Below are 51,094 nucleotides of genomic sequence, written 5' to 3' on the forward strand. Positions count from 1 at the left end.
AGGTCTGGTAGTAAATAACCAGAAACATGTACTAGGAGGTAAAAGAAAGTTAGGTGAGTTTCTATATTACTTATGAGTTTCTATTTAAGGATTTTAAGAAGTCTCAACTCCCTCTATATTACTTATAGGATTTTCTTCAATAAGCTTTCCAAAGAAACTAAGAGATTAACCAGAGCAAAAATAATAGTGGATGTTATTTGCAATATATAATTTCATTTGCAAAGTGAGCCTTGAGCAAAATATCCTATAAGCCCACAGAGAACCATTTTTTTTTTTATGTAAATCATGAATGTTACAAAAAGTGTCTACCTCTTGATGAATAACACTTATATTTCCTTCATATAATTCATTACAACAATTTGTAAAATTTGAAGCATTAATTTGCAGCACAGCATAAAAAAAAATAAAAAAAAAACAACTCATCACCTAAATTCTCCCTCTCTAAGCACAGATGGGTATAAATAATATATGTATATGTATAGATCAAGTGAAAGAACAAAACATGAAATAATATAAACTGAACAATCATAAAAGACTCTTCAAGCATCAGTAAGAATATACATATTCTACAGTGCAAATCTTGGTTGTTGCATCTTGTCCTTTTTTCTTTTTTTCCTTTTCACCAACTTATTGGAAGAGCAACATCCAAAACCTTTCATTATAATTTCTCAAATTCACAGGACACTGATCCTTTATTCTGCTTTCTTCCCTCCCTTCCTGAAAATGAAAGACCAGCAACCACCTCTTACTTGCCTGCATTACAATCAAGAGTTCGTGTCAAAAATCACCAAACCACATGCGACTGACCATATATCTTTTTCTTTCTATGAATATTTTCTCTACTTTTTATGTTTAAAGTACTTCACTAATCTATTGAAGGTATCTCCAGAAGAGGAACTTGAATGCCAAGAGAGGGAAAGGACAATACATGGAAAATACTTGGAACTTCATTTTTCTTCTTGCTACTACCTTTGTTCCTTAGTAGCAAAAAGGCATTAGAGGGTACAAGGAAGTTTTAAATGAAAATCATATCTACCGAAAAGAAAAATTCCATTACTAAATGAAACAAAGATGAAACATGGTAGTAAAAGAAAGTTTTCTTTTTGTATTCTACAAGTTTGAAGAATTTTCATTGTTGCAGTTAATAAAGAAAAAAGAATTTTTCTGTTTAAAGAAAAAGAGAGAAAAGAAAACAAAGAACTCCAAGATTCCCCGTTCCTTGCTCTGTTTTGCAACAGAACAGTTCCCAGTCCCTTCTTCTTTGCCAAGAACTTGATATCCAATTTAAATGGATAAATCCACCAAGCTAAGATCATATCAATTATGGATCTTTAATTATGGATTAAGACAACATTTTTAAGACCTCAATCACTTAAGAAAACATATAACTGAAACAAGAAATGTTACAATCCTTTTGGACATGAATACATACCTGCCACTGCTGTTCCTGCTGCTACTTCTACTGCTGCTACAGCCACTGCTTTTAGAGCTTCCACTATTACTACTAAATCCACCACTCTCATAGCTCTCCTCTTTCTCCACAAATCTATTCTTCCACCACTCATTTTCTCCATCTTTTGCAGCGGCAGCAGCAGATCCATCAAATAACAAAGGCCTTGGAGATACCCTTCCACTATTATTCATCACAGAATTGTCATCCTTTCTTATTTTCTTACTACCATTTTTTTTCTTGTTTCTTGAATTCCAAGAAATTGGAAACACCATCTTTAAAAGAAACCCTCCATTATCTATACTGCCACTTCTGTTCATGTTCACTTTCTTTTCATTCTTTTTCTTTACTTGCATATCTCCATTGTTTACTATACAGCTCCTTTCTTTACTAAAACTTTCTTCTTTAACACTCTGATCATCAACCTGATCAACCATGGGTTTTTCTACTATATCTTTTAAAGATAGCTCATAACACCCTTCAGGCATTCTACTCACCATTTCCATAAGCTCTTTTTGCCCTCTAACAATAGCTTGAGTTCTTGCTGATGGAGACAAACTTCGGTAATGATTTTGGCGATGTTGGGGACTTCTGGGTGGACTTGTTCTCCATAAAGGCGGGGAACAAACACCCGAATCATCATCTTCGATGAGTCTTCTTTCAGCTCCAAAATCAGCCGTGGAGTTCCAGTTCTGGTAATTAGCATAATTCTGTGCTGTCTTCTGGGCTCGAGCTTTGTAATTTATGGCACCATAACTGTCATAACTGTCGCTGGTTCGGTTGGGAAAATGTACATGGTTTTTTTCTGGTGAGAAGTCAGTGCCTGGATCTAACATGGTGTTTTTAAAAATTTGGGGAAAATGTGAATGGAGGAGAGAAGAGAGAAGAGAGGAGAAGATTGTTTGTTTGTGAAAGGGAGAAGAGGTTGGCAATTACAATGACTGACCTCATATGGGGAAATAGGATTCATTTATGTCATTTTCTTTGCAATTAAGTTGTTAATGGTGAGTCATGGGCTGTGGGGTGGTATTTTTTGGCTCATAAAAGTCAAGGTGTTCTAGATGGTGGGGTGTGCCATGTAGGGTCCATTTCTTCATGCCTCTCTCTCTCATATTTCTTTTTCCTTCTTTTGATTGTTGTTGAAATAGAACTAATATGTAATCTAAAAACCAAAAAAAAACAAATAGATATGCATTTTGAAATTGGAATACAAATAAGTAAATAGATTTCTAGATAGAGTGTGTTCTGAATAATAATAATAATAAATAAATAAACAATATAGAGTTGGTCACTAATTTAGCTATTGATTTAATTGGTCTATCAATTCATTAATCAAACATTGGAAACATTGGTTTGTTTTAGTCTTTTAAGGAGCTTGTCTTTTGTCTTTCCTTCTAAGTATTAGTATGTGAATAGAAAAGACCCATGTGTCCATACATGTATTTGACTTTTTGGTGTGTCTCGTATCAAAAATCAAAAATCATAGTTTCCCCACAAAAGAAAAGAAAAGGAAATCATGGTGGAGAAGATTATCAGATTTGGAAATATATAGTTTTTGTTGTTTATATATTTATTGTCATATCTTTATTAAAGTAAGCAAAGCCAATGCCCAAAAAGCTTATTTGGCTCCATTTTGCAATGATAATGTTTGAGCAGTTTTCGACCGTTTGCAACTTTGGTGGTAACTTATTATCTTTCATTTTGCAATCTTTTTTGAGCCTTATGCCCACCATTTTCATTTGTTTCCATTACCTCTAATCCTTTTCTTTATTTTTAACGCTTTTTTTTTTCTTTGTAAGGTTCTGATTTGAACCCTCATTCACTTATGTTGTCACTCATATTATATCATTCAATTAGACTTTAAGTCAATCGGCAATTTGCTAGAAAAGAAAAGGAAACTTGTCTAACTTTAATATATATTTTTATTTATACACCAGAATAATTAAAAAATATAATATGTTTTATAGTTGTTATTAAATTTAATATGTAATTTTTTAAATTCTTAAATTTCAACATTATATTTGCATATTAATTTTAATTTTATAAACGGTCAAAAACTGCTCAAATTACTAAGTCTATGTAATTAAGCCTTTATTTTATCAATATATTAAATGATTGAGCACTATAGTTATTAACCTTAGATGTGGCTTGCACATCTAAGATATACATGAGCATGGTCCCCGTTTATCACTCAACTAACGCCAGTTGACATCAATACCCCTGTGTATTTAAATTAGTTTTCTAATTAGATAATAATTTTAATTATAGAAAATAATATTTTTAAATATTATATTCACTAATAAATTAATTTTTAATTTAATAAATAGTAATATCAATTATATTGATATTATTAACTTATATACTATTAGAATTAATTAATATATATTCTAAAATAATTTTTATATTATTACACTAATAAAATTTTAAAAAATTTTAAAACATTTAAAAATAGTGAGTTTATTATTATTTTTTAAAATATTACAAATTAATATTAAATACAAAAAATTTATTAAATTGTATCTACAGATTTTATTTTTTTATAATTGAAATAGTAATAATGGTCGTGCAACGCACGGGTAAACGATTAGTTAAATTTAGTGGTGGCTTACCCATATTTTGCATTCCGAATAGATTTTATTTTTATTTTATTTTAAGTATAATTAGTTTTTTCTTTTATGATAGTGAATTTGTGTATTTATATTTATTATGTATTTTTTCATTAAAATCTTCAAAAGTTTTAATTAAATATATATTCTTTAGTTATTAAATTATAAAAAATTGAATATTTGTTTATTCACTTTTATCTTTTACATTCACATCTAAAATCTTATCTATTAATATAATCAATTTAGATATTAAAATGATCTGATTTTTAAAAAAAATCTAAGTTCAATGATTTTACTCGATTTATTATTACATAATTTATCCATAATTTTTTTATAATTTAGGATAAGTGCTGAATCGACTATATAGTATACTTTTTTTTTCATTTTTTTTAACCAAAATGAAATGAGAATCTATTATTTAACAGTAGTTGTTGATAAAATATTATTATTTTTAAACCACCAAAAGAATATTCCATGGTTTATTATATTGAGATTGAGGAAATCTCACCCTAAAACTTGGTGGTTAGATGGAGAGAGTTCAAATAACTCATCAATGTGAGATATTGGGATGTAACAATCTGAATATATATTTCTCTGTTTTGCTTTAACAAAAACAGAAGCAGAGGTCATGTGCCAAGCCCCAAACTGCAAGTTCATATCATAATTTTCATTGATTGAGATCCTCAGATTCCTTGGGACAATAACCTGACAAGTGGTCCTCACCAAGCTTGTAAAATCTGTGTTAGGCATGTTAATGTTATGTATATCCTGTTTGCCTTTGGAGTCATGACAAAAATTGGCACCATAAAGTAATTTTAGCTTTTATCACATATTCTCTATTCCTTTATTTCTTTTCTTTCCTTTTTCTTGCTTTCTCACCCACCTCATATTCACTTTAGTGTATAGTGCATAGATCAATTATTGGGTATCCAAACCTTTCAAATAAACACTCTTTTAAGCCTTCCATTGTATGCAATGGTAGTTCAAATACTATTATTATTATTAATAAAATTTATTATTTTCCTTTTATTCATTAAAAGTCTAATAAATCAACAAATTATGCAACAGAAAACCTTTTTCTCTTTATTTATCAGTCAGTATAAATATAATTTTTTACTAATTTTTTAGTGGAAAGAGAGATTAAAATTCAAAATATTTCTAATTTTCATTAATATAAACATTGATTAAGTCACTCTTTAATTGTCATATTCTATGTTTCAGCTAATGAACAAAATAATTTAACCTGTGTCAATTCTTTTACATTTTTAATTTAGATTATTTAGTTTTATCAATTTTATTTCAATTTATGAACTTTTCAACTTTTTGTAATTTTATATTTGACAAAATTGCAAAAATTTCAGAAAATTAGATTTTCCTTTTCTTCGTGCATATTATCAGACTACATCAGCAAACTTTAAAAAAAAAAAAAAAAAAGTAAATCTAGAGAAATAAGGGTCCAACTCGATAGCTACATGGAGAAAGACGTGTAGTAATTTTTCGATTTTACTGTGAGAATAAAACTGTAACTAATTTTTTAAATCGGGATAAAATTTATAAAATTAAAAGGTATTCTAAAAATTATAAACGAATAAAAAAAATTGAATTACTTTCTTCATTAGGCCAATTTGTATTGTTTCTTAAAGAGATTGAGAAATGATCCAAAAAAATATTCAAAAGTTGTATTCAATACGAGAGTACAAACAAAATTAATATTTTGTCTATTTTTGAAGAATTACACACAGCTTTGGGCTGTAACATGTGAATTATAGACGACGCTGCCTCCTTTACTGACAAGAATATCTGCGTGTGAATGCACATAAAACAAATGGAAATTGATTTTCAAACAAAGAAACAAAGAAAAGATAAATAAACAAAATTAGGGTCGGGATTTAATACGACGAAAGATTTAATAAAGGCGACCAAATAAAAGAATGGCCGCTTTTATCTCCGGTCTTCTTCCAAGTATTTTTCAACCCTGTTACTAGAACTTCTGAAGATTGGCATCTTTTTTCTTATACAATATTTAGAAGTTTCATAAAAATAAAATAAAGAGCTAATAGGACAATGTCGCCGCACGCTTCTTCTCCAAGAAATTCTTAATTTTTATTCAAGGATTTTGTCCTGAGCATTAATCTAGAAGATGTCCTATTTTATTTTAATTTTCTATGTCGTCGGTGTTTAAGGAAGAGAATAATTATTTGGATATTACTTGACTTTTAGCTGCAAATAATGTTGATAAACATATGCACAAAATAATTAGATATCAAACAATTTTGTATTTCTCTTTCTCTTTCTCTTTGTAATGATAATTGTAAGATTTAATTGTAAAAGGAATCACATGTAATTTTTTTGTTTTTAACTCATTATTTAATATTTAAATTTAATTTAGTATGAATTCTAACGATAATTAAAAAAAAATTAAATTAACATTAAGATTATTGTAATTAATTTTTTTTTTTTAAATTTTATTAATCTAATATATTTAAACGATAATATTTTTAACAACATAAGTATTGATTTAGTCTCTTTTTTTATTGCTAAGATTGATGTTAATAAATTTAATTCATAATATTATTAAAAATTAAAATTAAAGTTAAAATATGCAAGTGAAATTTTTTAAATTTTAAAAATTATTACTAAAATTAATATAAATAAAAAAGTCCATAATCCTTTTGAGGATTCAGCCAAATTATTATAATTGTTTTCTATAAAAATCAATAGTTATAATTAGTAAATAATGAGGAAAATCTTTGTATATTATTTCACATTGTAGTCTTATCATATATATAGCCTTTTCTTTAATGTGGAAGCTTTTAGCCTTAACATCCCCTATAGTCTTTCCACACGTATTTATTGTTTATTTAATCCCATCTTTCAATTGTCATTGCACATGACATTAACACATCTTTCGATTATATATATATATATATAAAGTTAAATTTTGTTTAAGAATTTGGACCCAATTTTTCTAAAAATAAAAAAAAGAAAAGAAAATAATAATAGATTAGAATATAACATCTGATGCAATAGGAGTGCGCAGGATCCTCGTGCATCCTTTTTAACTATTGGTCGGCTGTTGACATTATTGCTGCCGTCGGTTCTTATACATATATATTTAGGAAATAGACACTCATCATTAAGCTACCATCTTTTCTTTTTCTTTTTCTTTAAAACAAATATTTTAAGTTATTTCCCTGTTTGATTATGGAATTATTGATGAACTTGTAAAGTTTCTTATCAAATAAAGAAAAAACTAAACTTGTAAAATAATGCTTTTTGTTGGAAGATGTTTTCTTCAAATTGCTTTCATGGGTTTTTGAAAGTAAAAATTGTATGTTAAGATATCAAGTCTATTGAAAATTTTAAATTTGATTTGTTGACTAGCTCGAATTCGAACCAAGTTTGATTAATATTAAATTAATTTCAATTTCTTTTATTAAATCGTAATTTAATTGTATGTATAACCTAATGGCATGCATCACTTGCTAGAAAAAGTGGTCATCAACTTATACTAAGATGTGCGGTATAGCTTACATGCAATATCTAATATGAATTGCTATAACCAAAAGTTTATAATTAAAGAGTCCATCTTTGTATTCTTTCTATTACATCTAAAGCTATTGCATTTTAATAAAATTAATTACTATTTTTTTATACGATAGTAGAAGAATTAATTGGTATTTAAATTATTATTAAGTCTTTTATCCAAAATTAATTTTATTATCAAATTAGAATAAAATTTTAGTTTTAGCACAAATTAGTTTTAATATTTAATTAAAATAATAAGTTTAATATTTTTTCTTGTTCTAATTTTTTTATTTTTAATACAATTTAATTTAAATAAATTTAAATATTGTAAAACTACTTATACTTACAATAATAATATTAGATTACTATATAATTTAATTTTTATTAGTAATTTAAAATAAAATATTTTTAGTTAAAAGAATATCATGCTATTACTATTTTTTATAGTTAAATTATATTAAAAGTAATAAATTAAATTAAATAATATCTAGCCAAATAATCTAAACACCAAGTTTATAAGTTCACTGTCAATAAAGAAAATCATGATAATTTTGTATATTAAAAATAAGACTTTTAATCAACCATTCAGACGAGATTAATACGAGTAAAATTTTTATTTTTAATATAATTTAATTTTAGTGTCTAATAAAAATAATAATTTTTTAACTATCTATTTCATTTAAAAAATTAAAATTAAACTACATAGTAATTTAATAATATTAAATAAAAAAATAAGTATTTTAACATGTTTAATTATTTTTAAGATTAATAAAAAATAAAAGATATAAACAAGTAAAAAATATTAAATTTATTTTCTAATTATACAATAACATTAATTATACTAAAAATAAAATTTTATTTTAATGTAATAATAAAATTAATTTTGTACGAGTTTGATATTTAATAATAAATTGAAGGATCAAATTGTAATATTAAATTATAAATTTAATTTTTTGTAGGTAATAATTAATTTTATTAAAATTAGAATTTGATGTAGTTAAACAGACTTAAGATATTAGACTATATTTCATAGAGTAAATAATATTTAACTCAAAAAATTTATCACATTTATATACATGTCGATAGTATCACAAGTTAAATGCTCTAATTCTGTTTAATAATAATAAAATGATATTTAATATGATAAAAATGCTTTTATTTTAATAAGATTCCAATTCTAATAGCCACTTATACATAGTCCAGTCTTCATCATAAGACAACAACTAATAAGAAAACAAAATCTAGAATTACTTGTTTTTTTGGGACTCAAGAAAAAGAAATACTGCAGTCCAAGAAATTTCAAGTCACATAACATATTAATCAACTACTTAATATATACATATATAAAAGTTGTTTTTGTTTTTATTTTAGTTTTTTTTTTTTTCGTCCTTGTGGCACAATCTTGGAGGGAAAGTAATATGATATTATGTGATTTTACGTTATTACCATTGCACGATATAAATGATCTAGAAATTATTTTATTTTATTTTTCCAGTAAAAGGAATCTAGAAGCATGAATTCTTTTACGTGAATTTAGATGTAACATTAATTATTTGTTCATTTCATAATCTAAATTTTCAGTTAAAATTGCAAATATATATGTTAGGCCACTCATATATATATATAGTAAATTACATTTAAAGTGTAATCTCTTAGTTATTATAAAAATTTTAAGCTATTAAAATCAAATTAGTGTTTATCTTAATTTTTATGAGAAACATTCTCTAACATTACTTTTCATATTCTATAAGACAAGTTATATAATTTTTAAATATATATTCTTAATGCATAAATTAATTTTATAAATCATTTATAAAGTATATAATATGTAATATAAATTTAATGAATATGTATTTTATTCAATAAAAATATCACTTATTATAAAATATTAATTTTTATTTAAAAATTAGAATTTAATTATATAATCATCTAATATGTTAATATTTTTACTATATATTTTAATATAAATATTAATTATTATTGATTTAATAATATCATTATTATCTTTAAGAGAGTATTGTATTACATGTTCATTGTTGTAGATGTCTAATTTGGCACATATAAGTCGCTTGATATAAAGTATTAGTATAGACCTTAACTCTTCCTTAGAAGTCAGTTACAAAATCTTTTGCTATACAAACAATTAATTATAATTTTAATGATTTTTTATGAACACCATGACGTGCCATAATTTTTGGCAGAAAAAGGATAACTCCTCATTTCAAGTGTTGCTTTTTAACAGATATTTTTTTTTTTATACGAGTGAAAGTCTTTTTCCTTTCAAAAGATTTTCACATGATTATTTTCTCCTCTTAAATTTTTATACATTCTATACCACTTGTTCTCACTTTGTCTTGATTGTTTTGTTTTATTTTTTCCTTTATCTAAATTATTAGTAAAGAACTATCTATTCTCACTTGGAAATGAAGTCATTGGATACCAATTTAAACAAATTCAATTATTGGTATAATAAGCAGATGTGAAGAATAATTAAAAAATTTGTCTTTTTTTTACTCAGTTTCAATCTTCTAGTTTCCAATTACTGGTATATAGCAACAGTACAACCTTTTATTTTCTAAACGAAACAATATTGTATGAAGATAGTATACGGGTCTTGAATTTTTTTTTCTACAGAAGAAGCAATCTTTTTATTTCATTCTCAATTATTTTTTAATTTTTTTATATTTATGTATATATAAAAGTAATATTTTATCTCCATCTTCAAATAAGATTAATGAGAATACAACAAATATAACTTTTGGAATAGCCTTATAATAATTTGTTACCTAATTCTAAAAAACTCTCAAAAGATATGCTTAAGAAAATTATTTTAATTCGTTAAGAAGTTTCATGATTACGTACTATTCATGTTAGTATTTTTTATTTTTTTGCTTAATTATATTAAAATTTTAATTTAATAGTTTAATTTATAAATTTATATATCAATATGAATATCTTTTGTGTATTGTAGAAATTAATTAATTGTATGGTTAAACAATCTTATTATTAAATATTTAGTTATTTTGAAACTGATCTTTTATTTTTTATGTTATTTTAAGACCGATCTCTTATTTTTTTATGTTATTTCAAATTTAATTATATATATATATATATATATATATATAATATTTACGATTAAAGTTAATAATAGTTCATATGCACTAAAAGAAGATAAAATTTTGCTACCATTTTATATATTTTATAACTCTACCATTTTTCAATTCTCTATTCAGCTATACTTTTATATTCTTTTATTCCCTTAATTAATAATCATCTCTAATTATAATAAAAAAATCTAATTAAGTGCAAAACATAATAATTGATCTTTATATAAGTCGTTATATAATAATCCGCTTTATGGGCGAGTACAAAAATTAATCTAAACTAGTATAATTATGCCTTCTAACTATTTTTGTTGGTGGCTCGAAACCCTTAAATAAACACTCAATTGAAACCTAGTTTTGTGGTTAACACCTTTAAGTAAAATAATAAAAGTTTATTAATAATAAAAATGATAAAGAAGTAAGATTAATTTAGTTTTCCTTGCTTAATTTTTCATCCTATGGTCAATCATTACCTTTTTTATTACATAAATCTTTCTCTTTTATTAATAAAGAGTATTTTTCTTTATTAATTTACTTACTACAAAAATAGCTTCTTCTTTTTTTATTTATTTACTAAAACTGTTTACCTACAAGGTGATATTAAAGGAAATAATTGGAGGATCTAATTACACTATTTCGAGCTTGAAGGTCCTAAATTCGGAAAAAGATCCAAGTTCAGGGGCCCATTTATGGTTTTTCCCTTGTTGGTATATGCCAATACCCAACGGGCAACAGACACTCGCCCGTTTGCTTGCAAAAATGTCGTTATTTTTTCCCGCCACATTGTTTTGAACCAACAAACTTATTAACGAACTGATGTAGTGAAATCGATTTTTATAATTCTCTTTAATTTATGGATCTTGAACTCCGATCTTTAGCTCGCTTACTCCAATCCCTTAATACACACAGCTCGATCCACCAAGGCAAACAGCTCCATCTTCTTTTTCTCAAAAAGGGTCTCATAAATGCAACGGTGTCACTAGCAAATCGCCTTCTACAGATGTACGCCAGATGCGGTGGGACTATGACAGATGCACATAACCTGTTCGATGAAATGCCTGAAAGAAACTGCTTTTCATGGAACACCATGATAGAAGGCTATATGAGGGTTGGAGACAAAGAAAGATCGTTAAAGCTGTTTGATTTAATGCCTCAGAAGAATGATTATTCGTGGAATGTGGTGATTTCGGGGTTTGCGAAAGCAGGTGAGTTAGACGTTGCTAAGAAGTTGTTTAATGAGATGCCTAGAAGAAATGGGGTTGCTTGGAATTCTATGATTCATGGGTATGCTCGAAATGGGTTTGCAAGAGAAGCTGTTGGGTTGTTTAAGGAATTGAATTCGAATCCTCTGGAAAAATCATGTGGTGATACTTTCGTTTTGGCTAGTGTTATTGGGGCTTGTGCTGATTTGGGAGCTATTGAATATGGGAAGCAAGTTCATGCTCGGATTTTAATGGATGATGTGGAACTTGATTCAGTGTTGATTAGTTCATTGATTAATTTGTATGCAAAGTGTGGTCATTTAGACACTGCAAATTACGTTTTGAAAATGATGGATGAGGTTGATGACTTTTCTTTGTCTGCACTTATCATGGGCTATGCGAATTGTGGTAGAATGAGTGATGCTGTAAGAATATTTCGCACAAAAAGTAATCCATGTTTTGTGGTTTGGAATTCTTTGATTTCTGGATATGTTAACAATCATGAGGAAATGAAGGCCTTTGCACTCGTTAATGAGATGAAGAATAACAGAGTTCAGGTAGATTCCTCCACGATAACAGTTATCTTGAGTGCCTGTAGCAGCACTGGAAATGCTCAGTATGCTAAACAAATGCATGGCTATGTTTGTAAAGTTGGGCTTATTGACAGTGTTATTGTTGCTTCTGCTTTTATTGATGCGTATTCCAAGTGTGGGAATCCTAATGATGCGTGCAAATTGTTCAGTGAGCTCAAAGCCTATGACACAGTGTTGCTTAACTCTATGATCACAGCATATTGCAATTGCGGTAGAATCAGAGATGCAAAAAATATATTTGAGACAATGCCTAGTAAAAGCTTGATATCATGGAATTCAATTATAGTGGGTCTTGCCCAAAATGCTTATCCACTTGAAGCATTGGATGTTTTTGGCAAAATGAATAAATTGGATCTGAGGATGGACAGGTTTAGCCTTGCCAGTGTCATCAGTGCTTGTGCTTGCATCTCTTCACTTGAACTTGGCGAACAGGTTTTTGCAAGAGCAATTATCACTGGGCTTGAATCTGATCAGGCTGTTTCTACCTCTCTGGTTGATTTTTATTGCAAGTGTGGATTTATTGAAAATGGGAGAAAATTATTTGATTCAATGATCAAAACTGATGAAGTCTCTTGGAATTCCATGCTGATGGGGTATGCCACAAATGGTTATGGGTTGGAAACACTAACACTGTTCAATGAAATGAAGCAAGCTGGTCTCAGACCAACTGATATTACATTTACAGGGGTTTTATCTGCCTGTGATCATTGTGGACTGGTTGAGGAAGGACGGAAATGGTTTAATATAATGAAATACGATTATCATATTGATCCAGGAATCGAACATTATTCCTGCATGGTCGATCTTTTTGCTCGCGCCGGTTGCCTAAAGGAAGCATTGAATCTTGTTGAGCATATGCCTTTTGAGGCAGATTGTAGCATGTGGTCATCTGTGTTAAGAGGTTGTGTTGCTCATGGAGATAAGGATCTTGGTAAAAAGGTGGCACAACAGATCATTCAGCTTAATCCTGAGAGCTCCAGTGCATATGTGCAATTATCTGGCATATTTGCTACCTCTGGGGACTGGGAAAGCTCAGCCCTGGTTAGAAAGATAATGACAGAGAAGCAAGTAAAAAAGCATCCTGGTTTCAGCTGGGCTGATTAAACAAGATATTCAGAAGGCCAGTAATCAGGAGATTGTCATCTTCATGAGGAGATATCATGATATTCCTTACATTTTCTGCAGACAATATTTTGGTTCAATCACACTCAATTAATGGATGAATTCAAAGAAAATATATCATTTTGGGGTAGCCTTACTCTGCATTTGTTACTTGAGCATGCTAAGATTCCTCGTCAAGTAATACCAGGAAATGTTGGCCTTATGGTGCAGCCATTCTGCTTCTTTTATGTGCTTGGTCACTTCTGCTATCTGGGCGAGGTAGGTATCGGGTTCTTACATGTTTTTGCAGCATCCTCAAGGAGCATGACCTCACGCAATGGCAACATGTTTTATAGTTAGCTCATATGATTATATCAACGAGTTTGAAACACATTGAACAAGCCACCTTCTAATGCAAATGGCATGTTTTCCATTGGATATAGGCCTCTGTATGCTATAGGAAAATTTATTGGGAAGCTTTTGACAGTCGTGCCTCGAGTTCAGAACCTAAGATGTCTTTCTTTCCTAGTCCTGTCTATTACAGTAATTATACATGGACTTGGCGATGAGGATGGGAGGAAAAGCCCTTCAAAGTATGAGAAGATGCAGAGATTTGATACATGCAGGGTTACTATTACATGATACACAAGGAATGTGCAGTTACTGTTCAGGAAGCCCAAAGATTCTTCCTGTATAAAAGCTTAAGTATGCTGTCTCCAGTATTATCTCATAACATCATGAGATATGGCTATGTATATCTCGAAATCATATTAGAGAGTGTTGGCAAAAGATTTGCTAGAAGTTCTTGCCTCGCCCTTTTTGTGTTTTTGGCAAGAAAAAGAACATCCTATCTTAACTGGTGCTTTACTTTTTTTATTTTTTTAATGTTTTCTCTTGGATGTTATGTTCTTTATGCAGCATGTGTCATCACATTCATACAAGGAAGTATGACATATTCTACATTGAGGAACTGATTTCATTTTAATTATTCTGATTTCTAAAATGTCAGCAGCCTAAAAGAGAACTTTAGCTTGCGGGTAATCAGAGGGAGGTGTCCAGAATTTCAAGGTTAGTTGTGTATTAAATGGGGAAGCAAAATAATTCTCTCAAACTGAAGGTTAAACAACATAAGTAGGACTTTCTTTGTATCAAATCTTTGCAAAAGAAAATAATAATAATAATAATAAGAAGAAAAATATTTTGTAATTTATACATTTGTGAATCTCTTAATTTGGGATAGGCACATGCTTATTATCAAATGCTGGTAGATTCAATAGGTGTATGAAAGTTCACTAATGATATTATCTGACTATCAAAAGTGATATTTTATTAAAACTGTGATTTAAAAAAGAAATAGAAAATTTTCCAATCACAACTATACACCTAACTACGAAACTAATATATTTTTTTTGAGTTTTTTATTAGAAAATAAACAAATTGATGTCTTTTTTTTTTTTTTCAATTTTTTGAAAAATAAATTTAATAAAATAAACTATAAAGATATTAAGGTATTTATTTATTAAATAAAAAAAATGTATACATATGTTTTGAAAAATGATTACCTACAAGATCAACTTGAATGAGACTGGAGAGAACGGTAATGGAACTCCATAGGGAAGGTGGATCAATGAAATTGCATATAAAACTGACATAGATAGACACCAGTAAATCTTTTCGTTTAAAAGAAAAGGAGAAAAAAGAAAAGAAAAGAAGATAGATAAATAGAATAAGTGCTAAATAAATGTTATACCAAAGAAAAGCTTCTAAATAGAGAAAGCTCGGTCTCTAGTGTTTAAAAACCTCTTTCAAAATCAAAACCTGTAGCTGGAGATGGAACAAGAAGAAGAAGCAGCAGCAGAAACTATACCGCCGGAGTCAAACCTTATAATTCATGAGGTAAAATGTGTGGGTTCTCTATCTACTTTCTCTCTTTTATACATAGGAAATGAAAGTACAGTCCATCTTTCATTCTAGCAAACAGCATTTGCATGTACCCTTTACTAAAACAAACTCATAAAATCTCTCAAAGGACAATCTCCTGTTACTCCCGAATCATAGACCATTGTTTATCACTAGAGTCGTTACTTTTTTCAAAAATTGTTCATGCCCAGTTGATTAAAGTTGGGTTGAATACTCATACTTTTCTGGGTAATCTTTGTCTTGATCTTTATTCCAAGCTTTTTGGCTCTGTTAATGATATCTTAACAGTGTTTGATGATATTACTCGTAAAAATATAATATCTTGGAACATTTGCTTGACGGGTGTATTAAATATTGGCCATTTTGAGTTTGCGCGTTTGCTGTTTGATGAAATGCCTGAAAGAGATGTTGTTAGTTGGAATTCCATGATTTCTGGGTTTGCTTCATATGGGTACTTCGATTCTGCGTTGGGGATTTTTGGTGAGATGCAAAATATGGGTGTTAGACCAAGTGCCTTCACGTACTCAATTATGGTGTCCATAGTGTTTGATGCTCTTCATGGAAAGGAACTTCATGGTAGCATGATTCGAAGTGGATTTAACACATTGAATGTGGTGCTTGGGAATTCATTAATTGACATGTATGGGAAGTTTGGCTGTGTTGATTATGCTTTTGGTGTGTTTTTTACAATGGAAGAGGTGGATGTTATTACTTGGAATTCATTGATTATAGGTTGTTGTAAATCAGGATATGGAGAATTGGCCTTGCACCAGTTTTGTTTGATGAGATCTTCAGGGTATTCACCAGATGAGTTTACATGTTCTGCAGTAATCACTTCCTGCTCTAATTTGCGAAACTTGGACAAGGGTAAGCAGATTTTTGCTTTCTGTCTCAAGGTGGGATTTCTTTCTAATACCATTGTTTCAAGTGCTGCTATTGACCTGTTTTCTAAATGCAACAGACTGGAGGATTCAGTGCAGCTCTTTGAGGAACTAGATCAATTGAATTCTGCACTTTGCAATTCCATGATTTCAAGCTATGCAGGGCATGGCTTTGGGGAGAATGCTCTCCAACTTTTTGTGCTTGCCTTGAGGGAGAATATTAGGCCTACTGAGTTCACAATCAGTAGCGTTCTGAGCTTTATTTCCATTTTTCCGCCGGAGCAAGGGACACAGTTCCATTCCTCGGTAGTCAAATTGGGTTTTGAGCTGGATGCTATTGTTGCTAGCTCACTTGTACAGATGTATACTAAATTTGGATTCATTGATTATGCCATGGATATCTTCAAGAGCATGACTGTAAGAGATCTGATATCCTGGAATACCATGATTATGGGTTTGACTCAGAATGGTAGAGTAATTGAGGCCCTGGACGCTTTTAAGAAACTACTGAATAGGGGCCCACCACCAGATCGAATAACACTAGCTGGGGTTCTATTAGCTTGCAGCTATGGGGGTTTCATTGAGGAGGGAATGACTATATTTTCGTCAATGCAAGGAAGTTATGGGATTATCCCTAGCAATGAGCATTATGCTTCCATTGTGAATTTATTGTGTCAAGCTGGTTGGCTTGATGAAGCAATGAGTATGATAGAAGCAATGCCTTCCGAACCCAATTCCATGACTTGTAGATCTATACTTCACGCTTGTGCAATTCGTGGGGACCTGAAACTGATGGAGGGAGTAGCAGAGAGGTTAGTGGACATTGGATCACTATCATCTCTTCCTTATTTGGTATTGGCTCGAATGTATGAGATGAGGGGCCAATGGGAAGCCGTGGTTCGAGTCAAGAAAACCATGGAAAGGACAAAGGCGAAAACAGTGGATGGATGCAGTTGGATTGGAATAAAAAATAATGTACGTACTTTCAAGGAAGATCAGTTGCAACATCATGGATGCAAAGACATTTATTCGTTGTTAAGACTGATGAATTGGGAGATGGAGGATGAAGGTTGTCTTTGTTGGTAGCTTGATCGGTGATTATGGAGATTATGGAGTACCCATGTTAACTGTTTAATGCATGCAATTGTGCATCTGCTTCATCTTAATCCCAACCCAACTACTAACCCATGATCAGTTCAACTGGTATAGCTAACTCCTACAGTAGCATTTCAGAGATGCAGGGCAAATCAATATGTGGAATCATTTGATATGGTTGTCTTATGTCCTAAGCCATATCATTTGTTTATCATTGTTATCTTAAACCAAGATTGCTGCATGTCAGCTTCTGCACTTTTAGCATGACAAGTTTAATATTCCACTGTGATGTATAAGTTCAGAAACGACGACCAATGAGTCATTTTGTTGAATTATTGCTCCTTGAAAGAGACACTTCCTTTTTGCAATTTTTGAGTCAAGACCAGTCGTGTTGGCTACTTTACTACATAAGTCCATCAATTTGTTTATTTAAGAAATTAATAAACGAATTGGAATTGAATGACTGCTCTTGTTCTTGTATCACCGATTTTAAACTGAATGTTGTTTGGAGTTCTTTATTGGTATCTTCTTTGATAATTTAACAAAACTATTGTGCTTGTCATCAGTAAATTGACATATTTCGCACATTTCTATATTCAACTTAATTTTATCCAAAATTATTTCTTTAAATACTAATAGAATATAAAAATTATATATATTTAAATGGGTCATTCTGATGTGTACCCGGTACATCTATACACTTGTGCATTTTTCACAATTAAATTAATTTTGTTTTAAGAATAAATGAGTGACAACTTCCTAAATAAGTAGAGAATTTAAATAACCTTAACTGATTACTTATTTATTAAATTGCCTTTTTAACTTTACCTCAAAAGACAAATTATCTATCAGTACTTCATTTTGATTTAATTACACACCTTATCTTTTAAAAGTGGAACAAATTAACATTTTCCGTTAATTCAAATGTAACTAAAAACCTGTATTCAAATTTCTATGTATCAAAGCACAAATTTTCTAATTTGATGACCTAATTACGTCATCATATGTGCAGTAAATATCTTTAAAGGCGTCAACTGTCAGCTAGGTGGGTATAAGTCTATCAGCCCTTTAAATCACTTAATTATGGACCCCAATACATTTAACTAAGATGTGAACATTATTGAATATTTCCATAGTTTCTTTCTTTGTAATTTTCAGCTCACAATTGTTTAGACTTAAATTTTATATTAGAAAATTCTTATTTAATCTTCGTATATATAAAAACTAATAAAAAAAAATCATATATATTTTATATTTTAGCATTGAATTATTAGTATATTTTATTATTTTAAATTAATAAATATATATCAATCATCCATTAATTTAGTGTGTAACGGGTTAAGAATTTTCCATAAATATTTGTAACTCACCCATAAAAGATCTCATATAAAAATATAAGGAAATGGGTATGCAATATTGAGATTATCATGACATATTTGGAATAATTACTTTCTCTTTTTCTTTCGTATTTTTCATTTAAAGAAATATTCATTCAATATGCAAAAGTGAGATTATCATGAAATATTATAAATAATTACTTTTTCTTTTTCCTTTGTATTTTTTATTTAAAAAAAATATTCATTCAACTCATTTCATACTTTCACTTGGTACAGATTTGATCCGTAAAGAACGCATTTAACTGTACCTAAAGTTGTCTTTATGGATTTGATCAATGTTAAAACGTACTAAATTAGTATTATATCACCGATGATATATTGTGTACACAAAGCTTTGCAAAATCAAATTAACTGAAATGTGAAGAACACCTTTATTGAATATGAAAAAAAACTCAATCTGTAATCAATTAGTGATATGGAGTAAGTAATTAACAATAGTCATTCAATCATATTTCAGAATGAAATGTCGCAGATAGATGGAGCTAATTACGATTGCTAAATAATCAATTAGTCATTCAAATAAACTCAAGAACTTAAAAATGATCATAGTTGTTATGATAGAGTTTTAGACAGATGGTTGCATTTAAGAAACTAAGTATTTGTATTATATTATTAGTCCATTGATAATATTTTAAATTTATCTTATTAGTTAAAATATAAACCCCTATAATCGGTCCATATTATTTGTTTTTCTAATAAGCTTGACTCAAAATTTAGTATGATACATTTTTTTTATTAAAATGGCACATGTTTAAAAATAAAAAAAATGTTAAATATCTCGCTATTTTTTATCTCATCTATTATTTACATAATGTGACATTTTAATTTTTAAAAATCAATAAATACGACGGACAAAAGGCGGGATAAAAATAGACTATACAGCATCACTCTAAAAAAATAATGGACCCACCAACATAATTTGTCAGTGACCTTCTGTAATAAGTCATTTGGCAAGTGACTAGACCAGGCAAATTCTAGCAATTTCCTCTTTTAAAATGATAGGGCAAGGTAAATTCAGAAGCCCTTCTGATTCATATTTGGCTGTTCTTTATCACACGTCTTCTAAGTAAAGACCTATACTACGGTTATGTCCCAACCCCTGTGATTAGAACAAATTGATGCGTCACATCCTACAAAGACAATGCATCCATATCAACATCCCTTAATAATAATCTCACATTTTCTGTTACTTTCTTCTCAATAACATCAAAAGCTTCATATAAAACACGACCTAATTAAGTTACTTCCCCACCCACCATCACAACTCCATATATCCAACTTCACCCCCCCACCGCTAACACCACCACCACCGACGAGAAGAAACCTTGCGGTTTACCATGGCAATTTGGTTGACAAAATCAAGAACGATGACCCATTATTTAAAGAAAAAGATTGGTCTGATGGGAATTCCCAATCAAACTCGTAATTCCCAACCTACTGCTTGTTCATCATCAGGAATTCCGGTCGTTGAGAATTACGCAACAAGTTTTCCGCATGTATGTGCTGGCAACTCCGCCTTCTCTTTCCCCTGTCAGCGATTCAAATCCACCGTAGGCGCTGGCCAACTCGATCCGTTGTACTCTAGTGATGATGACAACACTCAGGTATATATCTAACGTATATTGTTCTTTATTAATGTTATCGAAAATCTTATAAATATTTGTCTTGCACAAAGTCTTTAACACGCGAACACACCATGAAGGTTTGTGCTGGTGTACGAGCCATCTGGCAAGCTTATGAGCCGTTATTTTCTGGCCTGAGAATTAGGGTGGAAATCAAGATCACTGTCATAGGTTTGGCCCCATATAGTTGGTTTTTATGGACCTCACTTGTATAATTATTTAATTTCATCTTTCACATCGAGTTAAGTTTTAGTTTATTTAGATTTAGTTGGTTTAATATTAATTTAAGTTAAACTTGAGTTCAGTATAATATTACTTATTTATTGTTCACGAGAACAAATGAGCCAAAACAAACTTAAATAGATTTTAATATAATAATTGTATTCTAATGACTAAATTATTAACTAAACTATTGAGTTTTTAGATAGTTTATAAGTTTTGGATAGTTTATGAAAGATTTAGTTCGTTGCTTCATATATTAATTAGATATAAATCTATATATAGGAAAAGCATTGTTTCATAATAATTTTATAAATAAAAGATACATGCATAGAAATTTTTATTCGAACTTCACACATGGATTTAGACAGGCTGATCCTTTTATCACGAGGGATTGTCATCATTAAAATAATAACATTCAGGTAGCCTCAGGAGTATGGGCTCTAATCCTTATCCTTATAGCTGTCCAATTCTTGGCGTGGCAGGCAGGAAGAAGAAAAGATAGACTTGAACTCTTCCTTTCGTAGGAACCCATTATTTCTGCAAACTTGAAATAATCGGCTTTAAAAAGCAATCAAAAGAATGAGTTTTAGATTAAAAGAATTGCAATGAGTTTCGTCCGACCGATATTCATTTATGAGTCGCCTTTATAACCCTCAATATTTGAAATCTAATTTCCTTTTTTTTAAAAAAAAAAGGTTTATTCTAAAAAATAAAAAATTTAACAAAAAGCTTTATTTATGCGTGTGTGTGTTTTATTTTGGGTAGTAGAAATAATGGGATTGATTTGATGGTTCCCTGTGTGGGGGGAGGATGACATATTGCATGTCACTTTATCATTTTTTAGAAGACGTGGCTTGGTTCTATTTGATGATAATAAAATAAGAGAAAGAGATTGCCCTTTTTGGAGATCATATCATCTGAAATGGACGTGGAAGGAATTGTAGGAACAATAAATTAATTTCCTTTTTCTTAGAAGTCGATAGCCGTATAAAATTGAATAAGTTATTTCCTTCTCACAAATGTAAACATGAGATGTGGGAGTTGACCCAATTTCTACAATTGAAATTCAAACTTAAGAATTTAATCCCAATTTTCTTTTCACTTTATTTTCTTACAAAGGGACATAAGAGTTGTTTTAATAAGAGTTCTGTGTCATAGAAATTGCTTATCTGATATGTGATAGGTGCAATTTTTAAACAAGTTAAACACATGCTTATGGAAAATGTTCAAGTAGATGATTAGCATGAAAGGTATGTTTTTGGGTTTTGTTGAAAATATTAATTAATTCTGAAACTCATACTTTCTTTTCAGTCTTTTTGACAATGGTGATGTGGATTAATAATGTAATCAGATCTCTTTTATCAAAAAATAAAATAAAAATTAATATAATCAAATCCCTTTTCTAATTAATATAAGTTATTTTATTTTATTCTTTTTCTATACATATGCATATGGATTTAATATTATTTCTTATAGTATCTGTGCTGTTACTCTGCCGCGATTGTCAAACATGATTTCTGATGTCTCAGGTCTTGGATTTTCCTGGAGGCAAGCTTACATTTATTTCTGAAATGAAGTTCATTTCTGGATCCAGTCAGAAGAGGGTTCCATGCTATCGAATTCTTGATGAAAATGGAGATCTAATAGAGAACAGTGATTTTGACGAGGTAGCTCTCTTTCCATCGATAAATCCAAGCATATACAGAAAATCATTCACTGTTGTAAAAACTGTAAAGAAAGAAAAAAACTTGTTATTTTCTTGGCACTTTCTCAGCTCGTCAGATTTTAACTGTGGTTTCTATGTTCAATATCCAACCCACATCTGAACATGAACTTAAAATCTAATATCAATTTTTATTAGGTAAGCAAGGAAATTGCAGTGAAGATGTATAACGAAATGGTCACTCTTCAAATGATGGATACCATATTCTATGAAGCACAGAGGCAAGGAAGAATTTCTTTCTATGTTACATCTATTGGCGAAGAATCTATAAACATAGCATCAGCAGCTGCACTGACTAAAGATGATGTTGTCTTGCCTCAGGTTCATATTTTTTTTCTCTATTAATTAATATGGCCATTGCTCAGTTGCTGATCATATATGATTAATTGGTGTCCATGGAATTTAATGTCAGTATCGAGAACCCGGAGTACTATTATGGCGTGGGTTCACGCTTCAAGAATTCGCAAACCAGTGCTTCGGAAACAAGGCTGATTATGGAAGAGGCAGGCAGATGCCAATCCATTACGGGTCTAACAAGCATAATTACTTCACTGTTTCCTCACCTATAGCGTACTATTCCTAATAACATGTTTCTGTTTTCTTTGGCTCTTCTTGTGCACGATCAGCTGCAGTAATATTTGTTATTATTGTTTATGCTTGTCAGTACTCAACTTCCCCAGGCTGTTGGCGTTGCTTATTCTCTTAAAATGGAAAAAAAGGATGCCTGTGTAGTCACATATATTGGAGATGGCGGTACCAGTGAGGTAATAGCATTGTTAGTATCTCTATTTTGTACTTCTATTTGTGATTCTCGAGTTTTAGATGTTAATTCCCAATTGTTGATTAATGTTTCAGGGAGATTTTCATGCTGCTTTGAACTTTGCAGCTGTAACGGAAGCACCTGTCATTTTTATCTGTCGCAACAATGGTTGGGCCATCAGTACCCATATATCCGAGCAATTTCGAAGTACTGATTCCATCTTTGTCTAAATTGAACCCTTTCTCTTCTAAATTGAACTCGAAGATCGAGTTGTTCTTTTTTTTTCTTTTCTCTTTCTGTTTTCTTTTTCTTGTTTCTTGTTTTCATTTTTTTAATCTAGTACTGTATGAGACATGTTGTCTATGTTTGCTTATACAGTATGTTTTTGCAGGCGATGGCATTGTTGTTAAGGGTAAAGCTTATGGCATCCAAAGCATCCGGGTAGACGGAAATGATGCCCTTGCTGTGTACAGAACAATTCGTGCAGCTCGCCAAATTGCTGTAAGCGAACAAAGACCTGTATTAGTTGAGGTGAGATTGAGTTTCCTCATGATATTTTCTTGCCAATGTCCAGAATGTAGGCAAACTTCAGAACTCACCTTTTAAGATTTCGGCAATTGGTATCACCTTGTCAAAATTTGAACCGAGCCTGTAACATTCTGTAATATGCCATAATACCCTTTTAATGTCAGAATCCTGTCAAGCTAACAAGCTTTCTTACACTTTCAGGCCCTTACATATAGAGTGGGACACCACTCCACATCCGATGATTCCACCAAGTATCGGCCAGCAGATGAGATTGAATACTGGAAAATGGCGCGAAACCCTGTAAATAGATTTAGAAAATGGGTTGAAAGAAATGGCTGGTGGAGCGATAAAGAAGAATCAGAGCTCAGAAGTAGTGTCAGGAAGCAGGTAAAAATCTTAGCAGAATTACTTATCTAACATCTATTACTTGGCAGAACTTTTATCCAATCTATTCGTCTTTTGACAAACTTGTTTCCGGCAGCTATTGCAAGCAATTCAAGTGGCAGAGAAAACAGAGAAACCTCCACTTGGAGACATGTTCACCGATGTTTATGATATTCCATCATCAAATCTTCGTGAACAAGAGAAACAGCTTAGAGAAACTATCAGTGCACATCCACAGGACTATCCATCTGTTGTACCGAGTTAAAATCAAGAACTCTAGCATAGTGGATTAGAGTGAAATAACCCACTACACTCCTGAACATGTTACGAACTCTCATTCTCCAAAACTTTTACAGCCTCACATGATAGGCTATCTTTTAACACTCAGTAACTCTCTTGCACTCCCACAGAATGGCCAAGGCCATCTTTATAGGCCAATAATATCAGTGACTGACAAGGGCTTCTACATTTCTACAGAAAATAATGTACCTGTGAAGTATTAAAAACTGTTGTTAGTTACCCTGCAAAATAGAAAAAAAAAAAAAAAGTCCATTTTAAAATGAATTTGCTCTTAATATTATGCCATATTTGAGCATTATCGGAGGAATGGTACATAGAATATCCGAACAGCATTTAGCCTATAAAAACAAACAAAGAATAACAGTACACTACAAAGGACATGTCTAGGTTGCTAATCTAATTATGAATGGTGGAAGGAATATTCTATCTTGATTCCTACATTAGAAAAAGAATAAAAAAATCTATGACTATTATTTAGAAGTTTTACAATAAGAATAAGGTTTATACTATTTAAATCCTTTTCTTTTCCTGAAGAAATATGAGAAAACGCTTTCGGATAATAATTGCTTAGAGATAATTATTAAAATCATAGATGATAGACAATAACATTTTTGTAGAATGCTTTTGTTTTCTTATTCACTTAAAATACATCATACGATGTGTCTAGCCATATTTATTCTTCACATTTTCAAATATTTTTTGAGATGCATCTCATTTAGGCAGAGATATAAACAAATAAATTATAGAATTTTTTTAATCATTTTATAAATAAAACATTACGAATTTCTATTAACCAATTTGTTTTTGCGAAAATAATTTATTCTCTCATCTCATGCTATCATTCAGATACTAAAAGTCATTTTTGGTTTTAAATGAAAGTATTCTTTACACTGATTCATTTGATATTGAGTATTTAAGTTTAATGTCACCAAAAAATGAAAATACAGCTATCATATCTTTGGTTGCTAGAGTTGAAAGAAATCTGGAAGTTCTGTATTAAATTCATGAAAGTTTAAGCACTGAGAATGTTTTACCCTTGAATTTCAATTATATGGTTGAAAATTTACCAAAATTAAATTTAAATCTCGAATAATGAGTAGATATTTATTAAATAATAAAATCTCAACTATTCAAATTGAATTGGCTAAATGGATATTTGTACTCTGAACTTTGTTCATATAATCACTTTTAACATCTTGACTTTTGATATATCCTAATCGTAATTTTAATTTATATTTTGATATTTAAACACTTATTCATTTACGTGTATTGCTCATAAATATTTATATGTTATGAAAATATAAAGTTCATAAGATTAAACCAAAAATGAAAAGTATTTAAAAGATTAAATAAATAGAATTAAAATATATATTAGATTAAATTAAAAATTAATGTTGGAACAATTAAATGATTAAAGTTTAGATATTTAAATATGTACTCTGTGGTCCAAAGTTAATAGTTACAATTATATTAATATGACCTAGCATATGTATTAATCTTGACAAGATACTAAAATATATAATAAAAGTATATCCATTTTTTGTTTATCAAGCCTTATACAAAAGAGCTAGCCAACTAATAATTCGTGCCTGCCGCCTACATTAACACATATAATTAGGTTTAACTCTCACTCATTCCCTTAAAGTTTTTCAAAGACCAAAACAAGTTTAAGAAAAAAATAACTATAAACAAAAGATTTATCTTTCAGAGCCATTGAGAAGGAAACAAGCAAAACAAAAAAAAGAAAAGAAAAGAAGGTTTGAATTTGTCATCAATTGCACAACAATGTTCTCATTGTTTCTATCTTCGATGGCTTGTTAATGAACACTTCTCGCATATCCTTAAAGCATAATTCCTGTCATATTCCTCGAATCTACTCTTACTCTCCTTGATTACTACTAATCATACTTTAATAAAATGTAGTCTTTCTTCTTTTCTAAAACAAAAATCAATCTCCAAATAATCGTAACAAAACATCATTGGACAACCAATCCCAATCTAATTCATTCCTCTCCATATGCCAACGTATTTATGCTCTCTCTTCCTCGCTCTTTATAACTGCCAACTGCCAACAACCCTAAACATCAGACATCAGTTTCTTGATCAAGATTTTATAGTTAGTTAGTCGGTTAGTTATCAGTTAATTCCGTTAATATTGTATAATGGAGAGCCAGAGCCCACTTTCTCCTTGTCATATCATCATTGCTTATGATGCCACTAAGGATCGTGGTGTGCATGAATTTAGACGCACCGTCGACGAAGTCAGAATGAGAGGTGATATTCTTCGTAAAGGTGATAATCTTGTCGTTCTTGGGGTTCTCCATAAGGTGCCTAATCCCAGTAAGTGTTTCAATTATACATCGTCTGTTTTGTATTGGCAATTTTTGTTGTTTATATGGTTCTCTGTGTTCTTAGGCTCAATTCTCAACTGGGTTCTTGGAAGATATTCTTTTGTGAAAATAGATAATACCTTCTCTTTTATCATTTTTTTATACTTTTATTGCTGTATGATAAGTTACAAAGTACATCCCTACCAATAACACATAATTGAAATATGATCGTCATCTTCACAAAAAAAAAAAAAGAAAAAAATTGATTGTCATGTACTCACTAGTACCAAATAATGAGAATAGATGTAAATTATTTCACTGCTTCATTGTAGAATGTCTGTGTCATTCATTTACATAGAGTGCATACGTTCTTGAGGGTTGACAAATTTTGATACGATTCAATTAAACATAATAAGATATATATGTAATTCAATGGATTTGGATTTGAGATAAAGTGATTATATGATTATAAATGAGTCAATCCATTTTTTTATCTGTCTAACAAGTGAGTGACGCGAATAAACACATTTATTTAAATGGATCAATAAATTAACATGTAATATTTGATATATATAAACATAGTTAAACAAATTTATTTTCTATTTATATAATATATATATTTATATAAGTAATTTTATTAATTATAAAATTCCAATTATATTTTAGAATATTAATTCAAATTTAAACCATTTTATATTTGAGTAAACATATTTTTAAAATTTAAATAATTAATTTTATTGTTAAAAATATTATCTAAATTTAATTTATTAAATAAATTATACAGATGAGCTCGTATAATAACTTATAATTAATAAATATTCGTATTTAGATTTAATATTTTGACATAATTAATTAAATGAATCGAGTTCTATCAATAGTTTTTGACAGACACACGTGAATTTCTACTGCAACACCATGTTATAGAACTTCAAACAAAAGTATAGAGCAAGTAAAGCATTACCATTTTTTTTTTTTTTGTCATTACAGCTAAAATTAATAATATTTAAGCTGATATATCACAGATTTAACAAATTTAAATCTAAATAAATACAGTCATACGAAGATTCTTCCTTTCATAATGATAATGTGACACATTGCATCTATAGCTGAATGATTGTTCACTGGTTTCTAAGATGTTCTATTAATTTCTACGATACAGTGAGCTAATCACTGATCAGAGAATAAAAGAATATCCTGATTTCCTTATTTATTTATTGATTTTTATATTTTGTTTGTCTCTGGAGTGGGTTATATGAAAGCGTGTTCTGAGTCTTTTGGTGGGGCAAACGTTCGAGTCATGGAAGAGGAAGTTACAACCAAAATCGATGTGTATGTAAACATGCTCCTGCGCAGTGCTGAAGTTTGTGAAGATGAAGGGGTACGCTCTCCATCTTTTGCACATAAAGGGGTAATTTAGATGTTTCTCTATCTTTCATATTCTTTTAATGTGGAGACCAAATAATATATGCATTAAAAGTTAAACTTAGGGGCTGACAGAATATATACGTCTAGAATTTCTTGGCATCCACACAGGTTCCTATGAATGAAGAGAATTGTATTTCAATCCTGTTAGAGTGTTTAGTATGCTTTCAGAAGTCTAGCAGCTTCCTTGAGCCATCACTAATTGTCTTGAGAAATCCCCTTCTTATTTTAACCATAAAACTAAATAAACTGAAACTTGACTGAGGGACATTTGATGCTTCTGCTTCAGAATGAAAACAATTTCCTGAAGCAATTCGTGTGACAATGTATTTCCAGTCTTATCTCTTCACGAAAAAATATTTCACTGATTTATGATTCTGTTAAATAAAGACGAGCATTATTTGTATGATATATGCTACAGGGATCATTTGCATTCCTGACAAGCATGTTGTTTTCAACTCTTTACTGTTTTTCTTCTCCGTTCTTAATGAATATCTTGCATCCAAATTAAAGGTCAGTATTGAAGTCAAAATCACAGCTGGAAGTCCCATGAAGCACGTTATTATCCAAGAAGTTGTGTCTTATAAAGCAGCTTGGATTATACTGGATAGGTAGTGAACTTCCTTCTTCACTTAAGTTATAATTTTAATGTCATTGGTGGCTGGTGTTGAAGCTTTTGTTGTTCTGTTCTAACTCATCAACCATATCTTTTTACCTTCTTGAACTTTACCATTCCATCAATGACAATGGAAGTGAAAGACTGATCCCTTGCATTTGGTTTCTATTTTTGACAGAAACTCATGATGCTATCTTTTAAAACGTTATTTTTCCATGCTTAAAGCGAGTAGGCAATGTCACACAAGACTAGTGTATGATGCATAGTCCCCACGACATTCCTTGGAAGGAATATCATACTTTGAAGATAAAAATCTGCATCTGATTTCCATTTATCTTGGATTGTTCACTCAAGTTTCTCACGATAGCATCAGAATTAATCTTCAATAAAAATTGTATATTTAATTTATGTTCTTCTTGTTTCACCTAATTTAATAACCAAAACATCCAAGTTCTTCTTCATAAGCATTTTTCATTGGCATAACTCGTTGCTCGTTTACCTGAACAGGCATCTGAGAAGGGATTTGAAGTTTTTTCTTAAACAGATACCTTGCAAGGTTGCATTGATCCAAGATAACTTATCTGTCGTACTTAAGAGACCTCATTTTACAAATGAAACAGATCCTATAGAACACAAACCTTTCTATTCCATGTCTAAACCTGTCCCACTGTTGAATCCTCAAGAAGGTGAGAACGATGGACAGTCTGTTGCCTCTTCCAAAAGCAACTTGTTATCTAATAATTCCCATGAAAATTCTGATACGCCTAGGACAAACTGGTTTCCTTCGTCTTCACATGGAGTAAAGGACCATAACTTTTCACTGGATTTTGGCGCCTCTTCTAAGCTACATATATCAGGTTGTCAATCTTGTTATATCTTCACGTATGTAAATAATTACACTCTAAACATTCTGAACTGTGAAAAAACTGATTATGTTTAAGTATGAATATAACAATATGTATATTGTTCTTCCTTCATGGTACACAAATTACAGAAGATAATAAACACAATCAAATCACTCAAAGGAACCGTAACAATGCGGCTCGATGGGAATTTTCCGAAGCACCTATCCTATGTTCTTCATGTGGAGCAAGTACTGAATTGTACATCAAGGATTCAATGCAATTCACTTATTCTGAGATTCAGCTTGCAACACAGCAGTTCTCAAAGGAGAACTTGTTAGGAGAAGGTGGATATGGACATGTGTATAAAGGTGTACTTAAAGATGGACAGCTAATTGCAGCGAAGGTACGCAAAGAAGCAAGCACACAAGGATTTACAGAATTTCACTCTGAGGTATCCGTTCTAAACTTCGCCCGGCATAAGAACATTGTCATGCTTTTGGGGTTTTGCTGCAAGGAGGATCGTAACATCCTGGTTTATGAGTATATTTGCAACAAGTCTCTGGACTGGCATTTATTCGGTAAGAACCGTCAATCAACATTGGTCTAATTCATTACTGAATTTATACTTAATTTTAATTTAATGAGAGCATTTCGATTTGATTTATGTCAATCGTTAAATTTTAATTAGATTTCATTTTAGAGATATTTGCTATTAAGAAATTAAAACGGTAATAGTGATTAAGAAAAGGAATTTAACGCATCAATTTCTAAAAGGCTGAGTCAATAAAATAAAAGGCAATTGAAGTTGAATGATTCAATAAGCAAATTAGCATCGTGACATATCTGAAATTAAGTGTAAAATTCAGTGACGGAAGATATAATTACTGAGTTTTTCTTTGTTGGTAGCTAAACTTTTGGTTGATATTTCTTTCCCTTTGCTAACATTTGTACTCTTATTAGATAACCAAGCAAATACTCTTGACTGGCACCAAAGATATTCTATTGCCATTGGAACTGCAAAAGGGTTGCGTTTTCTACATGAAGAATGCCGTGGCGGTCCCATCATTCATCGAGACGTGCGGCCGAGCAATATTCTACTCACACATGACTTCGTCCCAATGGTGAGTATGCAGGCCATATTAATGGTACATGCATCTTCTCGGTTGCCATATTCTTCTCCATATGCATTTCTTATATATTGTTTTAGACTTTTAGTCATTGGAAAACTCTGTGCATAATGCTTAAGTGGGTTAGTGTCAGATTGTTTCTGTTATTTAATGATGGCCTTACTGTTCCAGCCTTGCTGGCTGTTACACCAATGCAGCTTTCCTAACTGCCTTGTGAATCAGTGTTGCAAGTAGTAGACAGATTGAAATTCCATGCTTAGATTAATCGGGTTACTTGTCCCTTAATTTGGTAGTACTCATTTGATTCACTATATGCAACAGAAATTAATTACTGGCAGTAGATACCTTCCCCGATATTTTGACATACATACTAGTACTTTCATTTCTCTTATTTGACTTAGGATTCTGGGAAAGGGGCACCTTTTCTTTAATAATAAATTCATTTAAATTGGAATTTATGGTTTTATCTTCAAACAGCTTGGAGATTTTGGCCTTGCAAGATGGAAGACTACTGATGAGGTGCAGACAAGGATACTGGGCACACTTGGGTATGCCTTCTTTAATCTATTTGTTTGCAGGACTGCAAATTGTATGCTAATTTTGTCTAGTTAAACAATCAAGATTTGGTATTTGGTCTGTGCAGATATCTTGCTCCAGAGTATGCAGAGAATGGGTTTGTTTCCGTGAGAACAGATGTCTATGCATTTGGCATTATTCTCTTACAACTAATATCAGGACAGAAAGTAGTAGATTCAAAAAGAGAGGAAGGGCGACAATCACTTCGACAATGGGTATGCCTGATTTAATTTCTGTTCTTTCAATCAGTGATCAACTTTCACACTTTCCATTTAATCAATAATTATCATTATGTTTTTACTTTCTTTCATGGATATTAGGCAGAACCAGTGATTGAGAGGCTTGCGCTGCATGAACTTATCGATCAACGTATAGCAGATTCATATGACACATATGAATTATACCTCATGGCTAAAGCTGCATACCTATGTGTACAGAGAAGCCCTGAAATGCGACCATCGATGGGAGAGGTACTTGGATATTTCTGTTTATGTTTCTGCATCGTTCTATTTATATATATTTGACTATTCATTGGGTTCTTGATTACAACAGGTTCTCCGTCTTCTCGAGGGAGAGAATAACCATGTCCACCATTTGCGGGAGCATGTATTACCACATTATCCAAGCAATTGAAGACGATGAAGATGGAATATACATATCATTTTTGTTTTTCATAGAATATATCTATCCTTTTTCTCCATAGCATTCAGTGGTCGTAGCTTCTTATGTACTTGCTTATTAGATAGCCCTGTTTTGGCCATTGATAATTAGTTTTGAAAAATTATTCAGGAAGAACGGCACCTTCTTACTGAATAAGCACCCTTCTGTTTTTTAGAAGATCCTGGAGAAAAGGGACACCTACACTCCCATAAAGTGACATACCAAAGCATTATATGTTCATTTTCTGCTGTAAAAATAAATAACTTCAAATGAGATAGGTCCATATTTCATGGGCATTTGATCTAATTTCTTTTGCAAATGGTTGCTTTGGTACGTAATTTGTATTAATTTGTTCAGTTTCATCTCAAGAAATCTAATTGCTTTAATTTACATTTACATTTATCACAAAAATAGAAATTATTTCTATATGCACGGCCTAAATTCTCTTTTCTAATAATTAAGAGAAAATTTAAGAGTTTTTTTTAATTTTCTCTTAATCATTTATCTCTGACCCCTCAGAGCTTCTAGATAAAATTGAAATGGAGATTAAAAATTATACGGAGCAAACCGATAGAGAATCAGAATAGGATAACAGAAAAGGCCATTATTCTATCGTCTCCAGAAATCTTTGAGTGCCTTTGAAATGAATCAAGAAAAGAGGAGACAGACGTAGAGAAAATGTGTGGGAGCCAAGACAAAAGACAATTTAAAAGGTGGACTAAGCAACAGTTTTCTCCACAAGCACAAGAACAAGGCTTGTTCTGTAGATTATTGAGGGGAATCATTAAGGTTTTGCCTTGCTCCATAAAGCAAATTGGAAAAAAAGCATGAGATCCTTAAGATTGAGATGGACCTTATATTTGGAAGGATCCTTCCCAAGAACCGTTCAAAGTGACAGGTCACTTTTGATTTGTTCCTCTCTTTCCATTAGCATCATAAATTGATGATAATGACACTGTTTAATCTATTATATACAGTTTATTATCTTCTAACCAAAATATTTAATAATGACTAAATATTAAAAATATTAGTTAATTTAAGTTTGTGAAGAAGAAATTGATCACAAACTGTGAAAAGAAAAATTATTATTTTCCAAGAACATTTGGTAAGCATTTTGCTTGGAGTTTTTATGACATGCATGCAAACATATCATCAAATAAACAAATTGTTATGTTTCTTTTATCTCTAGGCTTTATGTATATGCATTTCCCAATCTCTATAATGAAATAACAAGCAGTTGAACAGCAAGTGGTCTAAATTCTAAAAGCACCCAAGAAATGGGGAGAAAGAGGCACAGCTCAATCAAATTCCTACCCTAATATCCATAATTGTCGACAGATGATTGGAAAAAATATAAAGATGAAAAAGAATGAGAGTAGGCTACTGGGCCACGTCTACTTCGGATTCAATAGCAGTCAACCTTGGAGAACCACTTAAAATAAGAATTTTTCTTTTTTTCTCTTTTAATTGTATGATATTAATATCTGCAACCATCTGTTTTATAATTATGGGATTTTAGATTAGAGTGTTAAATCATGCACCATCCTTATCCCTACTGTTTTATTCTTTTTCCTTTTCACTTCTTATTTGCAATCATCTATCTAATTGATATTCGTATGTTGAGCTTCGGCTGTAATTCAAGAATTACCTCTAACTTAAAAGGTTGGGTCCTTCTTAAAGGTTATTTTGGAGATGGGTTGAATCAATTAAGTGGGATTAATTAAAATCTATAAGATTTATGAAATTTGTTTATCAATTTAAAGTTTGTATTTTTTACGAAGTGAAAATTAATTTAGAATTTCATTATAATCAGTTTATGCATAATTAATTCTAGATAAATTAAATTTTAATAAAATTAGTTTAATTTTTAAATGAATTTATATCAGTAAATTAATATATTTTATAACACAAAAATATTTTTATTTATTTATTATTTATTATTTTTTAAAATAAAATAAATTTTTTAAATAGATTTCAATCAAATATAACATTATAATTGATTAGCTAACCGAGATAAATATGTGTTAGAATGATCTTTAGGCAACTTCGGCGAATGATTCCGCCGAATTTATTCGAGAGAGATTGGAATATTCAGGTTACTCATATGATTAGAAAAACGATCAGTTTGCATATACTAGTTAGTAAACCAGACTTTATCTTTCTCAAGAGGTGTTCAAACGATTTCTCTGTATATTGATTTCGGTTTGTATGGTCTTTAATTGCCCCTAATTACTTTATGAAAAAAAAAATATGATATAATAGTATTGAAAACTTGTAATTTGCCCATCTTAAAAACACAAGCGATTGCCCCTCTTATTTTTATGATGAAAATTTCATAATATTACTAATATAAACTGTCTAATAAAATGTACACTAGTTTTAAATATGATTATTAATAAAATTCACATAATTATCTCTCTATTTTCTTTGATCTATAGAGAATAATTCTGAGTGCATACGAAATTCAAAACTACAAGTATTTTTTATTTTATTTTTTTGTAAAGGATAAATGGAATCATATTTAAACATTTGAAAGAGAATCATGAATGAACTAGATTGTTTTAAAAATCTGAAGAAAGGGATGGGACATGAAAGTAGGGACTCTGGGAATGGAAGCTGACTCCAAAGCATGTAGTGGTTGCAAAGGGTCCATAGAAACTAGTGGTGGATGGCTGAGATGAGATCCACCCACAAAACCAAAGATACAGAATCCTCTTTAATTTGCATAATGCAGCTCTGCTCTGGGGCATCATCCACTTTGCATATTGCATCTTCTACAGTTCCCCACTTGTCTTACTATTTTATGTTCCTACCATCTTCAGAAGAAGAAAATAATAATAATAATCCTATTTTGACCATTGTATATTTCCAGCATCATAATAATGAAAATAACCAGACATTATTCTAGTGACTGGTAGAGCAGCTAAAGTAACTAGAATAATAACAAAATTCAGTTCATATCTTTTATTATATTTCTCGAATATGGCATTTTCTAAACTCCAACTATATGCATATTCTTTAGAAAGTTAGTCTGGAAGCATTTCCTTTTTAATATTTCAGAAATTCTTTCAAAAGGAAAAATAAAAGGCTAGATATCAAGATTTCTTTTCCAAAAGAGAATTGATGAGACTTAAATCCTCAAACCCTCCTTAATGATTATGATTTCCTTAGTTGCAAAATATGCACTTGCTGAGTTAGTAATTCAGCATCTGTAGGTGAAAATGTCTGTGTCATCAGTAACATAACGAACCCTACTTTTTCTTCTTTCTTTTTTACCATAGGAATTAGAAAGCCTCAATGCTAATGTTATAGCAAAAGCTATAGCATGTGATTGAAAAGTATTTGAGAAGACAAAAGCTGACTTTAGAAACCCTGTAATTCTTTTTATGAAAATTCACTAGCACATAGGTCTAATGAATGACTATATATATATATTGGAATTCGATTCCATTTTATCTTAATCTTGCCTCCGATCAACTTGTAAAGTTTTGGGTTTGTTGGTACACACCTTTAACAAGTTGAAACTCCCATCACCATTTATCCATATGTTTTTCATCAAAATCAAAATCAAAATAAATAAATATTTTACAAATTCCGACCTCTAAATAAATTAGATTCATCTCTTATTTTAAACAACATAAATTTTCTATCAAATACTATTCTTTATATCGTGTTATCTTCTTTAACTTTTATATAAAAAAATATATAAATTTTTAACGAAAAAAGTGACTATTAACTTGATTGAATCAAATTTATATTCCGAAATCTTTAAAAATATATATTTGGCATCAATATATACAAAACGAGAGACCATCTTAGTAGCCTCAAGAAATATTCTAGCAAGATTTTGGCATTTGATAGATCTTTTGTCTCAGCAATTTTGGGTTATATCTTAAATTCCAATAGCAAACCGTAGTGTACCTACCATTTTTATACAAAAAGGCATCAACCCAAATTACACAAGAGCCTCAAGTTTTTATGCCCCATTCTCCAGTTATTTTATCACAACAATCTCATCAAAATACCTTTTTACCAATTTAAAAACATATAATAAATTCAATGGCTGGCATTTATCCATGTGATATAACAAATAGCAGAAGGCTAGTTCAGTCATTTCATGAAACCATGTGGGGGCATTCTAGTCATTCTAGTATCACTCACTGGCACTTGTACTTTGTTGTAATCTACCTAGCAAAACGGGACGGACAACAATGAACCAGCGCATGAAAGACAGATCCTCACGCGCCCTACAATAATATGTTCCTCACTCTTTTGTTTTTCTCTTTAATCAGAAAAATATTCTTATTGATCATTTTTTTTTTCATATATAGAAGAAAATTTGTTTTTCAAGACAAATAAAGCCTAAATATATTGATATAATTCTTTTTCAGATAATTTTTTTACCTTCAAAAGTTAATTTAAAATTAAATCTCAAATACTATGATATATGTGGTTTCATGATTTACACTATAAAATTCATCAACTAAAATAAAATATAATTTAAAATATTTTTCATAAAATTAAAATTATTATGATTAAAATATAATCTAAAACTCTATAACGATGTAGCAGAGTGTAATGTTTTTAATTAAATTTTTGAATTATATTTAATTTTTTAAAAAAATTTAAATACTTAAAATTATAGATTTTGTAAGATTTAGTAATTAATATATTTTAATAACTATAAAATTATACATATTTACTATTTGAAACGTCAACATTAATATATATTATTTTTTTAGTATTTCAATTTCTTTATGTGAGTAAAGTTTTACCATAATGACTAGCTCATCTTTTATTCTATATATGCAATATTTTGATATTTATTAACAATATTTCAATTCATCTAGAACTAGAACTTTCCTTTGACTTTTATCTAGAATTGTTTTCCATATTCAGAAAATATAAAAAAATTTAATATTGCAGCATCATAATTTTCCTTTTTATCTAAAACGGTTCATGTCCTATAAAACAGAAATTAAAGTAATATATAAAAGTCAAGCAGAAAAAACAATAAATAAATTCTATATTTTCAAATGTAGCAACTTGTAGTATGATAAGACACATCGTTATGGCTATTTTATTTATTTATTCATTGAATTTTCGTTAAAAGTATTTTTTTCATATTTTAAAGACCAACTTTAGCCAAAACAGTACAGATCTGATGTGCACGTGGTGGAGGGACCATAAAGCTCAGAAACCAGTCAACTACACGTACGCTAGGTAAGTGATGATCACGCGATTAAGTGAGACTGAGATTAGTACTTTGTTCTTACAACAAATTGTCAGATAGAAGGTGTTTAGTCGCCGCATATTCCCAATCTTTTTATAAGAAAAAAAAAAAGACATGAAATTTTGTCAATACAGCGAGTGTTTGTGCCCAAAGCTTAACTAGCTTATTACTAACTGATAAACAAAAATATTTAAGAAAATTCTTTTCTGTTTTTCTTTTTTGCCTTTTATTAAACTCTGAGAGCCAAAGCCAACGCCATCTCTCATCAGTATTAGAGAGTAGAGAAACAGAGCACGTTGAGAGAAAGTGGTATTCCAACGTAGAAAGCACACACAGAGAGAGAGAGAGAGAGACAGGAAACAAAAACAAAGTATGCTTTTTTAGAGTGCACTTTCTCTGTTTCTTTGATTAAATCTGTCTCTGCTCTCTTGGTTTTTTTTTTTTTTTTTTTGGGTTTATGGATGTGAATAGACCCTTATGGTTGCTGCCGTTTTGGAGCTAACTCTCTACAGGGTGAGGAAAAGATTATCTCGTTATGTTTACTTTCTTCTCGCTTTTCATGTTCTTGTTCTTGCTCTTGTTCTGCTTCTTCATTTTATTCTCTGAAAGAGCTCTCTGCTTGGTTCTCTTATGATTTCTTGATCTTGAAGTGTTATTCCAGTAATCAGAGTTTTTTCTTTCCATATCAAGCTTTGTTTAATTCTGTTTCTTGAAAGAGTTTTCTGCTTGTCTTACAAATTCTTGTCTCTTGAAGTGTTTGTGGAGTCAAACATTTCTATTCAATAGAAAGATCATTTCTTTTGCTTCTCTAGTCTTCATTAGCATCTAAACTTTACTTGAAAATTGGCAGGTTTACTTCAAGATTCTGTCAACATTTTTAGACTACTAATAGCATCTTTCTCAACAAATCTGCAACTCTTTGGTAAGCTAAGCTCCCATATAAACTATAGTTGCAGTTTATAAAACCATCATCATCTTTCTTCCATTGTCTGCTTTTTTTGTTAGCTTCTTTCTTTTGGTTTGGCTTCGGTAAACAAGAAAAATTTCTAACCATCTGAAGCACTCTTGAACAGAAGGAAACTGTAATCTTGCCATAGAAACTAAACAACAGACAGACACTAATTATTCTCACTCAGGGAAAATTTAGTGTAAAGAGTGTGTTTGATAGAATAAAATTTAAAGTTTTCTTGAAATTTCAAGGAACTGTGGTGATACTAAATTACTTGTAATGCTGATGGTGATGGGTCAATGAAAGCAAAGCTAAGAATCCATTTTTTAAAAAAAAAATTATGTCACCTCAAAAATGATTCTTGCTGGGTCTGCTCTAATCTCACAATTACTTTCTTGTTGCCACTTGCCATGCCAAATTGCCAGGTGCCAACACAACTTTCTGTTTGTATTTACCTACCCAAGTAAATGCTTTCTCTAGTATAGGTTTAAACCAGGGAAAGTCGTTGTGGTCCCAATTTTTTTGTGTATATCAACAAGCTAAGTGGTATTCCTGTGTCTAATGCAAGGTGTCAAAATTTTAAATTGTGAACAAAATTTTTTGGGGTTATGCTAATTCTTTTGTAGAGCATAATCTTTCTTCTATGTTTAATGCTTTTTGTTTGAGGGGTCAATTATTGTTTGTATGACAATAACGTCATCCAATTGCCTTCTTTTAATTATTGAGAGAGCTTGTCTCTTTATTGTATCTATGTTTGTTTCTTTTGCTAAAAGATCTGATTCAAGTGTGGTCCTGCAAAAGTTCAACATATTACTATTACCCAACTTAGTTCCTTTTGGGACAGTCTCACAACAATTTGCGCGCTTCTCTAGTGCATATCTGTAACAGTGCACCTCAATCCAAAAGAAGACTGCAAGTCGAATGGCTTTTAATGAGTGTAAGAGGTCAAGATTTTAATGCATGTAGCAGCAAATATATGTGTTAGCAGCAATCATAAGAAAGCTATACCATTTGAGTTAGGATAATTCTAATGAGCAGGTCACAGCAAATATTGAACTTTCCTTGGCATAGCTTTCCTTGTGTTTTCTGTTTGGAAGAAAGTTTCTCTATCTGTAGGCTTGTGTGACAATGAGTAAGTGTTTCTCCATTGCTTGTCTGTTGCAGATACAATTGTGAGCCGACCATGTAAGCGTGTTTGTCAAGAAGGGGCTGACTGGTTTAAATGCCTGCCTAGCTAAATCATCATCAAGAGACCAATTCTTGTCTTCCTTGAACAAGGTACCTGTCTTAATTAAGTTGCATTACCACAAATATCATAGTTCTTCTAATCCTACGTTTTTAGTTCCTAACTGTTATTGGCTTTCGTCCATGATTCAGTGAATCCTTGGCAGTCTATTGAATATTTTTCTGTCAAGAACTTGTCTAGTGTTGACAATCCATCTGTAGTATAAAGGGTCATAATTTCTAATATGCAGACTTTGCAACTTCTTTTTGGCCTGAGTAGTTCATTTTGCCGTGAAAACAGGACGAGTTTTCTACTAGCAACTTCAATGGCTAAAGTTTGTTGGCCCTACTTCGATCCCGAGTATGAGAATTTGAGCACTAGAATCAATCCTCCAAGGTAATGGCATAGAACTGCATACTGTTGTAACGTTCTTTTTCACTTTTTAGTGCTTGCCTCTCCCTCATTTGTGGTTCTCCCTTTCTGATTTCAGAGTATCAGTTGATAATACTAGCTGCAATGAGTGTACTCTAATAAAGGTAACATTTCCAATTATAGCTGTCAATTATTATGTATCCTCCTTACCACCCTGGATAATCTGATTGGCAGGCCTAGAATTGCAATGCCATAAGAAGAATTTTTCCTTTTTCTTTTAATATTTTTTATCAGAGAGCAAATTCATCAAGCTTGCTGTACTAATCCCATCAGTACTAGCATAATTATGTTGGCTATTAATAGATGAGTATTTATGGAATGTGAGTCATATAGGTTGACAGCATGAACAAACCAGGAATTTTGCTGGAAGTGGTGCAAATTCTAACCGATCTTGATTTCATCATCACCAAGGCTTACATCTCCTCAGATGGAGGATGGTTCATGGATAGTATGTATATGATTCTATTTGATCTTAATTTTCTTGGTTCTTGATGATTAGGAAAAGAGATGGTTGCTTATTTATGCTTAACAGAATTTTTCTTGTACTTAAAAATCTCTTTTGACATTTTAAAGTTCAAGGTACTAATGCTACTGTCGCCTTAGGCTCCTTTTATTCCTTTTATCTCCTAATGAACATTTTGTTTTTTGGGACAGTATTTCATGTCACTGATCAACAAGGGAAGAAGATTATTGATAGTAAAACTATTGACTACATAGAGAAGGTACCCACTTGTAGTAAATCCTCTTGTCTGTTTTTTTTGCTACAATCTTAACCCAAATCAGGATGCTCATTGTTGTTTCTATGAAGTGCTAATATTGGAAAGTAATCTCCTGTACACAAGGAATTCTTAAGATGCTACAAAAACAATCTTTCTTGGAAACCTTATTGTTCATATCTTATTATCTTGTTAACTTATTAAAATCTTTCCCAAGATAACAAGAGATTAATATAGGTTCATTTGACATATTATCAGTGCATTTATTGTTATCTTTCCATTATCAATTAGAATTACTCATCATTGATAGCATTTCAATTAGTAATTCCCACCTACCATAGAACTAATGGTAGTATGCAATATATGTTTCTGAGGTTTGGGGTTTTTTCACATGGAATTGAGATGCCTAGGCATTGCTTAGGGGTGTATTGGGTGAGTCTTTCGGCTTGGGTAGCATGTGTCTCAATTCATGTTTTTCCCCATTTAATTAAATAAGAAGTAGCATTATTATAAAAAAAAAAAAAGGTCGTACTTAACCAATATACTTGATTTTGTACCTTCTATAGTTTATTCCCAACTCAGAATTTTCTTGCAAATTTATTGTTTGTCACAATAGGCTCTAGGACCGAAGGAGTACAACAAAGATGAGTTGAAGACTTGGCCAGGAAAACGAGTCGGAGTGCATTCTGTTGGTGATTACACAGCCATTGAACTCATTGGCAGGGACCGTCCAGGTCTCTTATCTGAGATTACTGCTGTTCTTGCCAACCTTCACTTCAATGTGGCTGCTGCTGAAGTTTGGACGCATAATAGGAGAATAGCTTGTGTTGTTTATGTCAATGATTATACCACATGCCGTCCTGTTGATGATCCGACCAGATTATCTGTTATGGAAGAGCAGCTTAAGAACATTTTACGCGGGTGTGAGGATGATGAGAAAGCTTCTCGCACTAGTTTCTCCATGGGGTTCACGCACATCGACCGCAGGCTCCATCAAATGTTTTTCGCAGATAGGGATTATGAAGGTGGAGGAGTGACAAATGAGGTTGAATATCCTTCTTCCTTCAAGCCAAAGATCACAGTTGAGCGTTGTGGGGAAAAGGGGTACTCAGTAGTTAGTGTTTGTTGCAAAGATCGAGCCAAATTGCTGTTCGACATTGTGTGCACTCTTACAGACATGCAATATGTTGTTTTTCATGCCACAATATCATCTGATGGCCCCTATGCATCACAGGTACATCCTCTTTTCCATAGAAGGCAAACATAAAGCCTGCTCTGTGAAACTAAGTTCTTCAATTTTCTTCATATCCTATTAACAATATAACATTTAAATGACAATAGATATATGCTCATAAAGTTACTGCACTGCTACTTATGAGAATCAATAAATTTGATAAATGTATTGGTGTCAGGCTAGAGTTATGTAAGGTTCCATCTAGCACCATCTGAATCTCCAAAAACCGGCTCACCAATATTTGAATACATACTTTAACATCGCTTCAATAGCATACAAATCACATAATTTGCATATCTTTCTGTTTTTTTATTTGATTCATGATTCAATTATTCCTATTACTGAATTCAAATACAAAATGCCTCAACTTCTGGTAACATATGTCTGAATTGTGTTGATTACACATACACCTGAATGCTTCATTAGAATTTTGGTTCAACTGACCAAGCATGCGATTGCAGGAGTATTACATCCGTCACATGGATGGTTGCACACTTGATACTGAAGGTGAGAAAGAAAGAGTTATTAAATGTCTCGAAGCTGCCATACGCAGAAGAGTATGCGAGGTGAGTGAACTAGTACTTTGTGCTCAACATTAGTTCATATATTACTGCAGATAGAATCTCTAACATAGCAATCTATTTATCTGAAGCAGTAACAGTCTACTGTTTTTACATCTTTCTCATTTAGCCCTCATGTAACAGGTCATTTGCGGTTCTACTAAATGAAATAGAATTCAAATGCCCCTCTAAGATACTCCGATTGCCATATTCTCTGAAACCTATTTTTTTTGAAACAGTTTCTATAGTAGTCGAGAACATCATATAGCAGACAATAAAGATTATGGAACTTCGGTTTATGTTTGTCAGTCTTCACTAAATTGAAATCCGTAGCTGCAATTCTTGGTTATATTACTTCATATCAGTCTTGAAGAACTTCAATACAACTACTTCAAAAACTACAAACAAGAACAAAAAAGTCCAAACACTATCTACAACCAGGCCTTACAGCATCAGCATTGACACTGTTATTCTGCATAAATCTGAGGATGACAGAATTTTGTAATCAAAGCAAACGCATTCTCAACTGATAGAGTTAATAAACAGCACTTGGTTTCTAGACTTCCAGATAAAGTAAATGGCTGCTGAAATAGTCACTCTTTTAATTTACTTGAAAGACTTTTCTTTGGGTTTTCCTGCAAAATCAAATGACACCTCTGTTAGTATTGCATGCTTCCAATACCTGCTTCCATGATTGTTTAAACTGACACTTAAACAAAAGATGCTGGACATCTTCTTCATCCCTATTGCACAGCACACATGACCTCATCAGTCTCTATGCCCCATTTTATCACTCCGATTTTCAGTGGAAAAGCCTATTCTGAATGGCTAACCAGCATCTGAAGCTGTTAAGAATATGCATAGGTCCCTCATAACAGCTTAGACCTATACACTTTCCTGGCCTAACAACTCATTCCTGGCACTAGCAACTGTAGGAACTCCTGAAGTGAACATCTTCCAGCTATTAAGATCTTGCATATTCTAAGATAATTCCAAACTCATCTAATGGATATGGGACCTCCATCTTCCGTTTTGCCACCAGTCAGAAACTCTACTAGTTGTCTTAGGGACATCTATATTACTAAAATCAACATCTGAAACTTATCAGTTAGAGCTTGCCCCTCAAACCATAAATCACAGCGAAAGAGAAAAAGTATGCCCATTTCCTAACTGAAAGAACTGAGTAGCCCATTTGGCCACAAAGATCAATAACCTATTTTCTCTCTTCTCTCTTTCTTTTTCTCTCATTTTCTTCTCAAACAAGAGGAGAAAAAAATAGACAACATGATCAGCACAATACCTCAATTATGTATAGCCTTGTATGCTGAAATGATATGACGGCCTTCGTACATAGAATAACATAAATAGTACCCAACTTTTAGGTGTCTATTAACCCAGTTTGACTTAGTACATTTAAAATAAGGAATCCAACTTATTACCAAACAGAAAATTAGAACACTCAAACTGAGAAAAAGTATTTTCGTATATGGTCGGAGGTTATGACTTTATCTTGAATCAGAATAGGCTCTAGTATAATAACTGTCGCATTCTAATAGAATTATTTTGACTTAATTCAATTTCATTATAATATATTTCTTTTTTTGGTTAATTGGGCTCCGATCAAAATTCTAACTGGTACCCTCGTAATACTGGGGATAGCTCAAGCATAAATGTAACAAAACTTTCTTCTTGTGTCATAACTTCAGGGGCTGAGCTTAGAGCTCTGCGCAAAAGATAGAGTAGGGTTGCTGTCTGAAGTAACAAGAGTTCTGCGAGAGAATGGATTATCTGTTACAAGGGCAGGTGTGACGACAGTAGGAGAGCAAGCAATGAATGTATTCTATGTGAGAGATTCTTCAGGAAACCCTGTGGATATGAAGACTATTGAAGCTCTTCGCAAAGAAATAGGGCACACCATGATGCTTAATGTGAAGAAAACTCCCGTTAGTGCTAGTCAACCTGAAGCCAAAGGATGGGCCAAAACCAGCTTCTTCTTTGGTAACCTATTGGAAAGGTTCTTGGCTTGACAAAATATGTCCATATGAATGTATAACAGAAACTATATGAACAGTATAGAACAATAAAATATGGGCAGAAAAGGCTTGTCTTCAGTGTATACTTTGTGTAATGCATGTAAAGCATATAAGTGCTTGCAAAGTTAATGAAGTTTGGACTTCGTGAACATCATTTTATTTCTTCCATCCTTAAGTTTCAACCTTTTTTATGTTTCTCGAAAAAATATTTTAAAGGAAAGAATCTGTAAGAATTTAATCGTAATATAATATTAGTCGCATGACTGCATTCTGTGTTTTATTATATGAATGAACCAGGAGTAAAGATATCTGGAAAGAACTGAGTAGCTTGTGATGCAAATGTAATTAGACCCAACTTTAGGTTTAATTAGGCTGGGAAAAACATGTGACCAACTGGAAATATGATGATTAAACGCATCTCTAGCCTAGAGTGCAACACAAGTAAACAAGCCAAAAGATAGCTGGAAAATTTGCTGAACTTTAATTCAGTGGATAATTCAATTTGAATTTACTTTTTTTTTTGTCCTTTGGTTTAATGCATACACGCAAAAGAAACCAAATAGTATTAGCTAGTTAATTATTTCTGGGTGTCAAAGTCATACACATTGTTGACCTGGAAAAACATGATTTTATTAGGCGCCAGCTGCATTTATATCAATAATTATGCACCACAAGTAGAAGAAATGAATATTTGCATATGAGGTAAAGCCTTTGACCACTAAGATGTTAATGAATTTCTTGTTTTTAAGATTAAAGAAAGGGCCTTTTGTGGCAATAAAATTTGGTAAAATAAAGCAAGCATAAATCACAATTCAAAGTCATGGAATGGTCTGAAAGAGAACGGAACTTTGGTAAAATAAAGAAATGACTTGAATGAACGCATTTGAAAACTATCCCATTTTGTGTAATCAACGGAAAATATCACAATGTCAAAAAAATAAACATTCTGCCACTGTTAGGGCATGCCAGAATTGACTGTAAGAGATAAAAATAGGTGAGCCCTTCCTCCAGCAACAGCCAGATATTCTATTCTCCTTTCAACAGACAAGAACATGTTCAATATTTTTGGTGCCTAGAAGTGTTCATCACCCTGTGAAAGTCGCCGGCAAGCAATGTAAAGGTTCTTTCTAGAATTCAAGCAACGTATAAAAAAATAAAATTCTTATATAATTTTGTAATCAACATATATATATATATTCTATAATTGGCCCCATCTTTGACTTATTCTCAAGCATGCTTGGAAGAAAGGAATAGGGTTCTCGAGTTCAAAATTTTGTGAAACGAAGTGAAACTTGAAATTGCAGATTAAAACAAACAGAGAAATGGAGTGAAACATATTCTGAGGGAAGATATAGCTAGTGGCGGCTCTAATCATAGAGGGAAGATATAGCTATAAAGGACAAGACAGTGGAACTGAAAATGATAACCAAATCATACAATATATTCTGAGCAAAACTTTTTTAGAACATTCTACATAATGTAAATACACGTGCAGTCGGACAAATATTAAATAGAAAGGTAGATACATAAATAAAAATGAAAATGTAAATGAATGATATATAATTAATTATTCTCTCAATAGTTTATTTGGATTAAAAAAATATTTAATAGATTTAATGAGAAAAATCAACTAAATCAAATTAAATTATCTTTTATAAATTATAAAATTTATTACATATATTCTAACACAAGGATTAAAAAAATTAATGTTATTTGAGATATATAAAAAAATAATAGATAATTGAATTTTTTCTAATTAAAAAGAAAAGTGTAAGGATAAGATTATTAAAAATGAGCTTTATTGTGTTTGGTTGGAATCCATAAAATTTACGAAATTCAGTCGTAAACCTAAAGTTCACATGCTTTGAATGAAGTGAAAATTAATTTAGAATTCTACATATTCAAATTTGTATGGAATTGATTATAGCTAAATTAAATTCTACCAAAATAAGTAGAATTTGCAAATAAATTCTACGTTAGTTTGTCAATATATTTTACAACACTAAAATATTTCCTTCAACTTTATCATTTCTATTTTACTTCATCTCTCATATATTTTTATTAAATAAAATGAATTTCTTAATGGATTTCAACTAAAAAAATCATAAAATTTATTTGTAAATCTAAAAAATTTCTATAGTTTAAATAGAGTGAAAATTAACTTAGTATTCAATATAATCAAATTTGTGTAAAAGTGGTTATAACTAAACTAAATTCTAAAAAAATAGATAGAATTTTCAAATGAATTCCATATTATTAAATCAATATATTCTATAACACTAAAATATCTCTTTCAATTTTATTAATTTTATTTTTTATATTTTTTTTAAATAAAATGAATTCTTTTATGAATTAATCAAATATTTTTGATTAAATGATAGTACCCATAAATTATATCAATCCAAGTGACTTTGGTTTCCTGGGTGAGCAACAGAATGTACCTAGACGATTAGCAATGCCCAATTCACAAGCAAATCAAGAATTAAAAGAGCAACTAAAGGTGTTGTTGGATGAGGATGGAAAAGCATTTTGGTTTCCTAGGTGGGAAAAGATATAAGCACAAAGATAATATTGAAAAAGAAAGCAACATATATAGGTACATAGATAATTAAATTGAAACGACAAAGATGTACCTGCCAAATCAGCATACCACATTCATCCAAGAAATTGATCATACATATAGATAAGTTAACTAGCCAATTAGCATGATTAATTATCATTTCATGTATTTGGACCCACCCACTCATGCATTTCATGTATGTGTACATCAAACTATTTTTGTCTCGTATATGTGATTAACATCAATCCATCAATCACCTTTCGTTGAATGGCTTATTACAATTATCTTAGGATAAATCATAGCGACTGACTCATTTCCAATTGATAATTATTCTTGAATATAAGATAGATAATTAATTTCCAAATTTAAATAGTTTCATCTTGAATCTATCTTTCATTTTGTTTGTTTTTGAATGTTTAAAAGAAAAATAAAATTTAACCTTCGCTTTTCTCCTTTTTATTTTTTTTATCCTTGTCTTATTTTAGTGATCATTTTTTTATGGGCGTTAGCACTTTTCTTTATGATTTTTCGTCTTATTCAATGATAAATACATATATTTAAAAGTTATTTTATTTATTTATCTATTATCAGAAATTCTAGGCTTTTATTTATGGGTTTCTTTTAATTGACTTTGTAAAGTATATGTCCATATTTTTAATAAAATTTGAAAGTTTCTTTATATATATTAACATAAAGTTTCATGAACAACCACAGGCTTCGGCCAATTCTACCAAACTTGGCACTACTTTAGAATAGGCAGCCACAGAGGAACTCTCGAAGAATGCAATTCAACCTTGTTTTATTAGAAGCAACAAAGGATACAATATTTAACTTACATTTTAATTCTTGTTGTGGCTTTTTGTAGATAGCATCTCCTTCTCTGTGTTTGAGCTTGAGCTCCTTTCCATTGAAACAGAAACTACACTGCTGTATTAACAAATGAATACCGTCGCGTCACACAAAGTCAATGTCATTTTTTCTAGAGCATTGAAGCACCAATTGTGGCCATTGTAGAAAATTAGAAGCACTTTCCAAGACGAAACAACTCTGGAAGCTAGCTAATAAGATCTCGCAAATTGATAGATAACTAGCAAGTGGAGAACAGATTTATCTGTAGTTTGACACACCGGACATACAAAGTCAATGTCATAATTGTTATGTCCTTAGTTTGCAAATAAGTGGGTAAATTATATGTCCATTTACAAAATATTATACCTTCTAATAAAAGGGTATTACACTTTTTGAATTACAATTAAACGATTACTAAACTTTAATTTAATAATAACGGAAATTTTTTTTGACATACTTACAAAATAAATTATATAAATAGTCAACATACTTTATACTTTATAATTGAAAAGTATTAAATCTTTGATTTGTAACTAAACGGTTAATAAACTTTAATAACGTGCCGATTAGTTTTTCCAAGCACTTGGAGGATTAATTAAAAAGGTTTCAGATTTTTTATTTGTAACTAAATAGTTAATAAACTTTAAGTTTAGTAATACTGGTGATTACTTTCAAACACACTTAGAGTATATTGGGGATCACAGTTGGGTGTTCAAAAAACAGAATTGAAATTTTTTTAATGTAACATATGAATTTTTTAATTTTTTTTATAAACTGTTTTTTTCAAACCTGCTTTTAGGAAAAGATATATTCACCTACTTTTTGTAAGAATAATTTTCAAAATTCAAAAAATCATTCAAAATAAAAATTGAGGTTTGAAAAAATGCTTTTCTAAACTTATCCTTAGATGATGTGGCATAAATATCCTAAAAATATTTCTCTCTAATTCCACATCATTAACGACACATGAGAAATAGCTTATATCCTTAATTTTAATCAACAATAGGATGAATAATTATTATTAAAAACTCTAAAACTAATATATTTTCTTCTTGTTGTATTTATTTAATTGTACTGTATTTGTAGGAAACATACAGTAAGTTTGCCTGAGAATCGGAAAAGAATATATTAGTTTTAGGCTTTACAATAACGCTTGTGTGACGGGAAAATAGCTAGTGGTATTAAAATTAAAATTTAGTAACCATTTAATTATAAATTGATATTTTTTATATATTTTATTACAAAGTATAATTCGATAACCGTGCCCACAAATAAAATAACTCATTGGTATTATTAAAATCAAATCTAATAACAAATTAGTTACAAAATTAAACTTCTGGTACCTTTTTGTTATAAAATGTCAAGTTTAATAACCACTTATATAATTTACTTGCAAATAAATAGTAGCAGCTTCTTTGCACCAAGTTTTTGACTTTCGAATGAATCTTTAAATTTCTGCATTGTTGGACTCCTCTCTGAATAATTTTTATTTTTTAACATGTATACACCTCGATTTTCTTCCATCCATCGCTAAATTTAAAGACTGTCTATATAATTTATACGTAAACAAATAGCTGCTTCTTTGCACTAAGTTTTTGTGCATTATTGGATTTCTCATTGAATAATATCCATTTTTACGAGTGTATCCATCTATTGCTAACTATTTTTAGTAATTCAAAGGCTAAAAAGAACATTGATCATCAATTCTCTATTCCCGGTGTTCAATACGTCATGCAAGACATCCACATTCCATCTAAGTTCTTCCTCAGTCAAATTAGAAATATAGTTGTATCCTCCAAACACTCCTAACATTCTGATGAAATAAAAAGATTAGAGTGATATCTTATATAAATAATCTCTTAGTGTGTTCCTCCAAATAAAGCTTGTGTCACTCCCAAATTGAGCGTCGAGAAATAAGAAAGATATATAAACAAGCTCTGAAAATCCTTACTACCAAAGAGTTAGGGGTCGGTGACTTTCCAAGCAAAGCAAGATTAAAGTGATATAGGCTACGAAAAGCCAAGCCTTCTTTGCCTTCTATGGAAACACAATCTTTTCCATCTCTCTGGAATCACCCCTACAAGAATCCTTTGAAGAGGAATTCATTCTCCTCCCAAGCTCATTACACAACCTAGAGGCAATAAGAAAACTAAAAGGTCCAATACATAGTTTTACCTTTAAGTTTTATCAATTTGACAACTGTATAGACACACATCATCATCAGAATGCAAGCCCAATACTGGACTAGTGAATCCATCCCGTTAATGGCTAAAATCATAATAAAACAAGTTAGTATATGGGTTGTCATCAATTTTCTAAGATTAAACTTGGGAAAGAAATTAAAATTAAAGAAATTAATATCTTTAAACAGTTAATCTTCATATAATCATAACATCCCTTTTGATAGAAAGGTTATTTTACCATACAATTAATAATTTTTATCATCTCTATCAAATTTTGTCGTTTAATTAGGCAATCTGTAATTATATATCTGTTGGTATCTAACAATCTATAAAGGATTGATTTTGATGGTTACTATTGGAATTCTATATAAACGGTATGTATCAATATTAACCTATTAATGGTTTAGATAAAATTCACAAAAGCTTTTAGTCTATATTAATTTAATATTCTAAACTTCTTCGATAGCATTTGATTTTCTGTTCAGTTTATTTCTATTATGAAAATCTATGATTAATGATGTAATATTTTATTAATAAATATAATGCAACATCTTGAACAATATTAATAAATAGTGTCGAGAAATCTCAATTTTCAGATTTTTTCATTTTCATCAGTGAAAATATCCATTCTCACTGTTATCATGAAAGATCTTTAATTTTAGACCTTAGCCTCTAATAATATAATTAAATATGGCTTAAATTAAAAATAAAAGATTTACTTATAGAATATTTATTTAATTAAACTTATTAAATGGAATTCAAAATAAAATTAAAAGTAATTACTATTTGTCCTATATGTTTTTTCATATTATATTAGTTGCCTCATAATATTTAAAAAATATATTTTTTATCTTTTTATTTTCTAATTTTATATTAAAAATTTCTTTTATTAGAATTTTTATTAAACAACTGTTAACTAAGTATAGTTTTATACTGTTTGTTTCTTGATTTTCGATGTAATATATAAATTCTCCTTTATAGTTTATTTATTATACTAAAATTTCTTTGTCTAATTCTTATATAAAAGTATATTTTAGTGTCTATACAAAAATAATGAATTAGTGTTCTTTAATTACTCTAACTTTTAGTACAATTAGATTCTAGTAAAAATTAAATATTTTAAAAGTA

General features: G+C 30.6%; 6 protein-coding genes across 14 annotated transcripts; 5 read left to right on the forward strand and 1 right to left on the reverse strand.

The window, feature by feature from the left end:
• Window positions 1-312: 312 nt before the first annotated feature.
• LOC8270936 lies at window positions 313-2,421 on the reverse strand. Its single transcript, XM_015719857.3, has 2 exons — window positions 1,433-2,421; window positions 313-753 (listed from the first exon to the last, which is right to left on the reverse strand). The coding sequence occupies exons 1-2, from the start codon at window positions 2,284-2,286 to the stop codon at window positions 693-695; spliced, it is 915 nt and encodes a 304-aa protein (XP_015575343.1). The 5' UTR covers window positions 2,287-2,421; the 3' UTR covers window positions 313-692.
• Window positions 2,422-11,413: 8,992 nt separating this feature from the next.
• LOC8270935 (putative pentatricopeptide repeat-containing protein At1g77010, mitochondrial) lies at window positions 11,414-14,462 on the forward strand. The gene has a single exon (XM_002520219.4). The coding sequence runs from the start codon at window positions 11,542-11,544 to the stop codon at window positions 13,585-13,587; it is 2,046 nt and encodes a 681-aa protein (XP_002520265.2). The 5' UTR covers window positions 11,414-11,541; the 3' UTR covers window positions 13,588-14,462.
• Window positions 14,463-15,175: 713 nt separating this feature from the next.
• LOC8270934 (pentatricopeptide repeat-containing protein At1g43980, mitochondrial) lies at window positions 15,176-17,848 on the forward strand. Its single transcript, XM_002520218.4, has one exon. It carries the CDS (start codon window positions 15,573-15,575, stop codon window positions 17,469-17,471), a length of 1,899 nt encoding a protein of 632 aa, XP_002520264.2. The 5' UTR covers window positions 15,176-15,572; the 3' UTR covers window positions 17,472-17,848.
• Window positions 17,849-19,931: 2,083 nt separating this feature from the next.
• LOC8270932 (2-oxoisovalerate dehydrogenase subunit alpha 1, mitochondrial) lies at window positions 19,932-24,584 on the forward strand. 2 transcript variants are annotated; one of them, XM_002520216.4, is made up of 9 exons: window positions 19,932-20,481; window positions 22,251-22,388; window positions 22,583-22,765; window positions 22,857-23,014; window positions 23,109-23,208; window positions 23,300-23,411; window positions 23,596-23,735; window positions 23,934-24,119; window positions 24,214-24,584. In XM_002520216.4, exons 1-9 carry the CDS (start codon window positions 20,215-20,217, stop codon window positions 24,379-24,381), a joined length of 1,452 nt encoding a protein of 483 aa, XP_002520262.2. In that variant the 5' UTR covers window positions 19,932-20,214; the 3' UTR covers window positions 24,382-24,584. The 2 variants fall into 2 exon arrangements, with proteins under 2 accessions (XP_002520262.2, XP_048227331.1); XM_048371374.1 differs by lacking the exon at window positions 19,932-20,481 and adding an exon at window positions 21,831-21,971.
• Window positions 24,585-25,822: 1,238 nt separating this feature from the next.
• On the forward strand, window positions 25,823-32,298 carry LOC8270931 (serine/threonine-protein kinase CDG1). 2 transcript variants are annotated; one of them, XM_025157552.2, is made up of 10 exons: window positions 25,823-26,756; window positions 27,991-28,154; window positions 28,682-28,779; window positions 29,292-29,641; window positions 29,779-30,207; window positions 30,590-30,750; window positions 31,234-31,304; window positions 31,400-31,547; window positions 31,653-31,802; window positions 31,885-32,298. In XM_025157552.2, the coding sequence occupies exons 1-10, from the start codon at window positions 26,579-26,581 to the stop codon at window positions 31,963-31,965; spliced, it is 1,830 nt and encodes a 609-aa protein (XP_025013320.2). In that variant the 5' UTR covers window positions 25,823-26,578; the 3' UTR covers window positions 31,966-32,298. The 2 variants fall into 2 exon arrangements, with proteins under 2 accessions (XP_025013320.2, XP_015575351.2); XM_015719865.3 differs by having other exon boundaries at window positions 25,824-26,756; window positions 27,991-28,124.
• Window positions 32,299-37,378: 5,080 nt separating this feature from the next.
• Window positions 37,379-44,528, forward strand: LOC8270929 (ACT domain-containing protein ACR3). Of its 7 annotated transcripts, none has more exons than XM_015719914.3 (10): window positions 37,379-37,738; window positions 38,076-38,147; window positions 39,339-39,452; window positions 39,700-39,795; window positions 39,890-39,935; window positions 40,165-40,279; window positions 40,486-40,553; window positions 41,164-41,781; window positions 42,243-42,347; window positions 44,048-44,528. In XM_015719914.3, the coding sequence occupies exons 4-10, from the start codon at window positions 39,725-39,727 to the stop codon at window positions 44,366-44,368; spliced, it is 1,344 nt and encodes a 447-aa protein (XP_015575400.1). In that variant the 5' UTR covers window positions 37,379-37,738; window positions 38,076-38,147; window positions 39,339-39,452; window positions 39,700-39,724; the 3' UTR covers window positions 44,369-44,528. The 7 variants fall into 7 exon arrangements, with proteins under 7 accessions (XP_015575400.1, XP_048227006.1, XP_015575402.1 ...); XM_048371049.1 differs by having other exon boundaries at window positions 37,379-37,595; XM_015719915.3 differs by lacking the exon at window positions 37,379-37,738 and adding an exon at window positions 37,868-37,885.
• The last annotated feature ends 6,566 nt before the right edge of the window (window positions 44,529-51,094 follow it).

This window comes from Ricinus communis, chromosome 2 (genome assembly GCF_019578655.1).
Source record: "Ricinus communis isolate WT05 ecotype wild-type chromosome 2, ASM1957865v1, whole genome shotgun sequence".
NCBI classification, from domain to species: Eukaryota; Viridiplantae; Streptophyta; class Magnoliopsida; order Malpighiales; family Euphorbiaceae; genus Ricinus; species Ricinus communis.

Excerpts from the sequence above, each read along its gene's own strand:
- LOC8270931 (XM_025157552.2), top strand. The coding sequence starts at position 26,579 with ATGGAGAGCCAGAGCCCACTTTCTCCTTGTCATATCATCATTGCTTAT. Across the intron at positions 26,757-27,990 it reads CCATAAGGTGCCTAATCCCA|TGGGTTATATGAAAGCGTGT; the intron begins GTAAGTGTTTCA and ends TTGTCTCTGGAG. Across the intron at positions 29,642-29,778 it reads TTCTAAGCTACATATATCAG|AAGATAATAAACACAATCAA; the intron begins GTTGTCAATCTT and ends CACAAATTACAG.
- LOC8270932 (XM_002520216.4), top strand. The coding sequence starts at position 20,215 with ATGGCAATTTGGTTGACAAAATCAAGAACGATGACCCATTATTTAAAG. Across the intron at positions 22,389-22,582 it reads AGAACAGTGATTTTGACGAG|GTAAGCAAGGAAATTGCAGT; the intron begins GTAGCTCTCTTT and ends AATTTTTATTAG. Across the intron at positions 23,736-23,933 it reads AAAGACCTGTATTAGTTGAG|GCCCTTACATATAGAGTGGG; the intron begins GTGAGATTGAGT and ends TTACACTTTCAG.
- LOC8270934 (XM_002520218.4), top strand. The coding sequence starts at position 15,573 with ATGTACCCTTTACTAAAACAAACTCATAAAATCTCTCAAAGGACAATC.
- LOC8270929 (XM_015719914.3), top strand. The coding sequence starts at position 39,725 with ATGGCTAAAGTTTGTTGGCCCTACTTCGATCCCGAGTATGAGAATTTG. Across the intron at positions 39,796-39,889 it reads ACTAGAATCAATCCTCCAAG|AGTATCAGTTGATAATACTA; the intron begins GTAATGGCATAG and ends TTCTGATTTCAG. Across the intron at positions 41,782-42,242 it reads ATGGCCCCTATGCATCACAG|GAGTATTACATCCGTCACAT; the intron begins GTACATCCTCTT and ends ATGCGATTGCAG.
- LOC8270936 (XM_015719857.3), bottom strand. The coding sequence starts at position 2,286 with ATGTTAGATCCAGGCACTGACTTCTCACCAGAAAAAAACCATGTACAT. Across the intron at positions 754-1,432 it reads AGCAGGAACAGCAGTGGCAG|GCAAGTAAGAGGTGGTTGCT; the intron begins GTATGTATTCAT and ends ATTGTAATGCAG.
- LOC8270935 (XM_002520219.4), top strand. The coding sequence starts at position 11,542 with ATGGATCTTGAACTCCGATCTTTAGCTCGCTTACTCCAATCCCTTAAT.